This window comes from Dendropsophus ebraccatus, chromosome 8, assembly GCF_027789765.1.
Source record: "Dendropsophus ebraccatus isolate aDenEbr1 chromosome 8, aDenEbr1.pat, whole genome shotgun sequence".
NCBI lineage: Eukaryota > Metazoa > Chordata > Amphibia > Anura > Hylidae > Dendropsophus > Dendropsophus ebraccatus.
The window spans coordinates 6,303,523-6,361,896 of NC_091461.1; the positions used below are offsets into that span (position 1 = coordinate 6,303,523).

Here is a 58,374-nt window from a genome sequence, read left to right on the forward strand (position 1 = left end):
GTGGGTCTCCTCCTTAGTTGTCCCGGCTGTGGGTCTCCTCCTTAGTTGTCCCAGCTGTGTGTCTCCTTCTTAGTTGTCCCGGCTGTAGGTGTCGGGTTTGTTTTCAAGTTGATACCATAAAGTTGTATTTTGGTGTTATCTGACTACATGACCTTCTCCCATGTCTCCTCTGGATCAGATGGTCATTGGTGACGTCATACGGGCCTGGACATGTGCTGGTGTGAGCAGCGGGACCATGTGTGCTCTGCAGGATTATAAGCCATGGCGGTGTAGTTACCATGTTGTATGTTACTGACAGTAATCTATGAGTCTGTGGTCCCAGCCCTCTTCAGATGAGTGACCAGGTCCTCCTGTGTAGTTCTGACCTGGATCCTGACCTTTTTCAGAATCATCCTTCCCCCATGAGGCGAGATCCTGCATGCAGCCCCAGAGCAGGGAAGATTGACAGTCATCTTGTGTTTCTTCCATTTTTTATAGTGGCGCCAACAGTGGATACCTTCTCACCAAGCTGCTATCTTATTGTTCTGTAGCCCATCCCAGCCTTGTGCAGGTCTACAGTTCTGTCCCTGATGCCCTTAGACAGCACTTTGGTCTTGGCCATGGTGGAGAGGTTGGAGTGCGATGAGAGTGCGGACAGGTGATTATTATACAGGTAATGAGATGAAACAGGTGCAGGTAATCCAGGTAATGAGGGCAGAGTGGGAGGAGCTTCTTATAGAGAAATAACAGCTCAGTGAGAGGCAGAATTCTTGCTGGTCGGTCGGTGATCAAATTTCATGTAATAAAATGGTGAATAATTATTAATAATCCTACAGTGTGATTATCTGGAATGTTCTATAGATTCTGTCTCCAGAAATATTACCCCCCCCCCCCCCAGCTCCATTCTGTGTAGGCGAGGAAACTTGTAAAATCACCAGTGTATCAACCACACACAGCATAACCCTCCCTTGTCTGGCACTATGCTGATATAACTGGTAGTTACTATACTCAGGGTTACATCCGCTCTGTGCTGCAGACTACAAGCCTGTAATTACTTTTGCTGGTTATTCCAGGACCACATGGCCGCCCACTGCAAACTAACTATGGCAGCAGTATACAGTATATGCTATAGGAGCACAGTCACCTATGAGCGGCTGCGTATATACCCCTACTACTACCCTGTGTTATAGCTCCACACTACCAAGGCTGCAACCAGGACTGACCTCACATAGGTAAGTGTAGGAACTGTATATACTTATATATGTACAGCTGGTATAACCTGGGTATCTCCTGTATATAATTATACTGTATATGTACAGCTGGTATAACCTGGGTATCTCCTGTATATAATTATATATGTACAGCTGGTATAACCTGGGTATATACTGTATATAATTATATATGTACAGCTGGTACAACCTGGGTATCTCCTGTATATAATTATACTGTATATGTACAGCTGGTATAACCTGGGTATCTCCTGTATATAATTATACTGTATATGTACAGCTGGTATAACCTGGGTATCTCCTGTATATAATTATATATGTACAACTTGTATAACCTGGGTATATACTGCATATAATTATATATGTACAGCTGGTATAACCTGGGTATCTCCTGTATATAATTATATATGTACAGCTGGTATAACCTGGGTATATACTGCATATAATTATATATGTACAGCTGGTATAACCTGGGGATCTCCTGTATATAATTATATATGTACAGCTGGTATAACCTGGGTATCTCCTGTATATAATTATATATGTCCAGCTGGTACAACCTGGGTATCTCCTGTATATAATTATATATGTCCAGCTGGTATAACCTGGGGATCTCCTGTATATAATTATATATGTACAGCTGGTATAACCTGGGTATCTCATGTATATAATTATATATGTACAGCTGGTATAACCTGGGTATCTCATGTACATGTATATAATTATATATGTACAGCTGGTATAACCTGGGGATCTCCTGTATATAATTATATATGTACAGCTGGTATAACCTGGGTATATCCTGTTTCAACATGTTGAAAGACAAACGACAGCAACGATCAGCCAACATCTTTCATGTTGGCTGATCGTTGCCTTCTATTACACAGGACGATTATCGTCCGTAATGGCCGATATTTGTTCCGTGTAATAGGGCCTTAATGTCAGTAATTTTTCAGGTCTAAATAAAGGTCGACTATTTTTTTCCTCAGTGATCCGTGAAATATAATCCATAATTGCATCCATATCCGCACCAGCAAAAATCTTGGGAAAAAAAATTAACTCATTTTCTTAGGGCCCTATTACACCAACAGATTATCTGACAGATTTTTTTGAGCCAAAGCCAGGAATGGACTATACACAGAGAACAGGTAATAAAGGAAAGACTGAGATTTCTCCTCTTTTCAAATCCATTCCTGGCTTTGGCTTAAGAAAATCTGTCAGATAATCTGTTGGTGTAATAGGCCCATTAGACTCAATCTAAGGACTGGCAGCAGGGTTCTTGGCTATAACTGCACATATCTGACTGCTGACTCTTGTAGACTCCTGGCAGGGTCTTATAGATCTGAGAGCCCCTCAGTGTGGAATAGGTTTTCCCTTATCTCTCTGAAGCCTCACCAAGTGTTTTCTAGCCAGACATGGCTGATCTGAAACTCTTTTATAGGAAAAACTAAGTAGGAACCTGACTAGCCGACACTCTACTCTTAATCAGGCTAGACTGAACTAAACCGGTTTTACCTCACCACTTAGGGAGCTCTGTGATTGGAGGAAATACACCCTGTGACACAGAATAAGGCCTCTGATAGGCTGGGAGGTGGAGGAGGGCTCTGCATGAGGTATCCTCCACAGGGATTGGTCTTAGTCAGTTTACAAACCACCACATATGATTGCATAACACATACTGTCAATCAAAGAAACAGTTAACCCTTTGTAAAAAAAAAAAAAAAAAATCTCCTTCAGCTGTGCCATCCAGTAAATAGGATATAGTGAGACATCTAGTGGTGGGAGTGCAGAATACACCTTTACAACCCACAGAGCACTTTAACCCCTTAAGGACCGGGCCAATTTCCATTTTTGCACTTTTTTTTTTTTTTGCTTTTTTTGCACCACTAATTGCACTTTGCAGTGACAGGCTTAACTTTTGCATAAAGTACACTGTGAAACCAGAAAATTAAATGTGTGGTGAAATTGAAAAAAAAAAAATTAATTTGGGGAGGTTTCGTGTTTATGCCGTTTGCTCTGGGGTAAAACTGACTTGTTTTATATGTTCCTCAAGTTGTTACGATTACAACGATATTTAACTTGTGTAACTTTTATTTTATTTGATAGCTTTTAAAAAATTAAAACCTTTTATTAAAAAATGTAAAATCGCTCCATTCCCAGGCTTATAGCTCGTTTATTCTTTGGTCTATGGGGCTGTGTCAGGTGTCATTTTTTTGCGCCACGATGTGTTCTTTCTATCGGTACCATGATTGCGCATATACGACTTTTTGATCGCTTTTTATTACAATTTTTCTGGATTTGATGCGACCAAAAATGCGCAATTTTCCCCTGGGGTTAGGGTTATTCCCCTTCCCCTCCCCCTCCCCTCGGGGTTAGTGTTTTTTCCCTCCTCCCCTGGGGTTAGGGTCATTCCCCCTGAGGGACTTCTAGTATCACTGCTCTGATCTCTCATTGAGATCTATGCAGAATATATATACAGTGAGTCCAAGAAGTATTTGATCCCTTGCTGATTTCCTTTGTTTGCCCACTAATAAAGACATGATCATTCTATACTTTTAATGGTAGATGTATTCTTACATGGAGAGACAGAATATTAAAAAGAAAATCCAGAAAATAAATCTAGGGAATATATATTAATTGATTTGTATTTCATGGAGTGAAATAAGTATTTGATCCCTTAGTATTCATTAGCAGTTCTGGCTTTTACAGACCAGTTAGACACTCCCAATCAACTTGTTACCTGACCTGAAGCCGCCTGTTCTCACTAATCACTTGTGTGAAAAACAACTGTCCACAGAATCAGACAGATCACACAGATTTCAAGTCTCCAACATGGGTAAAACCAAAGAGCTGTCACAGGACCTCAGAGTCAGAATTGTTGACCTTCACAAAGCTGGAATGGGCTACAAAAAGATTAGTAAGGTGTTGGATGTGAAAGTAACAACTATTGGTGCAATTATCAGAAAGTTTAAAAAGAGTATAACATGACAATCAACAGACCTCGGCCCGGTGCTCCAAAGAAGATTTCGCCTGGTGGGGTGGCAATGATGCTGAGAACAGTCAGAAATCGTCCTGCAACCACTCGGCAGGAGTTAGCAAATGACCTGAGGGCAGCTGGGACCACAGTTTGCAAGGAAACAATTGGCAACACTTTGCGCAACAATGGATTCACATCCTGCAGTGCCCGAAAGGTGCCCCTGCTGAAGAGAGCACATGTGGAGGCGCGCCTCAAGTATGCCAATGATCATTTGAAAGATGAACCAAGTTATTGGGAGAAGGTTTTGTGGTCAGATGAGACCAGAATTGAACTTTTTGGCCTCAACTCCACCCGCCATGTGTGGAGGAAGAAAAATGCTGCCTATGACCCCAAGAACACTGTGCCCACCGTCAAGCATGGAGGTGGAGGCATAATTATTTGGGGGTGTTTCTCTGCCAAGGGTACAGGGCTACTTCACCGCATCACTGGGAAGATGGATGGAGCCATGTACCGCACAATCCTGAGGGACAACCTCCTCCCCTCTGCCAGGGTTCTGAAAATGGGCCGTGGTTGGGTCTTCCAACATGATAACGACCCTAAACATACAGCAAAGGCAACAAAGGATTGGCTCAAGAAAAATCACATTAAGGTCATGGAGTGGCCCAGCCAGTCGCCAGACCTCAATCCGATCGAAAATCTATGGACGGAGCTGAAGGTCAGAGTTGCCAAGCGACAGCCCACCAACCTTCAGGATTTAGAGAGAATCTGCAAAGAAGAGTGGGCCAAGATTCCCCCTGGTGTGTGTGCTAAACTTGTGGTTAACTACAACAAACGTCTCACCGCTGTGCTTGCAAACAAAGGCTTTGCCACTAAGTATTGAGTGTGTTTGGCAAGAGGGATCAAATACTTATTTTCCTCATTGAAATACAAATTAATTAAAATATATTCTTTAAAATTATATTCTGGATTTTTTTCTTGATATTCTGTCGCTCCATGTTAGAATATATCTACCATTAAAAGTGCTGAAGGATAGTGTCTTTATTAGTGGGCAAACAAAGAAAATCAGCAAGGGATCAAATACTTCTTGGACTCACTGTATAGCACCATCACGGCGCAGACCCCGGCTGGGTAAATATGCGGGGATCGCTCCTCCTCGATGACTTCGCGGGGGGCTAGGGGGGCCGTTTTGCTGCTCAATTCCATTGAAGTGACTGGAGCTTAATTGCAAACCGCACCTGACCTGGAGACGAGTGGGGCTGTCTCTGATAGAAAGTGGCCATGGTTTTGTAGCTCTGGAGAACCCCTTTAGGGTCTCTGTTTCTGCCTGTACCTTGCCGGTTATTGAGCTTGTCTCTGTCTGCTTCTGACTCTGCTATTCTGAGTTTATTCTGACCATCCCTGCTGCTGACCATGTTGCCTGTTTTTTTGACTACGCCTATTCCATCCTGATTTTGAACTTTTGCTGCCCGACTGTTGTGACCCAGATCGCTGACTATTCTTATTGTGTTTGTTTGTCTTGTCTTTTGTTTCACGTATCCAGGCCAGGGACCGCCGCCCAGTTGTCCGCTACCACTTTAGGGCAGATAGCGGCAAGTAGGCAGGGACAGTGGGCGGAGCTGAGCTTACCAGAAGGTAGGTGGAGTATGTTCCACATAACAGGCCTGCAGAGGTGGGGTTCACCTGAGACAAGATGAGTAAAGCTGTTTAAGAGCACAAATAGACAGTGGCATAGCTACCATAGAGGCAGGGTAGGCAGCTTCTATGGGGCCCGTGGAGCAGGGTAGCCCCGGGGGAGAAGGTAAGAGCCACCCTGTGGTTTCTGCTTAACCCCTTATGTACTCCAGTTTGTAAGTGACCCAGTGTTCACTTACATGCTGCAACACAAAAAAAGAATTAACATGCAGAAGACAAAGATCTCTGCTTCAGTGCTCTAATAACCGCTGACCTCTGTTCTCCACCTGCTGCAATCAAGTAGGAAAATGTGCAGAGCTCCGTGCAGAGGTCAGGGGTTATCAGTGCACCAGCAGTAAAGCAGATATCGTATTGTCTTCTGAACTTTGGGTCACTTACACACTGCAGTACATTAATTTAACAGTATTTAACCATAAGGGCCTCTAATAGGCTCATATAGTTAAAAACAGTGGACTGACAGAGCAAGCAGCCATTGGCTCCCTGCCCTGTCAGTCACTCTTGTGGCTGCAGGCAGGATTCTGCCTCCGGCCACAAGAGATTTTATTGCTTTTTGTTGTGCATAGGGGAGGGGGGCCCCTTACAGTTTTTTGATATAGGGCCCCGTGAATCCTAGTTACGCCCCTGCAAGTAGAGAATCTGTCAGACAGAACACAAGAGGAGAAAACTGCTGAAAGAGAACAAGGAGTAAGTGCTGGAATAGAAGCTGAGCAGCAGGAGGAGGAGGACAGCTGGAGACAGAGACCATGGGGGAGAGAGAGTACGTCAGGTGCACTTCCTTCACCCAGGAAGGGCCTGTACCTCTGTTGTTAGTGGGAATCCTCAGTTCCAGAACCCTAGAGGGTGGACTCAAGTAGATTTGGTGGAAGAGATAACCTGGCCTCTTATTGTCTCTTGAAGTTGTACAAGGACCTCATGACAATTCTAGGAACCGCACGTAGTGGCTTTCGACCCGGCTTAGATACTCGCAGGGGGGTGTCACGAAGCAGAGAAGGTATAATCCGATGTGTACCACATTATATAAGGAGAACACGTGCTGTATTTAGTAAAGAATCTTACATCCCTGCACCATTTTCCTTCCCTATGCATCTGACTTCCTCCTGGTTTCCTCTCTAAACTGTGACCCTGTGGTTGCCAGGCAACAGTGCAGACACTTTCCCACAATCCCCCTTGCTGCATGTGAAGTGAAAAACAACTGACGGTACTGATGGGATAGATCATGTGACTGCGATTGAATTGAGCATGTGCAACACAAGAAAATGGATGCCTGGCGGGCTGTAACCAATGGCAACAGGTTAGGAAACTAATCAGCACATGAGGGATGATCTATATCTTCTAAATGATACATTTTAAGAAATGCCTGTACATTGGAAAATTATTTTATATACCACAATGCATCAGTATAGGCAGAGTTTTCCTCTTTAAGAAGAAAGCTCCCTAACTGACAGGATCATAGCGCCCTACTCAGTCACAAACCATCTCTACTCCCCACACAAAGCTCGGTAACCCATTCATGGCTGCCAGCCTTGAGAGCTGTATGCAACTGGACTGTTTAAAGGGGAACTCCAGCAATCCCATAAAAAATAAAACGCACAATAAGCATATACACTCACCGGCCACTTTATTAGGTACACCATGCTAGTAACGGGTTGGACCCCCTTTTGCCTTCAGAACTGCCTCAATTCTTGGTGGCATAGATACAACAAGGTGCTGGAAGCTTCCTCAGAGATTTTGGTCCATATTGACATGATGACATCACACAGTTGCCGCAGATTTGTCGGCTGCACATCCATGATGCCAATCTCCCGTTCCACCACATCCCAAAGATGCTCTATTGGATTGAGATCTGGTGACTGTGGAGGCCATTGGAGTACAGTGACCTCATTGTCATGTTCAAGAAACCAGTCTGAGATGATTCTAGCTTTATGACATGGCGCATTATCCTGCTGAAAGTAGCCATCAGATGTTGGGTCCATTGTGGTCATAAAGGGATGGACATGGTCAGCAACAATACTCAGGTAGGCTGTGGCGTTGCAACGATGCTCAATTGGTACCAAGGGGCCCAAAGAGTGCCAAGAAAATATTCCCCCCACCATGACACCACCACCACCAGCCTGAACCGCTGATACAAGGCAGGATGGATCCATGCTTTCATGTTGTTGACGCCAAATTCTGACCCTACCATCCGAATGTCGCAGCAGAAATCGAGACTCATCAGACCAGGCAACGTTTTTCCAATCTTCTGCTGTCCAATATCGATGAACTTGTGCAAATTGTAGCCTCAGTTCCCTGTTCTTAGCTGAGCGGAGTGGCACCCGGTGTGGTCTTCTGCTGCTGTAGCCCATACTGTGTACTGTGCGTTCAGAGATGCTCTTCTGCCTACCTTGGCTGTAACGGTTGGCTATTTGAGTCACTGTTGCCTTTCTATCAGCTCCAACCAGTCTGCCCATTCTCCTCTGACCTCTGGCATCAACAAGGCATTTCCGCCCACGGAACTGCCGCTCACTGGATGTTTTTTCTTTTTCGGACCATTCTCTGTAAACCCTAGAGATGGTTGTGCGTGAAAATCCCAGTAGATCAGCAGTTTCTGAAATACTCAGACCAGCCCTTCTGGCACCAACAACCATGCCACGTTCAAAGGCCCTCAAATCACCTTTCTTCCCCATACTGATGCTCGGTTTGAACTGCAGGAGATTGTCTTGACCATGTCTACATGCCTAAATGCACTGAGTTGCCGCCATGTGATTGGCTGATTAGAAATTAAGTGGTAACGTGCAGTTGGACAGGTGTTCCTAATAAAGTGGCCGTTGAGTGTAGGTGCAGGCACTGATCCTCCACCAAATGTCTGCACTGCTCCTGGCCCCAGATTAAAACTTTTACAAATGATTCCAGTTTTACATCATGGCACCTGGCCAAGAAACTACATCTCCCATCATGCAATGCGCCTCAGACCCAACAGCCAGGTACCTGCCCCTGTCTTGTAGTATCCTCCCACCACTGGCTCCATCTGCTTCTGCTTTGCACAGTAAACACAGTATCTATCTATTCATCTACATAGATATATTACAGAAAGAGCGATAAAACCACAGGGTCTCCTTTCCCCTATGCTACTCAGGAGAGGCTGTTTTCCGCCCTTCGTCAGGTGGTCACTGTGTGATGTCAGAGGTGGGCGTGGTTACAGATGAGGCGTTACAGCTTTCCTGGCAACAGAAGAGACAGAGACCATGTGACCTGTTGGCTGGGGTAGCGTTGGCGGTGTTGTGGCTGCTAAGTGGGTGTGGGTCACTTGGGCACTTGTCATGGTAGCCTGGAGTGGCATTGATACCCACCCCCGGTCAGACAGGCCCTGCTTCCACAGGTTTAGACGACCCAAGTGTACCCAGTGTAACAGTGTGTAGGTGCAGAATGATAGGCAGAGTCCAGTAGCACCAGAATAACATGCATTTACTAAAATTCTTTAGTGCAAATACAAAATAAGGCTTCAGTAACTACAGATGCAGGCAAGAGGTAGAAGTGGTAGTAACTGTAGAAGTGAGAGTAAAGGAGCGTCTTAAGGGGCCTGTTTAATGTAACTGTGTATTCTGCTAGGGTAGCGTAGTGAAAAGCAGAAGTAGGAGAAGATACTCGTACTCACGTATTGATATCTTGGATCTGACCGTCTTATGCCCTATAGCGTCAGGATACCCGTCCTGTTAGAGTAGTACGAGGTGCCAGCACTGGGTTGAGCAGACTTCCCAGGGTTTCCCAGAATAGTTGTACGTGCAGTAGGGTATGTAGGCTAACTGCAGCTTTGTCCTACTGGGGTTAGTACCTAGCCTCAGGTATGCTGCCATGTGTCTTGTAGAGAGAGTCTCCTTGGCATGGACACTGGGATCCTCAGAGGACGTCCTTTCTCCTGAGGGGTGTAGCACTGCATGCTAGCGGTGGTGAACAGCTTAAGAAAACATCTCTCACACTGTGCCCCTGTCTCTCCTACACTCCTGACAAAAGACTCCTCCCACCAGGAACTAACCTCCCTTTTATACGGCCAAAACAAACCTCCTAGTGATTGGTGGGGCTGTGTGTACAAAAGAGAGGATGAAGGAGACAGGATAGGAAGAGATGGAAAACAGGCCTGCACATATGAAAGGGGGAAAACAAACATGTAACAAAAACAGTTAACCCAATGCTTCCTTGAGCTGTGCTTATTGCAATACATACAGCAAATACAGCAGCGACACCTAGTGGGGAGAACACAGAATACACTTTGACCATATGCCACTGTGGAAATCTGAGTTACTTTGCCCAGGTACACCACCACCACCATCCTCATGTTCTGTGTGTTCTTTATGGTAGCATAAATTAGGTGTATAGAATGTGGACACTGTATAGAAAGATAAGCTGCATAGAGTGATGTCCCACCACGGGTGTTTCTTATGTCACACCTGTCGCAAAAGCCCTTTACTCAAAGCTAAGTGGTGATAAAGGTAGTTTATTATTTTTTCGCCACTAGATGTCAGTGTTTCCTATGTGAGCTCTTTTCTATTGCACAGCTGAAGTAAGCAAAGGGTTACTGCTCCTTATTGTATTATGTAGTTTTATTGACCAATGGAAATACTCTTCTTTTCTGACCTATCCTTTCTCTCCTCTTCTTTGCACACATTCTTTTCCACCACTCACAGGGTCTTTTACACATCCCTATAGGAAGTAGTCACTTGGTGGAAGGAAGTGTAGCGTCAGTCTTATCTGGTTTCTGGTGGAAGGACGACACACAGACGTCCCTGCTGTAGCCAAGCCAGGGCCTGGCTCTGCCAGAACCCCTGTCCGGGACAGTCTATTGTGTTAGTGAGTCAAGACAAATGTATGAAGCAGCCAGAGACACTCAGTTCTTACAGCCTGTCTATATCCACTATGCAGTGCTAGGCACTACAAGAGCCCACACCGAGAACCTCTCTACATAGTGCAGGGCAGTATCCTGATATACAGAGGAACTACCCTGGATAGGACAAAGCTACCAGAGGGTTTACGTATTCTATCTAGCAGTGCAGGTGACAGCGGGGAACCTTGGCCACTTATGGTGTGTTGACACAGGCAGATTAATCTGACCAATTTTGGAAGCCAAAGCCAGGAATGGATTTGAAAAGAGGAGAAATCACAATCTTTTCTATATGGCCTGTTCTCTGTTTATAGTCTGTTCCTGGTTATGGCTTCAAAAATCTGTCTGTGTAAACGCACCATTAGCTTCACCAAGGTAACCACAGCTGGGGCTTGTATCACCCAATTAGGACGAGAAACTCGACACTGTAGGGCAGAAGGTGGTCAGACACAGTCTAAACACAGGTAAAGTTAACTTCTCACTCTCAAGTCTCAAGAATTCTCCTCAAGTTCCGGCAGAGCACAGTACTACTTTGGGTTAGGACAAACTCCTCTCCTCTACGCTGCTCCACTCTACTCTAAACTCTCCAAGCACCGCTACAACTACCTCTATTGTATTCAGAACGACCTCAAAAAGAAAAAAGGCTAGACACAACATGGAAGTGCACACCACAAATATCAGGTATAAAAAAAAAAAATCACAATTTTATTAAACAATAAATCAAACACCAGACACATAGTTAAAAACCTTTAAAAAGTTCCCATAAGGAACATGACAAAATTCAGGGTTGACCCACACGCACAATAAATAGTGGGTCTAAACCATACAGGGGGCTTTATGCACAGAATGATGCAACCATGACCGGAGCTAATACACAACATAAGAATATATATAAACCATCATGATATAAACCAAACCAAAAATGATATAAAGATAAATAATACACCTAAAGCTAAAAGCTCATGAATGACAAAATCACATTAATAAATCATACCATGTAAAATGGAAATAAATAAGTAAATGAACGGTATTATAAACACCGATAATTCCCTATACAACAACATAAGGTATATGTGCAATACATGAAAAAACTAATATTGGGATAAATACCCGTGCCATCTCAAGTGAAAAAAAAGATCACATATCACCATAGAGCAAATGGTGCCTGCAAAAGCTCCAACGGTCAGAAGGGGTTAAGCGGCCGGCAGATTTACATACACGCATCGGTCGTTCAGACCGCTGCGTGTATGTACTGACAGTGATCTGCCAGGACCGCTGCGAGACGGTAGGTGTGAAGACACCCTTAGACGCTACATTTTGATTATATTATGCTTCAATGTGATGACGGTCTTCATCTCGCATGCATCACCAGGTAAATTATGTGACCGCTACAACACAGCTATCTATAATCATTTACTTAGTAATAATTTTTGTGATAGTATTTAAGGGAACACGGGAAGACGATCCTCACTCCTGACGAAGTCACCGAAGGGTGGCGATACGCGTGGAGTTTTCTTCACCCAGGGTTGGCTATTCCATGACCGTTGGAGCTTTTGCAGGCACCATTTGCTCTATGGTGATATGTGATCTTTTTTTTCACTTGAGATGGCACGGGTATTTATCCCAATATTAGTTTTTTCATGTATTGCACATATACCTTATGTTGTTGTATAGGGAATTATCTGTGTTTATAATACCGTTCATTTACTTATTTATTTCCATTTTACATGGTATGATTTATTAATGTGATTTTGTCATTCATGAGCTTTTAGCTTTAGGTGTATTATTTATCTTTATATCATTTTTCCACCGAGTGATGGTTTATATATATTCTTATGTTGTGTATTAGCTCCGGTCATGGTTGCATCATTCTGTGCATAAAGCCCCCTGTATGGTTTAGACCCACTATTTATTGTGCGTGTGGGTCAACCCTGAATTTTCTCATGTTCCTTATGGGAACTTTTTAAAGGTTTTTAACTATGTGTCTGGTGTTTGATTTATTGTTTAATAAAATTGTGATTTTTTGATACCTGATATTTGTGGTGTGCACTTCCATGTTGTGTCTAGCCTTTTTTCTTTTTGAGGTTGTTCTTGATTCATTCTAGACACATAGTGGCACCCCTAATACACGTGACTTATTGGTTGAGCCTCCTACTTTATGTATGTGTATCTCTATTGTATTCAACACTTCCAAGTATCTGCGCAGCACAAACCAAGTTAAGAGCTTAAGGCTATACCAAGATTATCTATTTGATGCCAAAGTGTTCTGTATCCTCAAGAGACTGCACAGTAAAGCTGTTCTATTTATTCACTGGGACTCAGTCATCCTTTCCTCCGCACCAGCACCTATACACATCCGCTACACACCTACACATCACTTCTAAGTACAGTATGGCAGTATAATACTGTATAGTGTACAGTATGGCAGTATAATGTGTAGTGTACAGTATGGCAGTATAATAATGTGTAGTGTACAGTATGGCAGTATAATGTGTAGTGTACAGTATGGCAGTATAATACTGTATAGTGTACAGTATGGCAGTATAATGTGTAGTGTACAGTATGGCAGTATAATAATGTATAGTGTACAGTATGGCAGTATAATAATGTGTAGTGTACAGTATGGCAGTATAATAATGTATAGTGTACAGTATGGCAGTATAATGATGTTTAGTCTACAGTATGGCAGTATAATAATGTGTAGTGTACGGTATGGCAGTATAATGTGTAGTGTATAGTATGGCAGTATAATAATGTATAGTGTACAGTATGGCAGTATAATACTGTATAGTGTACAGTATGGCAGTATAATAATGTGTAGTGTACAGTATGGCAGTATAATATTGTGTAGTGTACAGTATGGCAGTATAATATTGTGTAGTGTACAGTATGGCAGTATAATACTGTATAGTGTACAGTATGGCAGTATAATAATGTGTAGTGTACAGTATGGCAGTATAATACTGTATAGTGTACAGTATGGCAGTATAATACTGTATAGTGTACAGTATGGCAGTATAATATTGTGTAGTGTACAGTATGGCAGTATAATGATGTTTAGTCTACAGTATGGCAGTATAATGTGTAGTGTACGGTATGGCAGTATAATGTGTAGTGTACGGTATGGCAGTATAATAATGTATAGTGTACAGTATGGCAGTATAATAATGTATAGTGTACAGTATGGCAGTATAATAATGTGTAGTGTACGGTATGGCAGTATAATGTTGTTTAGTCTACAGTATGGCAGTATAATGTGTAGTGTACGGTATGGTAGCATTATTAAGGCCTACTAGAATTTAAAGATAAAGATAAAGATAAATTTAAGATATTTACAAGTGCAGAAAATGCAAAACTTTATTAGTAATTCACAAACAATCAGGAATCGGTAAATGAGAAGGTCCCATAAACAGGCCAATGCATTTCAAACCCTAAAGGTCCTCGGTCAGAGAACAGCATTGTGGGTAAATTCATCCAAATTTAAAATAAGAGCCAAGCCATGACAATACACTAACATGATACGCTGAGATATGGGGTCTGACAGAACGTTAAGGAGGTTGTCCGGGCAATATTCAGCGGGAGATTATGGGGGTCTGACCTCTGTAACCCCTGCTGATCTCCTATTGGGCCCCAGCGGTTCTGGTATAAATAGAGGTACGGGTGCGGCTCTATTCATTCCTATAGAGCGAGGGAAAGAGCCGAGTGCGCAGGACAGGAGAAAAATACATTTTGCAGAGACAACCTCTTTAACCCTTTAAGGGAATCAGCTGCATTTCACCTTCCAAACTGCTGACACTGTTAGATTTGTGAGAGGTACCACATGTCTCCAGGACCTACCGGCTATAGTAAAGAGAGCCAGAGGCGTTCCCGAGCCCCTGACCTGCAGCAAGCTGTAACCCCTCCTCCCCCTCCCATCCCCGATTCTGGGACTCAGCTTCCTGGTGTGGCAGGGAGGGAAGGGTAGTGAGGCGGTGTTACAGCAGGATCAGGGATAGGAGGGGGAGTGAGGCGGTGTTACAGCAGGGTCAGGGATGGGAGGGGGAGTGAGGCGGTGTTACAGCAGGGTCAGGGATGGGAGGGTGAGTGAGGGCGGTGTTACAGCAGGGTCAGGGATGGGAGGGGGAGCAAGACTGTGTTACAGCAGGGTCAGGGATGGGAGGGGGAGCGAGGCGGTGTTACAGCAGGGTCAGGGATGGGAGGGGGAGTGAGGGTGGTGTTACAGCAGGGTCAGGGATGGGAGGGGGAGCGAGGCGGTGTTACAGCAGGGTCAGGGATGGGAGGGGGAGTGAGGGTGGTGTTACAGCATGGTCAGGGATGGGAGGGGGAGTGAGCCGGTGTTACAGCAGGATCAGGGATGGGAGGGGGAGCGAGGCGGTGCTACAGCAGGATCAGGGATGGGAGGGGGAGTGAGGCGGTGTTACAGCAGGATCAGGGATGGGAGGGGGAGTGAGGCGGTGTTACAGCAGGATCAGGGATGGGAGGGGGAGTGAGGCGGTGTTACAGCTTGCTGCAGGTCAGGGGCTCAGGAAAGCCTCTGACTCTTTACTATATTATAAAAGCATCTGTATACGTTCTGGAAGCACAGACTGATATATGACAGGTACCATGTGTCTCCTTTACCTAGCAGTATCTAACAGTGTCAGCAGTCTGGAGTGTGAATTACAGCCGACGGATTCCCTTACAGAGTATTGGAGGTTCTGGCACAATGTAAATGACAGGTGTTGTGTACCAGATACTATCGAATAAACACCTGTAACTGCTATGTGTGGCACATACAGCAGATATATGGCCCATACAGCAGATATATGGCCCATACAGAAGATATATGGCACATACAGCAGATATATGGCCCATACAGAAGATATATGGCACATACAGCAGATATATGGCCCATACAGCAGATATATGGCCCATACAGCAGATATATGGCCCATACAGCAGATATATGACCCATACAGCAGATATATGGGCATATAACAATATCATTTATGGTTATAGCATGACAGTATTATTTATGTACCTGTATAGTTACATAGTAGTGATGAGCGAATAGTGAAATATTTGAATATTCGATATTCGTATCTCCCGAATATTCGATCCCATTAAAGTCAATGGGAACAAGTATTCGATTATTGAAAAACATCTGTTCGACCACTTTGAGGTAAAAACCAGAAGCTGGGGGATTTGAACGCTTATCGAATATTCGGCAAAGTATTCGATAGATCGAATACCTTACTATTTGATCGAATATCTATTCGATCGAACAGTATTCGCTCATCACTATTACATAGATAAAGATAAGATCAAGTTTAACTCATAACCCCACTGCCCCACAATTGCCCTATCGCAGGGAAAAACCTTCCTTCCAGACTTCAGTACGCCGATCAGCATAAATCCCTGGATCAATATCTTATTACCTAAAATCTATTCTCTACTGCTTGTAATATTTTTTTCCCCAGAAAAGCATCCAGACCCCAAATGAATTCTCTGGTAAAAAAAAATAATAATAATTTCAAATAAAGTGGTGTCAGAAAGTTATATAGATTAGGAACATATTTCAATAAAAAAAATAATCTCCAGTCTTCCAGTACTTATCAGCTGCTGTATGTCCTGCAGGAAGTGGTGTATTCTCTCCAGTCTGACACAGTGCTCTCTGCTGCCACCTCTGTCCATGTCAGGAACTGTCCAGAGCAGGAGAGGTTTTCTATGGGGATTTGCTGCTGCTCTGGACAGTTCCTGACACGGACAGAGGTGGCAGCAGAAAGCACTGTGTCAGACTGGAGAGAATACACCACTTGCTGCAGGACACACAGCAGCTGATAAGTACTCTTAGACTGAAGATCCTTAAATAGAAGTAAAATACAAGCCTAAATAACTATGAGTATGATATCATGTATGAGTATGATATAGCAGTGTTATTCATGTGTACTGTACAGTAGATTCAGTGTAAAGTACAGACATAGCAAAGATGTCACCAGCAGAAGACAACTCAGCTCTGCTACATCCGGGTGTTATTACACAGGCAGCGGGGAGGAGCAGGGGCTGGGCACCTGGGGAACGCCATCCAGCACGGTCGTACTGTCGCAGAATGATCTCCTGTAGAGAGAGAACAGAGATGTGATGTACAAGCTGAGAAGCCGCCTGATAACTGATAGAATAAAGCTGCCATAGACCAGCTGCCCCAAAGCCGACCCAGACACAGGGGCAACAGGTAAGGCACCGCACATTCGTGTTTCATAATATCTGATAAAAGAATATGGCCACATGCTTCTGAGATAATATTGTCACATATAGCCACATACTACCACAATATAGATCCAATATATCATATACAGCCACATACTACCACAATATAGATCCAATATATCATACACAACCCACATACTACCACAATATAGTGCCAATTATCATATACAGCCACATACTACCACAATATAGATCCAATATATCATATACAGCCACATAATACCACAATATAGATCCAATATATCATATACAGCCACATACTACCACAATATAGTGCCAATCATATACAGCCACATACTACCACAATATAGATCCAATATATGATATACAGCCACATACTACCACAATATAGTGCCAATTATCATATACAACCCACATAATACCACAATATAGATCCAATATATCATACACAACCCACATACTACCACAATATAGATCCAATATATAATATACAGCCCACACACCACAATATAGATCCAATATATCATATACAGCCCAAATAATACCACAATATAGATAAAATATATCACATATAGCCCACTTAATACCACAATATAGTGCCAATATATCATATACAACCCACACAATACCACAATATAGTGCCAATTAGGGATGGGCAAACCAACCGTTATGAACCAGTTTCGTTACGAACTTTGGGAAAAGTTAGTTACGAATCTGGTAAAAATAACGGTGATGCAAAATAGTTTTTTTTGTCACAGAATAGACCAGGATACAAGGGATTATTACTCCTATATTCTCTTGTATCCGGGTAACGGAGCGGCCGGGAGCAGGAGCATAATGGGCAGGCAGGCTGGTTCCCTCCCCCCATGCAGCGCCGAGGTCCGGGGTCTGGGGTGAGCTTCCGGCACACACAGCCTGACACCGGCCGGAAGCTCACAGCTGCAGCCTCGCGGTCCCGGATCTTCTCTCCTGCTCGGCAGCCTCTCCCCCTGCCCCCAGCCTCTCCCCCTGCCCCCCAGCCTCTCCCCCGCCCCCCAGCCTCTCCCCCTGCCCCCCAGCCTCTCCCCCGCCCCCCAGACTCTCCCCCTGCCCCCCAGACTCTCCCCTTAACCCCCAGACTCTCCCCTGCCCCCCCCAGCCTCTCCACCTAACCCCCAGCCTCTTCCCCTGCCCCCCAGCCTCTCCCCTGGTCCCCAGCCTCCCCCCCTGCCCCCAGCCTCTCCCCCTGAATCCCAGCTTCTCCCCTGCCCCCCTATCGCTCCCCCTGACCCCCAGCTTCTCCCCTGAACCCCAGCTTCTCCCCTTCCACCCTAGCTTCCCCTCCCTGCTGCTCCCCTGCCCCCCAGCTGCCTCCCTTCCCCAGTTACCCCCAGCTGCCCTCCTGCCCCAGTCACCCCCAGCTGCCCACACTGCTGACGAGTTGTGGTCGGAGAAGTCTTCATGATGCTGCTCCAGATAGAGAAGAAAGCAAAAAGTTAGCGACGGCAATCGGAGAAGACGTCACCTGTGAGTCATTAGTAACTGCATTGTAATCACTTCTATAGTGTGCAGAGCCTGTGTACCATTGGGGTCTCAATGGGTCAGTGTATGGTTTGCGGTAGTGTACTGACACAGCCATGCGGACACTACAGTACACTAGCGCAAACTTTTAAACTAGGACCCAACTACAAGAGCTGCAGGCACTACAACTCCCAGCATATCCTGAGGGCTGCAGACTGTCAGTAAATGCTGGGAGTTGTAGTGCCTGCAGCTGTTGTAGTTGGGTCCTAGGTGCATTATACACTGAAGGCTTTGTGGGAGATCAGAATACAGAGATCTGTGGGGGCTCAGTGTAGGGAAGTGACCACAGAACATCACTAATAGGGGATAGAACAAAAACATCTCCCCCTTTTAGTGATGTTCTGGGGTCACGTCCCTGCACTGAGCCCCCACAGATCTATGTATTCTGATCTCCCACCAGTAGACTCTGCACACAGTGATTTATTACAGGGTTGTCCTCTCAGAGACTACAACTCCCAGCATACCCTGAGAGCTGTATAAATGGAGGGTGTTCTGAGATTTGTCACAGATACAGATGAATTCAGGAAAGGAGCAGGTCAGCATGTCGTGTCTCACTGGTTGTATATTGGTGGGCTCCAGGTACCCCAGTCCAACACTGGACAGAACCAGTCCCCGGCCTCCTTCCTTCCTCCATCACGTCTGTTTGATAAGAACAGCGGGCATCAAGCGAAGCGGCACCCAAGTGCCAGGGTATATACCATGCATGTACAGTAACGTGGGGGGGGGGGGGGCGCCTCTGCGTGCAAAGTGCCTAGGGCTGCATGAACTCTAAATACAGGCCTGCTAGGGGTATTATTACTCCTCTCTAGTTCTTACGGACAATAACCAGCGTTATTACAGACCACTGCAGCATGTTGTAGTACTAACAGGCTAATATTGTGGTATATACCGCTCGCCGTAACAGATAGCGATTCGGGCAAGCACGGCTGTGCACCCACTCTATCTCTAAATACTACAACCCAGCAGTGACCTGACTGTGTTCAGTGGTGGACCTGTATACGCAAAAGACAGTTGTGGTTACTACTATACTTAGAGAGTAACCATCGTTGCGTATTTATCTGCAATATAGCTCACAACTTATTCCTCGTAGCGCCGGCTGGCAGAGGATAGTTGTAGTCACTACTATTTCCAAAAGCTATAACGCACCTTGTCTGTCAGCCACCAGTTCATACCTATATACGGCAGTGTATACTGATCACTAACTGCACCCTACACAGGGACAGGTATCGAACTGGTACCATTAGTACACCAATATCTCTAGCTGGTGGACGCTCCTCTAGAAGAATATTGAACGTTAAGTACACCACCAAGGATCAATAACGCCATCATCTACAAACGACTCCTAGCACTACTACTTTTAATTAACACTGTATATACACTTTACACGGGTTATTTTTACATGCAATTAATACCCTTGGGGGTAGTTAAGGTATTTAGCCTTCGGGCAATTAGTTGAACTCAAGCAATGCCTCCCACAAGGCAGGGATCGCTGGTCCCCATAAACCTCATAGTGCACAGGTTTCTTCGAACATGTCGTGCCAATTGTTGATCCCTTTTGAGGACGCGACTCTGTGAGCAGGCATCAAGGACATCATCCCACTCGTCCGTGTTCTGGAAAGTGCGGTAACCAACATCAGCGAGGAATCCCAGGCCACCACTCCAAGGCTGACCATCCTCCTCCATGAATAGTCTGTTGGCAATCATACTGGCCTGGGTGCAATCAGCTACTGCCTCCTCCTCCTCAAATAGTCTGTTCCCAATCATACTGGGCTTGGTGCAATCAAGTGGTGCCTCCTCCTCCAATAGTCTCTTTTCAACCATACTGGGCTGTTTGAAATCAAGTGCTACTGCCTCCTCCTCCATACTGGGTCCAATATAGTACTATTACTGCTGCTGGTTCCACTGTCAAATGTCTGTTTTCCACCCTACTGGGTCCAAGGAACTTTGTGTCCTATGTCCCGTGTAATCACTTACACCTTGGCTAATTTTTTTCGCAATTTTTGCACTCTGATTTTTTTTCCCCTTTTTTCATTGTAATAGCAACTGCAACTAAACGAAACTATACCCTATCAGACTCCCACTATTGTAGCTGCAATTATTCAGCCGTTATTGCAAGGTTCGTTTTAGGTTCGGTTCGTACGAATCCGAACTTCACGAAAGTTCGCCGGATTGAACCGAACTTTTCAAAAGTTTGCTCATCCCTAGTGCCAATATATCATATACAACCCACATAATACCACAATATAGTGTCAATATATCATATACAGCCATATACTACCACAATATAGTGCCAATATATCATAAACAGCCCCCATAATACTGACATATAGGACCAAAATAATACAGTTACATACATCCTACATGATTATAGGATCAAGATAATAATGGTAGGTAGCCCACATAATACCATTATATAGTATCAGGATAATAACTGGCACATACACTTAATACTGCCATAGTTAAAACTACTGTACCACCACCACAGTGCCAAGATAATACTATCACACACAGCCCAATACTACCATGTAGTGCCAAGCTAACTTTCATATACAGCCCAAATAATACTGTCATGCCGCCATCATACAGTAGGTAAGGCCTCGGACACTTACATTGCTCCGTCCTTCCCGAACTGTACGGTCACGGTGGAGGCGCCCAGTGTGTGTTGCATGAAATTGTATATTTTACAGCGCCAGACGAATGTCACCTTAGAGATGGAGCCGATGTTTGCCTCAGCATCTATGAAAGCCGTGTACGTTGTGTCCGATCTAATGAGACCACTATAGAGGGAGATAGGAGGAGAGGGGTCAGTATAGGGGTCAGTATATCACTGGAGATGAGACATATGGCGGAGGGGGCCCTAACACAATGTAAACAATAGGGGGGCCCTTTAGCTGGCCATGCTGTACATCTACAATAACTGACGGACAGATGATAAAGGGTCCTAGAGCATTGCCCCTCCCTTTCCTCTATGTTACATATCTTTACATGCAAGACATTATCCTTGTGGGATTCATTGGGAACACAAAAAAAAAAACGGAAGTGTCCTTGTGTCAGGATCAGAATCCCAGCTCCTGAGGGTGGTGGGCTCACTTACACTGAGCGGCCCATCCAGGGGTGAGATCCACCTGATAAAGAACTGACTGTAATCTCTTCCCCTCAACAGACAAACCTATCAGGTGCCAAGGTACCTCAGATCCTGCTCTACCAATAGGAAACTAGTCCTGGCCTTAATTTAGAAGTCATGTGGAGAGAGCCATGTGCTCAGAACAGTGTAGTGTAGAGAAGAGAGTAGTTCATTGAGAAGTGCATGCTGAGTTTCTACTTCCTCTAAGTTCCTGAAAGCCAGACTAGGCCTGCTAAAGTAAAGAAGGGTTAACTACCACAAGTGAGGGAATCAGACCTGTCCACGCTGAGGGGGATTGTCACACTCAAATTATTTCAAGTCTTTCAAGGACGTATCCAAAGTGGTTGGAGAAGTGCTAGACGCCGATGTGCCCTGCTGTCTCTTGCTTAATTTGCTCAGCTAAGTGTTGAGGGGCTAGCTCTGCCTAGTCGTGCAAATTTGGGGCCCTCATTACTGGATTTGCCACTCTGTGTACTAGGCCAGCATTGATTGATAACTACAAACCGTGAGTATGGGTATTCTATCTATTTAAGTATCGTGACACGAACCATGGTTGTCAGATTATGTTCAATAATTCCCCCTCCTTGAGGCTAACAATCTCTCCATAAGTTATTACATTGCCAGTCAGTTTTCACTGTCCTCCCTTCTGCTCCAGACACTGAAAACTGTCTGTCTGTAGTGGTTAGGTTCTCCCTATCATCAAGGACAATTGTGGACATTCACTATAATAGAAAGCCATCACCATCTCACTTTATTGTACTTTAAAGGGTTAACTTGTACTGTATTCTTCTGTTGTGCACATTTGTGCTGTTTTATATGTTTATTGTAATGTGTCTTTGTTCAGTGTACGTGACCTTTTCACAGTCTGGAATGTTATTTATGTCTAAAAAGAAACTTCTGTGTCATCCCCATAGACTTGTATGGAAACTTAATACAAGTCTATGGTGGAGTAAAGTTAAAGTATTGTATCTGTTACGGCTATGCTTCTCCACCCCAACCACTAGAAGGTTCTAGTTTTGTAACAAACAGCATAATGGAAGGAAGAGTCCGTCAGTAGTCTGTGGTTCAGCAGATAGAGACCAGAGAGGTGAAGAGACTCTGCTAGACCGCACAGAAGACCAAGAAGATGACACAGACCCTGGGGCACCAGTCCTTTGACCAGAGCACAAGCCTGCAGAGACCTAGAAGACGACTGCTAGCTTAGGCCTTTCCCTTCCTCTCCTACAGGTCGGAGACAGGAAAAGCCGGCTCAGCGATTTGCCTGGATGGTTTTGCAATTGTAATTCCTTCAGTAAAGAAACTGCTTTTAACTGCAAACCGACTCCCCGGACTTATTTCCCGTTTGGGTTCACCACGCCTTACCATCCCTTCCAAAGAGCAGCAACACGCGGTGACACCTCAACAGTGTCTGGGGGCCCAACATTGGGACCACGTCAACCCCAGATGTTACATATACACTCCTCCCCTTCCTGCTGCTGATCTCCCTCTTCCCCCCTCTCTCTACGGGGATGCTCACGTGATGAGGATTCCTGGCCGGCTGTCTACACTCTGTGATGCCGACCCGTGACCTCACTGTGAATAACCCTTTTGGGGTATGCGTCTATTGGCGATCTAAGCCAGCGAGTAGGCCTTGCATGTGTTTGTCCCCTTCCCTGTGCTGAACCCCCTGGCCACCCCTCTGTTCAGGATAGTTGGATGTGGTGTTGGTCGTGCGGTGCAGTGATTGTATACCTGTATACGGTGTAGTCTGGGATGTTTCCTATAGACCCCTGTACAGACACGGCAACACTTCCCCAAACAAAGGAGCTCCCAACTATACTGACGGCCACCTTGTATCTCCAGCCTGAAAAAAATAAGAATCTCAACACTATGGATATTCTCAAGAGACATTAGCCAAAAATATCAGTCTGGGTCTGTAAAATAGCGACCAATCACAGATCAGCTCTTGTTTCTCAAAATCAGCTGTGATTGGTTCAATCTGTAGATGAGACTGTTATGGGGGATGTGTAGATGACACTGTGTTATGGGGGATGTGTAGATGACACTGTTATGGGGGATGTGTAGATGACACTGTTATGGGGGATCTCTAGATGCCACTGCTATTGGGGGGAGATGTGTAGATAGAAACACTGAAGATTGTGGGCAGAAAAAGACCACTGGGTCCATCTAGTCGGCCCTTTTAGTATTTTCTTTCTTATTATCTTAGGATAGATGTATGTTTATCCCAGGCGTGTTTAAATTCTGTTATAGATGACACCATTATGGGGGATGTGTAGATGACACCGTTATGGGGGATGTGTAGATGACACTGTTATGGGGGATGTGTAGATGACACTGTTATGGGGGATGTGTAGATGACACTGTTATGGGGGATGTGTAGATGACACCGTTATGGGGGATGTGTAGATGACACCGTTATGGGGGATGTGTAGATGACACCGTTATGGGGGATGTGTAGATGACACCGTTATGGGGGATGTGTAGATGACACCGTTATGGGGGATGTGTAGATAACACCGTTATGGGGGATGTGTAGATGACACCGTTATGGGGGATGTGTAGGTGACACCGTTATGGGGGATGTGTAGGTGACACCGTTATGGGGGATGTGTAGGTGACACTGTTATGGGGGATGTGTAGGTGACACTGTTATAGGGGACAATTCAACAAGTGAAATAGACAGCTACTGAACATAAATGACAATACATACGAGAAAAGTTTGTCATGTCTCCTGTGTTTAAGTAAAATTTTTGTGTGTCGTCTTTGACTCCTTTGTATTGATCAGCGTAGTGTCCCATCAATGGGCAGCCACCATCAGGGCACGGGAATCCTTCACCCTGAGGACAACAGGACATTTACCATCAATGTACTGTATATAAGGTGCAGGACCACCATTATTATACCGACCATCTTAAGCCTACCTCAATATGTGCACTCCGGATACTGGAACAGGTGACTATGTGGTGTCCCACAACGGGTGTTGCTAGTATATACACCCCTCTCAAAAGTCTATACTTCAACTGAAGTGGTAATGAAGTTATGCTTAAGTTTTACCACTAGATGTCGCTATTATTTGTCTATGCACTTTTATATTGCACAGCTGTAGTGAATGAATGGTTATTGTTTGCTTGTAATCTGTGCACCAATAAGAGCTCTCTAGTTTTCTCCACCTATCTCTATTGTCCTTTCTTTTCTATGCACTTTCTTCTCCACCACTTACAGGAGGTATTACACACCCTGTAGGAAGTTGTCACATGGGGAGAGGAAGTACACACCCACACAGTCAGTGCAGTCTAGTCTAGTCGTGAGTGTGGTAGTGGACAGACGTATGGGCAGCACAGAGACTCTTCTTTTCTTCCAAGCAACACTTACTCTCGTTATGCAGTGCTTAACCACTAAAGGAGAGAGAGAAGTCAGAGATCACCCTAACCCATGCCGTGAAAATCTCTAACAGTGCAGGACAGTATCCTGAAACAAGAGGAACTGATCCAGATAGAGCAAAGTTTCTACAAGTCTACGTAATCTATTTTGCAGCGCGGGTGTAACAAGGTAATTTGGCCCCCCTGCTCAACTCAGGTAACAAGGTCTCGGGCTTGTGTCACCCTGGGAGGACGGGTCACCCAACACTGTAGGGCGACAACAAAGGTCGAAACATGGGCACAAGTTGTCTTCTATTTTCAAGCACAGCTCTTCCGCTCCGAAAGCTCTTAACACAGATTGTGTCTAGTCAAATTAGAAGTCTATTTTCAGCTGCTGTATTAAATGTTCCTAAAATAAATAAGATTTTATTTATGGTAACACGATTCAGTGGTTATTGTTCCGGCACCTACACCGTTGTTACACCATACTTGGGTCATCTCCCCTTTCTGTGTGTGGCAGTACCAATAGTCCAGGTGGGTCACAACTCCACTCCGGACCACCGTGATAAGTACCCAAGGGACCCCCTCACAGCCCGGCAGGTCACAGATCACAGGGGACAGGATATAGCTAGCCATCGTAAAATAAAAACAGGTGTGCCCCCATACCTGTGTGCCCAACTGGCACTGGCATCAAGGCAACCTACCATTTGGCTGAGCTATACTCCGACCAACCACCACAGTAGTGGCGTCACACAGCACCATCTGGCAAGTGACCGGTCAACCGTAGCACTCCACAACTACCTATATGGAGCTGGGCAGGTGACAACCAATAAGCAGCTGGCTTACAAATTCTCTGCTGGAAATGCTCTAGAACGCCCCATGTTGCCGGCTACCTTGCCTAAGATGGTGGAGGACTCGGAGGACATTTCTATGACTTACTTTTGAAAATGCATCATAGGAAGAGCTCTGGAATCCAATGAAGCCATCTGGGGTGCGGATGCTCTCGGTGTAATACATGTAGCTCCGCACATGATTGCACGCGGCCAAGTCATTGAATGCTAAGAAATAAATGAAAAAATAATTAAAAAAAGTAGACAATTATAGGATCTACCTGTATATACACTGTAGACATTATTCCTGTAGGAGAATCCACGTTATCCCACATTCTCTATACCATCCCAACACCCTACATGTCCTCTGTCCTCCATATCATCTGGTTTCCTTCACCTCATTCTCAGGGTCTTATTTATCGGCATTCTTGGTCAATTGTCCTTATAGGCAGCAATTGGGATCCCGGACGAGCCCCCAAAACTGTTGTGTTTTTTTTTTTTTTTTTTTTTTTTTAGGATTCCAAACCCAAGGGAATTCCCCTTTTTTGCAATACTACAGTACCTCTTCCATTTCAGCAGATGTCCTCAATGTCATCTTGCTTTTTTAGAGTCATTTAGTATTTTTCATATCAGGTTACATTTCAAAGTGACCTACGTTCAGGGGAACCAGAATGCCGACTTCTACCCCAAACATAGGCACCTCTCCTACATCCTCCACGTCACTCAACATGCTCCAATCCATCCATCCATCCATATAATCCATGTCTCCTTACATCCAAAATGCCATCCTAAATTCCTCCATGTTTTCCCTCTTTGTGCTACTTTATTAGATGCCACCAATGATATTCTTCATCCAGTGGTTGTAATCCTCTGTTTCACCTCCCCTACACTATAATGGATAGTAACCATGGGTGTACCGCCAGCATTACACTAATTCCCCAACACTATGATGGATAGTGACCATGAGGGTACCGCCAGCACTCCACTGATTCCCCTACACTATGATGGATAGTAACCACGGGTGTTCCGCTAGCACTCCACTGATTCCCCTACATTATGATGGATAGTAACCACGGGTGTTCTGCTAGCACTCCACTGTTTCCGCTACACTATGACAGATAGTGACCACAAGTGTACCGCCAGCACTCCACTGTTTTCTATCCCCTTCACTATGATAGTGACCATAAATATACAGCCAGCACTCCACTGTTTCCGCTACACTATGACAGATAGTTACCACGGCTGTACCGCCAGCACTCCACTGATTCCCCTACACTATGACAGATAGTTAGCACGGCTGTACTGCCAGCACTCCACTGATTCCCCTACACTATGATGGATAGTGACCACAGATGTGACGCCAGCACTGTACCCCATGCACAGAGCTTCAGAGACCACAAGCACCAATGCTGCTCTACTTTATACATTAGTCACAGTGTCCTATACTGTATCTAATATGTCACCCACATACATCTTATACCGGGAGAATGAGGTGATAATGGTTTCCATATTTACTTTGTGAGATCTCATCGAGGTTAACATGTTTGAGGATCCCATTCATCTTACATCCCGGCATTTTTTCCCCTCCGTTTGGAAAGAAATCCAGATGACCGACCATCTGACTCATCCCGTATCCTCCGGTACCTGAGTACAAAGAACTTTAGAATTGTTCTACTCGACCACAATTACACGTGTGTGTGTGAGTGTGTGTGGAGGGGGGGAGGCTATTCTGTGTAACGTTGCCCCCAATAATGAAGCGTCTCAGTACCCGGCTTGTGTCAGCTGCTGAGTCTTCCCATCTGTCCTAACATCAACCGAACTACCTCAGGCTCCTCTCCACCAATAATTAACAACCTTAGGGTGGAGGGGGCCATGTGCGGAGCTCTGTCCAGATCAGCGAGTGAGTAGTGGAGGAGTGTATTCTGCTGTACTGTTTCTTCTGTTCCTGATCCAGTTTAGCATGTCCTGCTAGGTACACCAGAGGGGTGACTACTGCCTGAGGGAACCAGCCTGACCACACTGAGGGGGGGGGGGGATCACCTTCTACAAGTCTTCAAGGTCCTGCGATCTGAAGTGTTTCAGTTTCAAGTCAGCGGTTGGAGAAGTGCTTCTCGCCTGTGTGCCCCCCTGCAAGCTGCCAAGTCCTATCAGCCAAGGGTTGAAGGGCAGCTCCTACCAGTGTTCCACCTTTCATGTACCCACAACTGATTACATGTTTGTCTGGACCCCCTTCTTGTAGAGAACCTTACATACTGGACTTATATTACTTATCCTGTACTGATCCCGAGATACGTCCTATAATATACTCCAGAGCTGCACTCACTATTCTGCTAGTGGGTCGCTGTGTACATAGATTACATTACTGATCCTGAATTACATCCTGTATTATACTGCAGAGCTGCACTCACTATTCTGCTGGTGGAGTCACCGTGTACATACATCTTTTGTTTCTATCACACAGATCTCAGTGGATATTATAAACCCCCCTCCCCCCCCCCCCCCACACACTATAAAATTGTCCTGTTACCAAATTTAAATATAAATGCTGTTGAATCGGTGTGAATGGCGTCAACAAGAGCAGCATCGGAGGGATCCAGTCTGACCTCAGGGGGGGTGCCCTGGAAGTAAGGCTGCGCGGGGTCCAGTCCTGTAAGTAGGATCAGTATAGAGGTTATTAGGTTCCATGGAACCTGGCAGACGTCACATACTGTATATAGTATACATCCTCACCATGCTGTCACACACTGTGCACGGAGCGTCACTCATCCCTCCGCTAGCATGACCACGACGGTACTCCAGAAGATCCATAATAAATTAAGTCACATTGTACAAGATATCCATAGAGAAGGCTCCGCAGGTTGGCTATTCATCGAGGGGCCGGTATTACTGTAGCACTCCTGGCTATGGTGTCCATCTCATGTATATCTCAGTATAAATGGTCATTTAAAACCACCTTCCTCCATGTGATATCCCTGGGATTACTAATATTTTTGTATTTCACCTCATTTATCAGAAGTTACATCTTTCCTCTAAAACGGCCTTAATGTTTTGGCCACTAGATGTCAGTCTTCACTGCAATCTGCTGATCACATCTGTGTCTAGTAACTGACATAGCAAGACAAAAGTAAATGGGGCGGAGCTTAACATGTGCCAAGTCTGGGCTATATACCTACAAGCTGAGTCAGCCTGTCTGCTGAAGATGATCCACACTGTCCCTGAAAGGTAAATCAAGGCTTTCCCCTCATCCCAGCAGCAGATCAGAGCTTAGTGTAACCTACTCCTTGCTGTGGTTTCTTTGCTTTCTACTCTCACAGCACACAAGCCATCCGTAGTAGTGACCTGAATATCATCCCGCAGCACTGTCATGGCATTGCAGAGAGGAGGAAATTCTGCACAGTCTTTACAGTAGTAGAAAGTGACCTCATAACGACTGTGTCAATCGACTGTCAAACGACAGTCCACCATAACTCACTCACCAGTTATCCTCCCAATACCCGGAACTCGTCGTCCGGCTTCTCCAGCAGCGTGCGCCCCCAGACTGTGCCCGATTATGTGAACGTTAAACGGGAGGTAGTCAAACACTTTCTACAGGGCAAACCAGGTGAGAAAGGTGAAACATGAGTGACTGAAGAGTGAATCTTCATAAATCCTTGAGTCTGAGGTCTTACCTTAAGAGCGTCGATGAAATAGGCGACTTCTGCCCCCACCACACGGACGTTATTGGCCGCCTGGGTGTAGAGAGCCCGCGAGCCGCCGCTCCAGTCAACACAGATACAGTTGACGTCCTCCACCTCTAATATGGCCTGGAAATAACAGAGAACATGGTGAGACGTGAGAGGAGCGGAAAAGATGGGGCCCATATGTCTTATGTTTAACTGGGCTTTTATAATACCCCCCCTTATAGCAGAGACCCCCGAGACCCCACGGCCGGGATCACCGGAGATGCACCCACCCAGCACATGTCCACCAGCCAGTTGTTCTTTGCACTGTTAATAAATCCATGGATAATGAAGCGAGTTTTCTGATGTTTTCTAAAATTGGACTTGAGGATTGTGCTACTATTAATGGCGGTGATTTCCTGCAGGAAACGGAGGAGAGAAAGGAAACGTCAAGTCACCAACCCGGAAAGATACAAAACGTCACTCTGAGGAGCACAAAACCTTCAGTACTTGGGGTGGGAGAGCACTGATAAATTGTGAAATAGTGTCTACTTACATTCTTGTTACGGTGATAGCAGGAAGTCTCCCAGGTTTCTTTAAGATACCCGGCACAGGCTAAGGGTCCATTCACACGGCAGGGCGTTCAGCTGCGTGTTGTCTCTTGTTATTAGTATGATGCCAAAAATGCTGTGACCTCAAGCCCCACCCACTAGGTGATGTCATCACCCCTTACAGCCTATACCATCACTCCCCGGTCTCACATATCTTTATTGGGACATTTAGGATGAGAAATAATGATGTTTGTTTACAGCATTGGTGAACAATGCCACAGGCAGAGGAGCAGACAGGGCATGAATACAGCAGGTGCTGAACAATGCCACAGGCAGAGGAGCGGACAGGGCATGAATACAGCAGGTGCTGAACAATGCCACAGGCCGAGGAGCAGACAGGGCATGAATACGGCAGGTGCTGAACAATGCCACAGGCAGAGGAGCAGACAGGGCATGAATACAGCAGGTGCTGAACAATGCCACAGGCAGAGGAGCAGACACGGCATGAATACAGCAGGTGCTGAACAATGCCACAGGCAGAGGAGCAGACAGGGCATGAATACGGCAGGTGCTGAACAATGCCACAGGCAGAGGAGCAGACAGGGCATGAATACGGCAGGTGCTGAACAATGCCACAGGCAGAGGAGCAGACAGGGCATGCATACAGCAGGTGCTGAACAATGTCACAGGCAGAGGAGCAGACAGGGCATGAATACGGCAGGTGCTGAACAATGCCACAGGCAGAGGAGCAGACAGGGCATGAATACGGCAGGTGCTGAACAATGCCACAGGCAGAGGAGCAGACAGGGCATGAATACGGCAGGTGCTGAACAATGCCACAGGCAGAGGAGCAGACAGGGCATGAATACGGCAGGTGCTGAACAATGCCACAGGCAGAGGAGCAGACAGGACATGAATACAGCAGGTGCTGAACAATGCCACAGGCAGAGGAGCAGACAGGGCATGAATACGGCAGGTGCTGAACAATGCCACAGGCAGAGGAGCAGACAGGGCATGAATACGGCAGGTGCTGAACAATGCCACAGGCAGAGGAGCAGACAGGACATGAATACAGCAGGTGCTGAACAATGCCACAGGCAGAGGAGCAGACAAGGCATGAATACAGCAGGTGCTGAACAATGCCACAGGCAGAGGAGCGGACAGGGCATGAATACAGCAGGTGCTGAACAATGCCACAGGCAGAGGAGCAGACAGGGCATGAATACGGCAGGTGCTGAACAATGCCACAGGCAGAGGAGCAGACAGGACATGAATACAGCAGGTGCTGAACAATGCCACAGGCAGAGGAGCAGACAAGGCATGAATACAGCAGGTGCTGAACAATGCCACAGGCAGAGGAGCGGACAGGGCATGAATACAGCAGGTGCTGTAAACTGATTTGTTGTGCTATGCAATGTTCTGCCACAGGTCAGGGCAGGGAACTGGCTGGAGATTATGGGAAGGGCTGTGCTGGGAAAGCAATGCATTTTGGGAAATGTAGTACTGAGCAACTGCTCAACCAGGATGTAATGAGAGGACCTGGCAGAGGATTACATAGCCACAACACAAATGACAGGAAGGTAAGCAATGCTATATGCTCTATATGCAGCATTTATCTGGTGCTAGAGCACCACTGTAAAAGTCTAAACCCAACAGGGAAGACCCCAGGAAATCACTGACCTGAAAGTGGATCAGATTGTCTCTGGTGTAGAGCTGGAAGCGGGTGTTGATCCTCTCCGGAGCCCAGGGTAAGCGGCTTATCGGCCTCTGGAAGGTCCCAGCCCAAGGGACATTATTTGAGAAGCACCCCAGCCGGTCGCAGCACACCTCCGCTAATACAGGAAATAGCAGCAAAAAGTGTATATATATGTCTACTGTATCTCCTGTGTCTACGTGGCGTGTCCTGTGAATGGCTGCATAATATAGAGGACTTAAAGGGAATGTGTCGCCAAGTAAAACATTTTTTTGAAAGTGTTAAAAGTGAATTTGTTAATTTTTTTTGTTAATTTATATGTGTTTTTTTTTTTTTTTACATGTAAGGAAATATGAAAAATTAACGATCGAATTTTCCATATTTCCCAGTGATGGCCACCAGGGGGAGCTCCAGCAGGAAACTGCTGGTAAAAGCAGCCTGAAATAGGAATGCTGAAAAAAAGAGGCAGTCCCTGCTCAGCTGCTGTGACATCATCACCTCCCCCCTCTTTTCACAAAAGAACAAAGAGGGGAAAGGTGATATTATGTGTACTGTTGGGCATCGCCATTTTGTTGTTGTCTGCACAGCAGTACAGCCAGAAGAAGCATGTGACACTGCGGACACCAGAGAACAATAGCCTGTACTCTCCTGTGTGTCTGTCTATCTATCTATCTATCTAGCCTACCTGTGCAATGTGTGACACAGCAGACACCAGCAAACACTAGCCTGTATATTATATATATATATATATATATATATATATATATATATAATATGTGTGTGTATATTATATATATATATATATATATATATATATATATATATATATATATATATATATATATATATATATATATAGTGGTGCCTTGGATTACGAGCATAATTCGTTCCGGGACAGTGCTTGTAATCCAAATCCGCTTTTAAACCAAAGCAAATTTTCCCATAAGAATTCATAGAAATGCAGACAATTGGTTCCACACCCCAAAATAATGATATATTATTCTGAATAAGATGTAAAACTAATGAAACAAACATTCAGAAACAGCAGAATCTGTGATATTATAAGTTACTGTACAGTAATGGAGAGGATGGGAAACACAAGGACTGACAGAGACTGCAGGGAGTATGAAGGAATGAGCAGTACAGATGTGGGCACATACATGCAGCGCTCTCTGTCCGGGGAGAGAGGGGTTACAGCTATGGAGAGATTACCTCCACAGTCCTGTCCCCTGATGCAAGCCCCAGCCTGAAGTGGATCTGCTATGATTTGGAAGATGAGGGAGACTTCTTGGGTCAGAGTACAGTGCTGTAGACCCCGCTATGCAGAACATTCCCCTCCTCCACTCGCACTCCCAACCAGTACAGGGAGCTCTTAAACCAAAGCAATGCTCTTAAACCAAGTCAGAATTTTGAAAAGACTGTGAGCTCTTAAACTAAAATGCTCTTAAACAAAGTTACTCTTAAACCAAGGTACCACTGTATGTGTGTATATATATATATATATATATATATATGTATATATATATATATATGTGTGTATATATATATATATATATATATATATGTATATATATATATATATATATATATATATATATATATAATGTACAGGCTAGTGTCCGCTGGTGTCCGCTGTGTCACACATTGCACAGGTAGGCGGGATATAGAGACAGGGGGTAGAGGCTGGGGTGACGGGGCAGAGGGAGGCTGGAGAGATAGGGGGGAGGGAGGCTGGGGTGACGGGGGGCAGCGAGGCTGGGGTGACGGGGGGCAGGGAGGCTGGGGTGACGGGGGGGGGGGAAGCTGATATGGCAGAAGGAGCAACTGGGGGGGGGGGGGGGCGGGGAAAAGTAGGGGGCACAGGGAGAAGGCACGGTAGAGGCAGGCTGGTTCCCCCCAGAACAGTTACAGGAGGTGGTGGGGGTGAGAGGAGGTGAAGGGGAGAGAGGAGAAGATGATGGGGGTGATATAGGAGGTGAGGGGATGATGGGGGTGATAGAGAGGATGATGGGGGTGACAGAGGAGGTGAGGGGATGATGGGGGTGACAGAGGAGGTGAGGGGATGATGGGGGTGATAGAGGAGGTGAGGGGCTGATGGGGGTGATAGAGGAGGTGAGGGGCTGATGGGGGTGATAGAGGAGGTGAGGGGCTGATGGGGGTGATAGAGGAGGTGAGGGGCTGATGGGGGTGATAGAGGAGGTGAGGGGATGATGGGGGTGATAGAGGAGGTGAGGGGATGATGGGGGTGATAGAGGAGGTGAGGGGATGATGGGGGTGATAGAGGAGGTGAGGGGCTGATGGGGGTGATAGAGGAGGTGAGGGGATGATGGGGGTGATAGAGGAGGTGAGGGGATGATGGGGGTGATAGAGGAGGTGAGGGGATGATGGGGGTGATAGAGGAGGTGAGGGGATGATGGGGATGATAGAGGAGGTGAGGGGATGATAGAGGAGGTGAGGGGATGATAGAGGAGGTGAGGGGATGATAGAGGAGGTGAGGGGATGATAGGGGTGATAGAGGAGAGGATGATGGGGGTGATAGAGGAGAGGATGATGGGGGTGATAGAGGAGAGGATGATGGGGGTGATAGAGGAGAGGATGATGGGGGTGATAGAGGAGAGGATGATGGGGGTGATAGAGGAGGTGAGGGGATGATGGGGGTGATAGAGGAGGTGAGGGGATGATGGGGGTGATAGAGGAGGTGAGGGGCTGATGGGGGTGATAGAGGAGGTGAGGGGCTGATGGGGGTGATAGAGGAGGTGAGGGGATGATGGGGGTGATAGAGGAGGTGAGGGGATGATGGGGGTGATAGAGGAGGTGAGGGGCTGATGGGGGTGATAGAGGAGGTGAGGGGATGATGGGGGTGATAGAGGAGGTGAGGGGCTGATGGGGGTGATAGAGGAGGTGAGGGGATGATGGGGGTGATAGAGGAGGTGAGGGGCTGATGGGGGTGATAGAGGAGGTGAGGGGATGATGGGGGTGATAGAGGAGGTGAGGGGCTGATGGGGGTGATAGAGGAGGTGAGGGGATGATGGGGGTGATAGAGGAGGTGAGGGGATGATGGGGGTGATAGAGGAGGTGAGGGGATGATGGGGGTGATAGAGGAGGTGAGGGGATGATGGGGGTGATAGAGGAGGTGAGGGGATGATGGGGATGATAGAGGAGGTGAGGGGATGATGGGGGTGATAGAGGAGGTGAGGGGATGATGGGGATGATAGAGGAGGTGAGGGGATGATAGAGGAGGTGAGGGGATGATGGGGGTGATAGAGGAGGTGAGGGGATGATAGAGGAGGTGAGGGGATGATGGGGGTGACAGAGGAGGTGAGGGGATGATGGGGGTGATAGAGGAGGTGAGGGGATGATGGGGATGATAGAGGAGGTGAGGGGATGATAGAGGAGGTGAGGGGATGATGGGGGTGATAGAGGAGGTGAGGGGATGATAGAGGAGGTGAGGGGATGATGGGGGTGACAGAGGAGGTGAGGGGATGATGGGGGTGATAGAGGAGGTGAGGGGATGATGGGGATGATAGAGGAGGTGAGGGGATGATGGGGGTGATAGAGGAGGTGAGGGGATGATGGGGATGATAGAGGAGGTGAGGGGATGATAGAGGAGGTGAGGGGATGATGGGGGTGATAGAGGAGGTGAGGGGATGATAGAGGAGGTGAGGGGATGAGGGGGTGACAGAGGAGGTGAGGGGATGATAGAGGAGGTGAGGGGATGATGGGGGTGATAGAGGAGGTGAGGGGCTGATGGGGGTGATAGAGGAGGTGAGGGGATGATGGGGGTGATAGAGGAGGTGAGGGGATGATGGGGGTGATAGAGGAGGTGAGGGGATGATGGGGGTGATAGAGGAGGTGAGGGGATGATAGAGGAGGTCAGGGGATGAGGGGGTGACAGAGGTGAGGGGATGATGGGGGTGATAGAGGAGGTGAGGGGATGATAGAGGAGGTGAGGGGATGATAGAGGAGGTGAGGGGATGATAGAGGAGGTGAGGGGATGATAGAGGAGGTGAGGGGATGATAGGGGTGATAGAGGAGAGGATGATGGGGGTGATAGAGGAGAGGATGATGGGGGTGATAGAGGAGAGGATGATGGGGGTGATAGAGGAGGTGAGGGGATGATGGGGGTGATAGAGGAGGTGAGGGGATGATGGAGGTGATAGAGGAGGTGAGGGGATGATGGGGGTGATAGAGGAGGTGAGGGGATGATGGAGGTGATAGAGGAGGTGAGGGGATGATGGGGGTGATAGAGGAGGTGAGGGGATGATGGGGGTGATAGAGGAGGTGAGGGGATGATAGAGGAGGTGAGGGGATGATGGGGGTGATAGAGGAGGTGAGGGGCTGATGGGGGTGATAGAGGAGGTGAGGGGATGATGGGGGTGATAGAGGAGGTGAGGGGCTGATGGGGGTGATAGAGGAGGTGAGGGGATGATGGGGGTGATAGAGGAGGTGAGGGGCTGATGGGGGTGATAGAGGAGGTGAGGGGATGATGGGGGTGATAGAGGAGGTGAGGGGCTGATGGGGGTGATAGAGGAGGTGAGGGGCTGATGGGGGTGATAGAGGAGGTGAGGGGATGATGGGGGTGATAGAGGAGGTGAGGGGATGATGGGGGTGATAGAGGAGGTGAGGGGATGATGGGGGTGATAGAGGAGGTGAGGGGATGATGGGGGTGATAGAGGAGGTGAGGGGATGATGGGGATGATAGAGGAGGTGAGGGGATGATGGGGGTGATAGAGGAGGTGAGGGGATGATGGGGATGATAGAGGAGGTGAGGGGATGATAGAGGAGGTGAGGGGATGATGGGGGTGATAGAGGAGGTGAGGGGATGATAGAGGAGGTGAGGGGATGATGGGGGTGATAGAGGAGGTGAGGGGATGATGGGGGTGATAGAGGAGGTGAGGGGATGATGGGGGTGATAGAGGAGGTGAGGGGATGATGGGGGTGATAGAGGAGGTGAGGGGATGATGGGGGTGATAGAGGAGGTGAGGGGATGATGGGGGTGATAGAGGAGGTGAGGGGATGATGGGGGTGATAGAGGAGGTGAGGGGATGATAGAGGAGGTCAGGGGATGAGGGGGTGACAGAGGTGAGGGGATGATGGGGGTGATAGAGGAGGTGAGGGGATGATAGAGGAGGTGAGGGGATGATAGAGGAGGTGAGGGGATGATAGAGGAGGTGAGGGGATGATAGAGGAGGTGAGGGGATGATAGGGGTGATAGAGGAGAGGATGATGGGGGTGATAGAGGAGAGGATGATGGGGGTGATAGAGGAGAGGATGATGGGGGTGATAGAGGAGAGGATGATGGGGGTGATAGAGGAGGTGAGGGGATGATGGGGGTGATAGAGGAGGTGAGGGGATGATGGAGGTGATAGAGGAGGTGAGGGGATGATGGGGGTGATAGAGGAGGTGAGGGGATGATGGAGGTGATAGAGGAGGTGAGGGGATGATGGGGGTGATAGAGGAGGTGAGGGGATGATGGGGGTGATAGAGGAGGTGAGGGGATGATAGAGGAGGTGAGGGGATGATAGAGGAGGTGAGGGGATGAGGGGGTGACAGAGGAGGTGAGGGGATGATGGGGGTGATAGAGGAGGTGAGGGGATGATGGGGGTGATAGAGGAGGTGAGGGGATGATGGGGGTGACAGAGGAGGTGAGGGGATGATGGAGGTGATAGAGGAGGTGAGGGGATGATGGGGGTGATAGAGGAGGTGAGGGGATGATGGGGGTGATAGAGGAGGTGAGGGGATGATGGAGGTGATAGAGGAGGTGAGGGGATGTTGGGGGTGATAGAGGAGGTGAGGGGATGATGGGGGTGATAGAGGAGGTGAGGGGATGATGGGGGTGATAGAGGAGGTGAGGGGATGATGGGGGTGATAGAGGAGGTGAGGGGATGATGGGGGTGATAGAGGAGGTGAGGGGATGATGGGGGTGATAGAGGAGGTGAGGGGATGATGGGGGTGATAGAGGAGGTGAGGGGATGATGGGGGTGATAGAGGAGGTGAGGGGCTGATGGGGGTGATAGAGGAGGTGAGGGGCTGATGGGGGTGATAGAGGAGGTGAGGGGATGATGGGGGTGATAGAGGAGGTGAGGGGATGATGGGGGTGATAGAGGAGGTGAGGGGCTGATGGGGGTGATAGAGGAGGTGAGGGGATGATGGGGGTGATAGAGGAGGTGAGGGGCTGATGGGGGTGATAGAGGAGGTGAGGGGATGATGGGGGTGATAGAGGAGGTGAGGGGATGATGGGGGTGATAGAGGAGGTGAGGGGATGATGGGGGTGATAGAGGAGGTGAGGGGATGATGGGGATGATAGAGGAGGTGAGGGGATGATGGGGGTGATAGAGGAGGTGAGGGGATGATAGAGGAGGTGAGGGGATGATGGGGGTGATAGAGGAGGTGAGGGGATGATAGAGGAGGTGAGGGGATGAGGGGGTGACAGAGGAGGTGAGGGGATGATGGGGGTGACAGAGGAGGTGAGGGGATGATGGGGGTGATAGAGGAGGTGAGGGGATGATGGGGATGATAGAGGAGGTGAGGGGATGATGGGGGTGATAGAGGAGGTGAGGGGATGATGGGGATGATAGAGGAGGTGAGGGGATGATGGGGGTGATAGAGGAGGTGAGGGGATGATAGAGGAGGTGAGGGGATGATGGGGGTGATAGAGGAGGTGAGGGGATGATAGAGGAGGTGAGGGGATGAGGGGGGTGACAGAGGAGGTGAGGGGATGATGGGGGTGATAGAGGAGGTGAGGGGATGATGGGGGTGATAGAGGAGGTGAGGGGATGATGGGGGTGATAGAGGAGGTGAGGGGATGATGGGGGTGATAGAGGAGGTGAGGGGATGATAGAGGAGGTGAGGGGATGAGGGGGTGACAGAGGTGAGGGGATGATGGGGGTGATAGAGGAGGTGAGGGGATGATAGAGGAGGTGAGGGGATGATAGAGGAGGTGAGGGGATGATAGAGGAGGTGAGGGGATGATGGGGGTGATAGAGGAGAGGATGATGGGGGTGATAGAGGAGAGGATGATGGGGGTGATAGAGGAGAGGATGATGGGGGTGATAGAGGAGGTGAGGGGATGATGGGGGTGATAGAGGAGGTGAGGGGATGATAGAGGAGGTGAGGGGATGATGGAGGTGATAGAGGAGGTGAGGGGATGATGGGGGTGATAGAGGAGGTGAGGGGATGATAGAGGAGGTGAGGGGATGATGGAGGTGATAGAGGAGGTGAGGGGATGATGGGGGTGATAGAGGAGGTGAGGGGATGATGGGGGTGATAGAGGAGGTGAGGGGATGATAGAGGAGGTGAGGGGATGAGGGGGTGACAGAGGAGGTGAGGGGATGATGGGGGTGATAGAGGAGGTGAGGGGATGATGGGGGTGATAGAGGAGGTGAGGGGATGATGGGGGTGATAGAGGAGGTGAGGGGATGATGGGGGTGATAGAGGAGGTGAGGGGATGATGGGGGTGATAGAGGAGGTGAGGGGATGATGGGGGTGATAGAGGAGGTGAGGGGATGATAGAGGAGGTGAGGGGATGAGGGGGTGATAGAGGAGGTGAGGGGATGATGGGGGTGATAGAGGAGGTGAGGGGATGATGGGGGTGATAGAGGAGGTGAGGGGATGATGGGGGTGATAGAGGAGGTGAGGGGATGATGGGGGTGATATAGGAGGTGAGGGGATGATGGGGGTGATAGAGGAGGTGAGGGGATGATGGGGGTGATAGAGGAGGTGAGGGGCTGATGGGGGTGATAGAGGAGGTGAGGGGATGATGGAGGTGATAGAGGAGGTGAGGGGATGATGGGGGTGATAGAGGAGGTGAGGGGATGATGGGGGTGATAGAGGAGGTGAGGGGATGATGGGGGTGATAGAGGAGGTGAGGGGATGATAGAGGAGGTGAGGGGATGATGGGGGTGATAGAGGAGGTGAGGGGATGATGGGGGTGACAGAGGAGGTGAGGGGATGATGGGGGTGATAGAGGAGGTGAGGGGATGATGGGGGTGATAGAGGAGGTGAGGGGATGATGGGGGTGATAGAGGAGGTGAGGGGCTGATGGGGGTGATAGAGGAGGTGAGGGGATGATGGAGGTGATAGAGGAGGTGAGGGGATGATGGGGGTGATAGAGGAGGTGAGGGGATGATGGGGGTGATAGAGGAGGTGAGGGGATGATGGGGGTGATAGAGGAGGTGAGGGGATGATGGGGGTGATAGAGGAGGTGAGGGGATGATAGAGGAGGTGAGGGGATGATGGGGGTGATAGAGGAGGTGAGGGGATGATGGGGGTGACAGAGGAGGTGAGGGGATGATGGGGGGTGATAGAGGAGGTGAGGGGATGATGGGGGTGATAGAGGAGGTGAGGGGATGATGGGGGTGATAGAGGAGGTGAGGGGCTGATGGGGGTGATAGAGGAGGTGAGGGGATGATGGAGGTGATAGAGGAGGTGAGGGGATGATGGGGGTGATAGAGGAGGTGAGGGGATGATGGGGGTGATAGAGGAGGTGAGGGGATGATGGGGGTGATAGAGGAGGTGAGGGGATGATAGAGGAGGTGAGGGGATGATGGGGGTGATAGAGGAGGTGAGGGGATGATGGGGGTGACAGAGGAGGTGAGGGGATGATGGGGGTGATAGAGGAGGTGAGGGGATGATGGGGGTGATAGAGGAGGTGAGGGGATGATGGGGGTGATAGAGGAGGTGAGGGGCTGATGGGGGTGATAGAGGAGGTGAGGGGATGATGGAGGTGATAGAGGAGGTGAGGGGATGATGGGGGTGATAGAGGAGGTGAGGGGATGATGGGGGTGATAGAGGAGGTGAGGGGATGATGGGGGTGATAGAGGAGGTGAGGGGATGATGGGGGTGATAGAGGAGGTGAGGGGATGATAGAGGAGGTGAGGGGATGATGGGGGTGATAGAGGAGGTGAGGGGATGATGGGGGTGACAGAGGAGGTGAGGGGATGATGGGGGTGATAGAGGAGGTGAGGGGATGATGGGGGTGATAGAGGAGGTGAGGGGATGATGGGGGTGATAGAGGAGGTGAGGGGATGATGGGGGTGATAGAGGAGGTGAGGGGATGATGGGGCATCGGGGGGTCTAATCGGGGCAGAAAAATCCTATTCAGACCTGAGAGGGATCCGGGCAGCTGTCAGTGAACCGGGCCGGCGAGGACTGGTGGTGCGCGGGGCTCCCCCGCTCCGGGCTGTGACAGGATTGAAATGCGGCCTGGGAGATGGGGCAGCCCCGGCGTCCACCGCCGCCGCCGCCGCTGTTTCCACCTGGTGGCCCTGGACGCCGGGGCTGCCCCATCTCCCAGGCCGCATTTCACTCCTGTCACAGCCCGGAGCGGGGGAGCCCCGCGCACCACCAGTCCTCGCCGGCCCGGTTCACTGACAGCTGCCCGGATCCCTCTCAGGTCTGAATAGGATTTTTCTGCCCCGATTAGACCCCCCGATGCCCCATCATCCCCTCACCTCCATCATCCCCTCACCTCCTCTCTGCCCCCATCGCTCTCGGGTCCGGCAACCGCAGGGGGGACAGCATGCAGCAGACGCTGCTGTGCCCTGCTCCCCCTGCCATCAGCCTTACTCTCTCCATCTTCCCCCCGCAGCATCTCCAAGCCCGTTCCCCCACAGAACGCTGCTGAGCTGCTGCTGGGGGAAAGAAGGAGAGAGCTGCGGTGACTGGTGCCGGGACATTGCTGGGTGATGTCCCGGCACCCAAAGCAAAAGTTTATTAAATTTCTCCCCCTCCGGCGTGGGGGCGGGGGGGGAGAGAGAGCTGCACACAGTTCTCCTGTCCACTCACTGTGCGGTCTCTCTCTCCTCCCCGGTTCTCGGGCTGGGACCTCAAGAAAATGGCGCCGCCACCCGCCCCATGTACTGTAGCTGTGTACTGCGCATGTCTATGCACATGCGCAGTACACAGTGACGGAGCCTCCAGTGAAGTGAACCAGACGGACTCCGTCGGTTCACTTCAATGATGTGGAGGTGCCGTATAGTGTCTGTGTGTGTGTCGTGAAATGACGTCACACACAGACACTATAAACATGGCAGCCCCCTGTACAGCAATACATTTTAGAAAAAAATACTGAAACACTACATTAAAAAAAAAAAAAAACATCCTACAGACTTATTTATACTTATTACTTTTCATTAAAAAATTATCAAAAATGTGACACTGTCCCTTTAAATACCTGGGCCAATAAAGGACTGTACATGGCACATGGACCTACTGTCTTGCCCAGGCTTCTCTCAACCAATAGGAAGCCACCAATAAGTCTATAGGTTAGGCTGGAGAGGGCCATGTGCTCAGACTAGTCTAGGAGGAGGGTCTAGTGGAGTATATGCTGACCTTTATAGTTTCCTGAGTCCCTATCTGTCCGGCTATGGACGCTAAACACTTAAAGGGGTACTCCGCTAAAAACCATTCCCCCACATTTCTCTTCCTTTCCCCTGCATATACATTACTCACATAGGGAGGCTTCATCTGTTCTGCTGTTTTCAGCCACTTTTCTGCTCTAGCTGCTGCCCAGGAAGTTCTGTAGTTTCTATTTTTCTTTTACTGTTGACCCCTCTTATCTCTAGCTGCGGCCATTTTGTGTCCCCTCTTATCTCTAGCTACGGACATTTTGTGTCCCCTCTCATCTCTATCTGCCGCCATTTTGTGTCCCCTCCTATCTCTATATGCCGCCATTTTGTGTCAGCCTGTCAGTGTGCAGCCATTTTGTGTCAACCTGTCAGTGTGCAGCCATTTTGTGTCAGCCTGTCAGTGTGCAGCCATTTTGTGTCAGCCTGTCAGTGTGCAGCCATTTTGTGTCAGCCTGTCAGTGTGCAGCCATTTTGTGTCAGCCTGTCAGTGTGCAGCCATTTTGTGTCAGCCTGTCAGTGTGCAGCCATTTTGTGTCAGCCTGTCAGTGTGCAGCCATTTTGTGTCAGCCTGTCAGTGTGCAGCCATTTTGTGTCAGCCTGTCAGTGTGCAGCCATTTTGTGCCAGCCTGTCAGTGTGCAGCCATTTTGTGTCAGCCTGTCAGTGTGCAGTCACTGCTCTGGGTTAAGAATTCTCTTGCTTGTAAACCATCCCCCTTCCTCATGGCTAATTTGCATCAGTTGTCATGTCACTTCTGATTGGCCTGTTAGTCACATGGTGCTTGCTGGCCAATAACTAGGCAGTCTGGGACACTGATCACATGATCATGCTGAAGGGATTTCTCCCATATGGATGTCAGTAATGGCTGCTCACACAGGCAGCTCCTCTACTTTCCTATGAGCCAGTGGAATTCCCTAACATTTTTGGTGGCCAGGGTTTTGGGGCGACTTGTTATGGTGCCCAGGCAGTGGTATCACTCACCCCTGGATACATGGGCACTGCACTTTGGTAGGACTGGCATGAGGTGCGGGTGCGGTGGCAGAGATGACAGAGTTTTGACTGAACCAGATAATAACTTTACTTGAATCAACTTCAGTGCAATACAGATAAATATAAGGACAACAGTGCTCACAAGTACTAGTGCTATATATATATATATATATATATATATATATATTACAATGCTTCTTACACTTTAGAAGCAGAAGGTAGAAGAATAAGAAAGTTTTGTCAGGGTAGTGTAGGAGCCGGATAGGAGCCCTTGCCTAGTTAGTACAGTACTCTGCCGGGATGTGGGTAAAGTATAACTTAAAGAACTCCTCATACTCACATTTAGATAAGTCTGTGTTATCTGACCGCCTTCGGCCTACACAGTATCGGTGACCGCCCTGCCAAGTAGCACAAGTCCCAGGCCTCTGTCTCTGGGTGGACCCAACTAGTGAAAGATTCCCTCGTAGTTGAGCGTTGTCAGTAGAGAGCGGCTAACTTGCATCTGTGCTCTACTGCGGATCATTCCCACTGCCTTCTCTTTAGGGGGTGACTGTCCTGAAGTGAACAATCCATGGCGTAGGCAAACAAGGGTGTTTTTCTATTTCTCCGGTTACCCCACTGCTAAGGTCTAGCAGCATTTGAAGCTAATAATCTCCATCTTTTATGGGATTGTAGAGAAAGTCAGTTGTTTTGGGATGAAGTTGTAACCTACATCCAACGAAGATTGGGGGTTAAGGTCCCACATATGGATATCAGAGGATGGAGCGGGGATACAGGAATGGTTATCGCTTATTAATAAGATTCACTCGAGAGGATCTACTATTCTCAGACAGTTAAGGGGAAAAAGCATCATCATAGAATATGGGGAAGATGGATTAGAGGTGATTGGTATTGGCTATTTATGATTCCTCGACAAGGTCAATTTTGTTTGAAAAGGTCTTGTATGAGGAAAAACTATTATTATTTTTTTTTGTAGTGCACCCCGCAGCGACGGCCCGGCTCTGGGGGGATTTGTAAATGATCTGGCGCTGGTTATGAGCCAGGATGGTAATATATGGAGGTCCCAAGATCTATAAGATGTGATTATCCTTACTATGTATTTGGATTAATTGGGTACACTTCAAAGGCTTATCCAAAAGGACTTGCTTATCTGTATCTAATCAGCGCCATACTCCTACTTATTTGCTGTTTTGTATTTTAATGTCATTGTTGTATATTTGCTAATAAAAAAATTGGAAAAAAAAAAGAAAAGGAAAAAAAAAAAAAAAAGGTCTAGCAGTGCATTACTCCTGTAATCTCTCTCCCTGGAACTGGAACTAGACTGTTCTGCCTCCTAACTGGTCTATGGCCAGACTACAACTGACTAAGCCAGGATGTATGTGAGCAAAAAAGTGTAAGACAGGCTAAACCTTCCTACATGAACTGCAGCTGTGCACAGGGGGGAGTGAGACATCTAGTGGTTGAAGTATGGCACAGCAACTAACTGCTGTACCACATGATTGAACTAGTTTTACCTGGGTGTACAAGGGCAAAAGAACCACCCATAGTGGGACACTACAGTAATAGGAACACCTTAAGAGGCGCATGTTGGTACCCAGGATGAGCCCTTGTGACATCTAACCTTGCACATAACACCTGCAGCCGCTGGGTTACCACACAGATATACCAGTTATCTATATATACAGCTATAATCTCATCATGCTATAATAAAAACTTCTCACCACTATAAATATATAATATATAAAAACTTCTCACCACTAAGAAAGAGGGAAGCACAGAGAACAGGGAGAACGGCCAATACCTGGAAAAGGAGGAACAAAACATCAGATATTAAGGTGACGCAACCAAAAAGGTATACTGGATAACACACGGCCACCCGTACGCCACGCTACACGGCCACCCGTACGCCACGCTACACGGCCACCCGTACGCCACGCTACACGGCCACCCGTACGCCACGCTACACGGCCACCCATACGCCACGCTACACGGCCACCCATACGCCACGCTACACGGCCACCCATACGCCACGCTACACGGCCACCCATACGCCACGCTACACGGCCACCCATACACCTCTTAACTATGCCAGGTACAGTACCAGCTCACACCATGCATCCACCCCTGATGGTAAATCGGTACTGTCAGAGCTTGATGTGTGTTCAGTCCCCAACCAAGTGTGGTAATGCTCTGGTGGTGCTGTGTTCGGCTACCGGTCACACACTGAGGTGGTAGTGGTGATGCCACTTCTATGGTGGCTGGTAGTGCAGTACAGCCTAGCCAGTGATGGTTCTGTCGTGACGCCAGTGCTAGTTCAGCACACAGGTGGGATAGTATACCTGTTTTAGTTATGGCTGGCTATACTGTTCCCCAATGGTCGTGACCTACCGGGTTGTGATGGGTCCCTTGGGCTCTTGTCACGGTGGTCCAGAGTGAGGAGATGACCCACCCAGACTGTTGGTACCGTCACCCACAGAAAGGGGAAATTAACCCAAGGAATATGTAGCCGGGATGTGTAGGTGCTGGTGCAATGATCACTGAGTCCTAGTAGAATAAATAGAATGGCTTTACTAATAGTCTCTTGTGATACAGGATACACTGGTGATAGATAACTTCTTGTATACAGACTTGTGTTCACTGGATTTGTGCTGGGAGATACTTTAAGTGCTGAGGTAGAATAGCGATGCTTGTGTAGCTTAGTATTGAGCAGAGAAGAAGAGAGGAGAGACCCAGCCCAGGGTTGTAGTGTGTTCTGCTGGAACTTGAGAGAGAAGAATACTTGTGAGAAGAATTCTTGCGCCCGTGTTTCAACTAACCCCACCTTCTGCCCTGCAGTGTCGGAGGACCAGTCCTATCAGGATGACACAAGCCCCAGACTAGGTTAACTGGGCGAAGCTAAGTGTCCGAGGCTGTCTCGATTTCACCTGCGCTGTTAGATACATTAGTACATAGTACATTGACCTTCGTTATGGTAGCTTTGCTCTATCCGGGTCAGTTCTTCTGTCCTAGGACACTGCCCTGCACTGTTTAGAGAGGTTCACAGTATGGGCTGGGGTGATCCCTGACTTATCCTCCTTTTGGGTCCAACACTGCATAGTGTCTGTAGTTGTAGGCGTAGAAGTGAAAGTCTCTGAACCTTCCATACATGTGTCTCTCTGACCAACTAACACACTCGACAGGGATCCTGGCAGAGCCAGACCAGCAGGGATACCTGTTCTGCGTATGTCCCCAGAGAATCAGAGGGAAACTGACGCTACTCTTCCTGTCCCCAAGTGACTACTTCCTACAGGGTATGTAAGAGTCCCTCTGAGTGGTGGAGTAGAAAGTTTGCAGAGAAAGAGGTAAAAGGATAGGTAGAAAAGAAAGTAACATCTCCACTGGTCCACACAATCACAGAATACATAGAAACAGTAACCCTATAGTGACTACAGCTGTGCAATACATATATAAAAGTTTGTATATAGAATGCTGACATCTGGTGGCGAAACTCATATATATCTTCATTACCACTTTAATTTTGAGTATAAGGCTTTTGTGACAGGTGCCACACAAGGAACACCTGTGGTGGGACACCACACAAGCACTTAGCACATCCACTCCCAGCTGTGTCACATGACCAATACAGTACTATGAGTCTATGGGCAGGGGTGTAACTACAAAGAGCTGGGCCCCATAGCAAACTTTTGATTGGGCCCCCCTCCTCTCCCCTATCCAACTGTAGATAATCATCCTGTTTGTTAACCCTTTGTAATGGTATTGCCCCCTGTAGACAATGCCCCCCATGGTAGACATCTCCCCTAGCATTCCCCAGTGGTAGGCATCTCCCATAGTGTCCCTCATGGTAGGCATCCCATCTAGTGTTCCCTAAAATTGACATCTCTTATTATCCTACCTCTTCCCCGGTACACAGTGTCCCCCATGGTAGGAATGTCCCTTGGTAGTATGATGACAGCTCAGAAGGCTTAGCATATTGCAGGGATGGGCCCCATAGCGGCTGCTATATTGGTAGTTTCAGTTGCATTCACTCACAGAAAAATTGACATCCATTCTTGTAATCGATGGGGGTCTTCGTGAACAGACACCCGTCTTATATGATAATCACATTATCACACCAGCAGGGGGCAGTGTCCCCCCCCCCACACACACACACACACACCATCACATCAGCAGGGGGCAGTGACCCCACCACATCACACAAGTCTGGTCTCCTTACATGATCACACCAGCAGGGGGCAGTGTGTTCTCCCCACCTCACCACACCAGCAGGGGGCAGTGTGTTCTCCCCACCTCACCACACCAGCAGGGGGCAGTGTGTTCTCCCCACCTCATCACACCAGCAGGGGGCAGTGTGTTCTCCCAACCTCATCACACCAGCAGGGGGCAGTGTGTTCTCCCCACCTCATCACACCAGCAGGGGGCAGTGTGTTCTCCCCACCTCATCACACCAGCAGGGGGCAGTGTGTTCTCCCCACCTCATCACACCAGCAGGGGGCAGTGTGTTCTCCCCACCTCATCACACCAGCAGGGGGCAGTGTGTTCTCCCCACCTCATCACACCAGCAGGGGGCAGTGTGTTCTCCCCACCTCATCACACCAGCAGGAGGCAGTGTGTTCTCCCCACCTCATCACACCAGCAGGGGGCAGTGGGTTCTCCCCACCTCATCACACCAGCAGGGGGCAGTGTGTCCTCCACAGCTCAGACAGTATTGAGGGAACTTACCAGAAGGAAACTAACAACTCTGTCAGAAAGGCTTAGACGGGGGCAATTCATTGAAAGATCCATCCTTCTCTCAGCTCAGCAATGTCACCGCTCAGTCTGTCATCTGGTGTCTTCTATTGCACTATAGAGACATGTGCAGCTGTCACTGATCTCTCGTAGTGGACGCCACCTGACGGCTGTAGAAGAGCCGGGGTAGTCGCCCTCATATAGTCCTCAGACAGGGAGGAGCCGCAGGTCTGGAGAGTTTCCCGATAACTTTATTAGTCAATTATTAAATAACAGATTATTCCTGATGTATCCAGTCTGTGACCACAAACCAGTAAATCCGGCCCCAGGAATTTACAGATACCAGATTACTTTCAGCATGTCGTCTGTATTTGGTTACCTTTATAAGAAACTACATGACAGGCTGCTGGGTCACATAAATCCTGCCTCGCCTCTAGGTGGCGTTGTGATGAGGGGAGCAAATATCAGGTATTGGGCGAGATTATACTGAGGGGGTGCAGCCTTTTACCTTGATGGCCATGTCTATTACATACACCTTGACTGCTACTATTACAGAATGGGTGTGTGTGGGGGGTGGTGCCTATGTGGGCTATACTATTTCAGGGCCAACTACTAGAGAGAATACAACCTACTACTATCACAGAAAGAGCTTAACTACTGTACGGGGGCACAGAGGAGAAGTAATACTATATGGGTGCACAGAGGAGAAGTAATACTATATGGGTGCACGGAGGGGACCTAATACTATACGGGGGCACAGAGGGTACCCAATTCTATATGAGGGCACAGAGGAGGCCTAATTACTATATTGATGCACAAATAGGACCTAATACCATACGGGGGGCACAGAGGAGGCCTATGTACTATATGTGGTGGAGGAAGAATAAAATGTTTCTCAGGAAGATTCTGCAGAAAATAGTCGTGGCCCGGGCTATCTGATTAAGTGAACGACTGAAATCAGAGAAGTCACCTGTTATTTACTGGATATAAGTCACTCATCATTTCTACGCTCTTAAGAGCCTGTTTAGAGCAGATATCTACCAATGGTAACAAGGGGATGGTGTGGCATTATTACTTGCTCCTTGTATACTGGTATTATTGGTAATACTGGTCTTGGTATACTGGATTTGCTGGCAACTCATCCCCATGTTGCGACTAAACCGCCAATAAAGGTAATCTACACTGCAGTATTATACCCCAGCATGCAACTATTCTTGCAGGTTTCATGTGCTCTTATTGACCAATAGGAGGTGATCTCTACTTCTGAGCTCTCGCTCTCTTTCTTTCTCACACACTCCTTCCCATCACTCACAGGGTAGATTACTTAGTCCCTTTAGGAAGTTGTTACTTGGTTGGAGGAGGTGTAGCTTCAGCCTTATCCAGATTCTCGTTGGAAAAGGACACACACAGCAGACGTCCCTGCTATAGCCAAGCCGGGCCCTGGCTTCTGCCAGCACCATAGTTCAGTGCAGAGTGGTTGAGTCTAAAGGTGCCTTTACACAGGAAGATTTATCAGACAGGTTTTTTTTTAACCAAAGCCAATAACAGATTTTAAACAGGGAACAGGTCATAAAGGAAAGACTGAGATTTCTGCTCTTTTTTTAAATACATTCCTGGCTTTGCCTTAAAAAAATCTGTCAGATAAATCTCCGTGTAAAGGCACCCTAAGACACGTGTGTGCAGATACAGCTAGAGACAACCAGTTCTTTCAGTATTTCTACTAGATCTACTATACAGTGCTAAACGCTAGAAAGGGAGAAGAGTCTAGGAACATCCTAGCCCACGCTGTGAACCAGTCTAAAAAGTGCAGGGCAGTATCCTGACACACAAGCGGAACTAGCCTGGATAGGACAAAGCTACCAAGGAGGTCTACGTAGCCTATCTTGTAGTGCAGGTAATTGGGACACCCCCGGGAGCTTAGCTTTACCCAGATAACTATGACTGGGGCTTGTATCACCCTGGGAGGATGAGTCACGCAATACTGTAGGGCAGAAGGTGGTCAGACCAGAGTCTATACACGGGTACAAGTAACTTCTTACTCTAAAAGTATTCTCTCAAGTTCCGACAAAGTACATTGCTACATTGGGTTAGGACTCCCTTGACAAACTCTTCTTCTCTACGCTACTCTACTCTATTTTCCATTCTTCAAACACCGCTGCCACTACTTATCTTTTACTCTACTTCCTCAAGCACAAACAAGTTCAAGCACTTAAGTCTGTGTAAAGATTTATCCATTTGCTGCCAAAGTGTATTGTATTACTAGGAGACAATACAGTAAAGCTGTTATATTTTTACATCACTGGGACTCCATAATCCTTTATTCGCACCAGCACCTGTACACACTAGCCACACACCTTGGGTTATTTTTCCCCTTTCTGTGGGTGGCGGTACTGATAGTTCGGGTGGGTCGATTGCCACTCAGGACTACCGTGACAGGAGCCCAAAAGACCCATCACAGCCCGGCAGGTCACCGACCATTTTGGGGAGTACAGCCAGCCACAACACAAAGCAGGTACCAACATCTCACCTGTGTGCTGGACTAGCACTGGCGTCACTACTATACCATCTCTGAGCTGTACCACTACACCGACCAATCATCACAGGAGTTGAGTCACTGATAAGATCTTAATACGTCATGGGTTGGGCAGTATCACACTTTTAACCATTTCAACTAATACTGAAAGCTACCGGAGACCAGGTGCGATTACAGTGAGTGCTCAGCAATGTTTATACTAGTGCTCTTAATAGGCACACAGCGCTGCCTCCTGAATGTAATTGTAAAAAAAAAAAAAAACTCAGGGGAGTATGTTCAAGTGAATGAGAACTTCATAGTACTGGTCTCCTCATATGGGGGCAAGACATTATGGGCCCCTCGGGCTCCTGGACCCGTAACCTCTGCAGTTAGTCCTGTTTCGGATGAAAGCTGCCATTTTCCTCAGCCAGGATGACCCCTCTAACAGCAGCTATTACTTAAAAGGGGTGTTTCGCCCCAAAAGCTAAAAAAATAAAATGCTCCAAACGCTAGCTGGTCTCAACTCACCAAGTCCCCCCTGAGTACTTTGAGCAGTCTTCCATCGTTCTAGCTGCCGCCGTTCCTGAGTTACAAGTTTTTCTAAAGGCCAGTCTAAATCAAAGACTGCGCTGGCAGGGAAACTACATTTCCCATCATGCATTGCTTCTCCCTGATGAGCTGATGTTGCAGCAGAGCCAATGATGATCATGATGCAGCAGAGCTAATGCCGGAGAGGTCTGTATGTGTGTGTGTGGGGGGGGGGAGGTGGAGATCGGAGGGATGCTGGCGGCAATGAGCTGGCGGGTGTGTCGTGTTGTGCTGCCAGGCTGGTGTTTGGATGGGAGGGGGTTGTTGTTGCTGGCATCTCGGGACCTGGCTGATGAGCTGGGGGGGGGGGGGGGGGGTTTGTGGTGTTGTTGTGTTAGAATGCTGTGGCTGATAAGTTCTGTGGGGGGGGGGATGATGTGTTGATTATGCCGAAGTATAAGGAAGGCATACGGGACTGCAGGGACTCCCTCATGTTATTGGTCACAGATCAGGTGTCCGGCATGTGACCCCTCAGGGGTCTAATACAGGGCGATCCTGGGTTCCTGGGATGTCTTTTAGCTGGGTTAGGTGCTGCTACGACTCAACCCCCCCCCCCCCCCCCAAAGTGCAGACTGAGTCGGCAGGCGGTCCGCACTGCGCACCCGCCCGATTAAGCCCCCCAGTTGCCAGGAGGCGCTACCGGGACAGGGAGATTGCGGCCGAGTTCCCGACCATGGCTCACAGTAGTGTGCCGCCTGCTGCCGTAGCCCCACCCCCACTGCCGCCCGTGCACTCCTGGCTCCGCCCCCATCCTCCAGCATGCTGCCACATGTGGCGTCGGTCATTTTGATTAACCCCCCTCCTGTGGTTGCCAGCCAGCAGCTATATCCCCTGTCATGGGTAACAACCACTCTTCCAGTTCTGCCTCACAGGAGGCTGCCGATTCTCCTGCAGGTGTAGTAAGGCAGACGAACAACATATATGGACAAAGAGGGGCGCTAGTATAGTGTAGCATAAACAATAACAGTGGGAAAATTACTTGTAAGATGACCAAACTATAACCTGGTGGTGTTGTGCAAATCATAGGCACAACACTAGTCGGCGTTTTTGTTGGGTTAGTCCGCTGCCTTAGTTGGGCAGCAGCGGTTAAGTGGTTTGAGTTTTCATTTTAAGTTAAGGGGTTGGACAAGATTGTAGACGTCCCATATCTTATGAGTTGCTTAAAAGATTAATTGCTGGTTTAAGTGTAGTTTGCTCCTCTGTTTTTGAGGTGTCGCTAATTTCGGCGCCATTCTGCCTAGCCTTTTTTGGAGCTTTACGGGTCGGAGCTAGTTCATCAAGGGCTGGGGGTTTACCTGATGAAGATGTAGTTTTAGCTAATAACTCAGTTAAGTTAATCTTAGGATACTTAAATCTAAGATGGACATTTATGGCAGGGGTGAATGGGTCTCTATTTTGCCAGTAGTGGGTGGGGTTTGTCCCGTTGCTATTATTTCTTAGTATTCTGAGTTGCGACCCATGGGTTCTCAGTTTTTGCTGCACGAAAATTCCTAATGTCTTGTTATCAGTTTCAATCTGTTTTGAAAAAAGTGCTTGATGTGAGTCGGCCAGGGCAGGTATGTCAGAGGCTGATGTTCAAATGGTTGGGAGATGGAAATCTGCATGCTATGCTTCCTACATTAGACCAGAACTGCTTGATTAACATGCTTTTCTCTGTAGGTCCCCGACGTCCCACTGTATGGCTGGTCGGACATTCGTACATACTATGGGCGGCCCAAAGGGCTTAATATAGACCTGGGGGTAGGAACCTCGGCGTCAATAATGCGGACGTACATTGTAAAGGTGTGAAAGGCCTGCACGCAGGAGGGAATGATCTTTGTTTCCTTCGGCTTACAGAACTGCTCACTAAGATTAAAACAGACAAAAACCGTTTTTTGGGGGAGATGGTGCTTGTCAGTAAGCCCTGGAATGACCCGAAGGGATAATGTAGGGGCACATGACAAGGGGAGGATGCAGAAGAGTAAGGGTTAATGGGGGTTGCTAGGGAGCGAGCATGGGAGAGGAGTTAGGTTAGCGTGGGGGTATAAGTAAGTTTAGTGAGAGCACGTGGACAGGCAGTTAGTCTGGAGAGTTGAAGAGTAGGTTAGTGTACCTGATGACCACCGCCATGCTATCTGCTGAAGAGCTTCTGCGTCAGATCCGGGAGATGGCCGCGACGCAGGGATCGGGGTGGCTGGAGCAGCAGCTGCTGGGGACGCAGGCAGATTCTTCAGGTCAGCAGGATCCGGCTCAGAGGAGGCTGGGGACCTGACGCTCCAGGCCACCGACGCGGCTGAGCCCCGACGCTGCTCCGAGTGCCAGGCGCCGCCGGAGGAGCCCCTTCAGGGACCCTGCCCCTGCACCATCCCAGATGCTGCCCCGGGTGTCGGAGGTGAGGGGGACCAGGAATCCTGCAAGCCGGCGGGGAGCTGTGGGCACGGAGGATGCGGCCCCTTCCAGGGGGCACAGGGGAGGCGGAGACACTGCAGCTGGTTCCCCTACTGAGGCTCCGAGCAGGGGGAGGGCTCGGCACTGCGGGCACAGGACGGCGGCAGCTTCACCTCCAGCCAGGTCCAGGGCTAGGGGGAGGTCGGCTGCTGAGGCGGACGCCGCGGCCCCGCCCACTGGAGGGCGCCGGCAGTGTGAGGCTCCGGGAGGTTCAGGATAGGGAGCGTCCGGATTGTCACCTCCAGCCAGGTCCAGGGCTCGGAGTAGGTCAGCTGCAGAGGACGCCCGGCCTGATCAGGTGAGGGTCATGACGGCCCCGCTCCCGGAGGCCTGGATCACGACAGTCGGTCCGGAAGTGGTGAGGAGATCGGCTGCAGCAGGGACGGTGCTGCAAGCCCTGCGTTCAGTGCGGATAGTCTCGAGGTGCGGGAGGAAGGTGAAGTGGACGATTCCCCAACAGCTGCACCACGGGTTCTTGCCCCCCCCCCCCTCTGTCGATCGGCCTGGCCCCCACTCGGTGGTCAGGATACCTGGTGCATCGCGGCAAGTGGAGATGGGCGGCGAGGCCTGCGCATCGGGAGGACGGCGTCGTTACATGTTCCAGTGTCCGGACAGCCGTCGCGAGGTCTCCCTCGGAGCGGTTGGGTGAGTGTACCACCATTGCACCACACACTGGGGTTGGGGGGGACACTTCTCTTAACTTAGCGGGGGTTCAGGCTTTACTGCAAGGGGTTCAGGCATTGTTAGGGCAGGGCATGGCGCAAGCAGCTGGGTTCCCGGGGCTGGTGTGGGGTTCCTCAGGCAGTGTAGCGGGGGTGCCAGAGGTGGTGAGGGCGCCGGTAGGAGGTGAGACGCTCGGGGGGACGGTTGCCGGGGCTTCAGTAACAGGAGGGGCACCTGCGGGCGAGGGGCCTGTCAGGGGATCGGGTGTTGGTGGTGCGCCCGCGGGCGGTGCTGTAGCTGGGGGCTCTGGGGCGGTTAGTGGTGGGGCTGCTGTTGTCGGGCCAGGGAAGGTGGCAGATAAGGCCGTGGAGGAGGTGCGCTTGGGGGTATATATTTGCTTCGAGGGCCCATTGGGGGCCCATTTGAAACCAGAGGTGAGGGAGAGGATTTGGAAAGGGGAGTACGTAGAGATATTTTCTCTACTACCCCTCGAGAAGTTTAACTTGGATTGGGTAAAACCGGATGAGTCTAAGAAGGAGGAAGAGGAGCGTAGGCGCTACCGGTTGATCCCCAGGACATTTGCGAATTGGCTTCAGGCCTTCGCAATTCTCGCTAGTGTGGTTGGAGAAAAGGCGCCGGAACATTGTTCCGGGCTGTTTTGTTACCGGGACTCTATAGGGTCTATGGGGGCAACGCATGGCTCAGGTATGATGAGCAATTTCGCCAGCGTAAGGCGGTTCGCCCATCAATACGCTGGGACCACAAAGACATTAGCTTGTGGATGCGGCTTATGGCAGCGCCTAGGGGTCCGGGGTCTGGGCAGTCCTTTCAGAACGTTGCCGGCGTCTCGGGTTTATCCGTCGGGCGGTCGGCATCGGGAGGGCGGGGCTGTTGCTGGCAGTTCAACGAGGGGCATTGTAAATTTGCCTCAGACTGCCGGTACAAACACGAGTGCTCCGGCTGTGGGGGCGCTCACAGCTTCACTCGGTGTTTCAGGAAGGGAAAGGGGCGAGCTGGGGAAGCTGACCATAAAGGGGGAAACGCCAGTGAGGGTGGAAAGGATGTTGCCTTTCCTCGGGCGGTACCCAAATAGGGAGGCGGCTCGCTTGCTTGGTGACGGTTTTCAGGAAGGTTTTAGGATTCCTGGTCCGGTAGGGGATCCGAGTGGCGTGTCGCGTAATCTGGTTTCTACGTTGTCGCGGACGGAAGTTGAGACGGACAAGTTGTTAAAGGAGGTGCGTTGGGACGGATGGCGGGGCCTTTTGACACGAGCCCGCTTCTGGGGTTGTGGGTTTCTCTGTTGGCTTTGGTGCCTAAGAAGGAGCCAAACAAATTTTGGCTCATTCAACACCTTTCGCACCCGGCGGGGGCGTCGGTGTATGATGGCATCGATCCGGCGGTGTGTTCAGTTTCATATACCTCGTTTGATGCGGCATTAAGGTGGGTGCGCAGGTACGGTCGGGGGCCGTTGCTAGCAAAGACAGATATAGAGGCGACGTTCCGGCTGTTACCCGTGCATCCAGATAGTTTTCGTTTGTTGGGTTGTTGTTGGCAGGGGCAGTTTTTTGTGGATTTGTGTTTGCCTATGGGCTGCTCCATTTCCTGCGCTTTTTTCGAGACGTTCGGGACCTTTTTGGAGTGGGCAGTGCAGCAGGAGGCCCAGGTGGAGTCTGTGCTGCACTATCTTGATGATTTCTTGTTTGTGGGGCCTGGGGGGTCTCGGGTTTGTGCCCTGCTGTTGCAGACAATGGTGCGGTTGTTCGGGGTCCCTCTGGCACCAGAAAAGACTGAAGGGCCTGCTACGGTCATGCGTTTTTTGGGGGGTCTGGTCAGGAACCTAGCGTTGCTCGAGATGTTCCCGATAGTGGTGGCCCTTGAGTTGTGGGGAGATTTCTTGTGGAATAAGCGGGTGCGTTTCCAGTGCGATAACCTGGGGGTGGTGCAGGCTATTAATGCTCAAATGGCTAGTTCACCCCCGGTGGTTAAGTTGCTGAGGCACATTGTTTTGAAGGGATTGGAGCTCAACGCGCATTTCACTGCTGTTCATGTGCCTGGGATACGGAATGACTTGGCTGACGCTCTCTCGCTTTCAGTGGAACAGGTTCCGGGAGCGGATCGGCAGGGCAGTCCTTGCCCAGAGTGGCTATGGCAGATGGTGTGACGGCCCAGAGTTTGGTCCGGAGATCGGTGTGCCCCGCGACTTGGAAGGCGTACAGCAGGTTCTGGGGAGAATGGGAGGAGTTTGTGGGACGGTTGTCGGGAGTCAGTGGTCCCAGGGAGTGGGACGGTTGTCGGGAGTCAGTGGTCCCAGGGAGTGGGACGGTTGTCGGGAGTCAGTGGTCCCAGGGAGTGGGACGGTTGTCGGGAGTCAGTGGTCCCAGGGAGTGGGACGGTTGTCGGGAGTCAGTGGTCCCAGGGAGTGGGAGGTCTGTCTGCTGTACTATATTGTGAGGGTTTATGAGGAGGGGATGTCTCCCTCGGGGGTCAGCAGGCGGATGTCAACTCTGGCGTTTTGGTTCCAGGCACGGGGTGAGCGTGACATGACCAAGTCCTTTTTAGTTGCCAGGCCATTGAGAGGCTTTTGGAGAGGAAGGGAGGTAAGGGATGCGCGTAGGCCGGTGTCCTTGTCGTTGTTGCTCCAGCTGGCGGAAGTGGTGCCGTCGGTGTGTTCGTCGGCGTATGAAGGTCAGCTGTTTACTCTGGCTTTTTTGTTGGCGTTTTTTGGGGCATTCCGGGTGTTGGAATTGGTTGCGCCCAGCAAGGTTAAAAAAAGGTGATTTATTCACAAATCATGGTGCAGCACATCATAAGGCACGACGTTTCGGCAGCCTCTCGCCGCCTTTTTCAAGCGCAATAAGTGAAATCCAAACAAGGTATAAATACATATGGTGACGTGATCATTGGTGAGAAGGTAATTGCAAAATAATACACACTTGTGCAGATAACAAAGTAATTGATTACACACATAAATGATGCTGCCCACTGGCAGCCTTATACAGTGATCATGTGATCAAAATTATTGACGCCCACTCCGTGACGTCAAAGTGACACCAGTGTTATTGTAATAGTGTCCGTGAGGCTTAAAAACAATGATAGCTCGAAAATCATGGCATCGTTTCGGCTACCCCAAGTAAGTTCAGATAGACTTTGTGTCCCGATCGGGGATCACCACTGAGAGCGGTTCAGATCTTATCTCGGCACATGCGCAGAAAGAGTGGTAGAAGACACGGCGTCCTGTGCAGTCAAGGTGACTTGAGCTCGATACGCAATTTTCTTAGATTGGATGGTCTGTGACCAGACGGGACTCTCCACATATGCGGAATCGTGGCAATGCCTTTTTCTCTTCTCTCTTCTTTCTACATGATGGCTATTTTCCTGTGGAGCTGAAAAACCTTAATTAGGAGGTGTTCACACTGAATGGCGGACGTGCGGCAGCTGCAATGGACCTGGAGAGGTCGCAGGATACTGGCCGAGCTGACTGGAACATGGATACCCTCTGTGGTTACGGAGTGGAACCTGAAATCAGGAAGCTTAGGGTAATATGTGACGCGTGTCATCCCGTTGGTCGTGTCCAACAAGCCGTTGAGTCCATGCCTGTGTTTCCCTCCAGCTGCGTATCGAGCTCAAGTCACCTTGACTACACAGGACGCCGTCTCTTCTACCACTCTTTCTGCGCATGTGCCGAGATAAGATCTGAACCGCTTTCAGTGGTGAGCCCCGATCGGGACACAAAGTCCATCTGAACTTACTTGGGGTAGCCGAAACGATGCCATGATTTTCGAGCTATCATTGTTTTTAAGCCTCACGGACACTATTACAATAACACTGGTGTCACTTTGACGTCACGGAGTGGGCGTCAATAATTTTGATCACATGGTCACTGTATAAGGCTGCCAGTGGGCAGCATCATTTATGTGTGTAACCAATTACTTTGTTATCTGCACAAGTGTGTATTATTTTGCAATTACCTTCTCACCAATGATCACGTCACCATATGTATTTATACCTTGTTTGGATTTCACTTATTGCGCTTGAAAAAGGCGGCGAGAGGCTGCCGAAACGTCGTGCCTTATGATGTGCTGCACCATGATTTGTGAATAAATCACCTTTTTTTACACCGTTAACTTGTGGAGTGCTGTGGATTGTCTATCTATATCTACATTCGGTCACTGGTCGAGACCTGGATCCGCTGGCACCACCTTCATATACATTGAAGCAGTGCTGCTTTTTTTCTTTTTCATATTCTTAGACTGAAGCTGGCACGCACCGAACGCCATTTTTTCTATGATGGAAGCACAAACTAGCAATTTGGATGCTGAATTCATAGCTACACCTGCACCTGCAGCCCATCCGTTTGCCTACTCCACTAATGAAGTCGACAAGATCATGGGAGATGTGGAAGACCGGGCT

General features: G+C 48.6%; 1 protein-coding gene across 1 annotated transcript; it reads right to left on the bottom strand.

Moving 5' to 3' along the window:
* Positions 1 to 21,101: 21,101 nt before the first annotated feature.
* LOC138799946 (pancreatic triacylglycerol lipase-like) lies at positions 21,102 to 52,983 on the bottom strand. The gene is made up of 13 exons (XM_069981750.1): positions 52,967 to 52,983; positions 52,648 to 52,719; positions 52,170 to 52,228; positions 31,700 to 31,932; positions 29,762 to 29,887; positions 29,478 to 29,612; positions 29,286 to 29,394; positions 28,337 to 28,456; positions 27,325 to 27,444; positions 25,919 to 26,037; positions 24,331 to 24,457; positions 23,352 to 23,463; positions 21,102 to 21,273 (listed from the first exon to the last, which is right to left on the bottom strand). Exons 1-13 carry the CDS (start codon positions 52,981 to 52,983, stop codon positions 21,102 to 21,104), a joined length of 1,521 nt encoding a protein of 506 aa, XP_069837851.1.
* Between the last annotated feature and the right edge of the window lie 5,391 nt (positions 52,984 to 58,374).

Coding starts and splice junctions, on each gene's coding strand:
- LOC138799946 (XM_069981750.1), bottom strand. Junction 31,933..52,169: donor TAAAACTACATCTTCATCAG/GTAAACCCCCAG, acceptor TATATTATGCAG/CCATTCACAGGACACGCCAC. Junction 29,395..29,477: donor ATTTCATCGACGCTCTTAAG/GTAAGACCTCAG, acceptor TTTGCCCTGTAG/AAAGTGTTTGACTACCTCCC.